The sequence below is a fragment of the Benincasa hispida genome, chromosome 12 (genome assembly GCF_009727055.1).
Source record: "Benincasa hispida cultivar B227 chromosome 12, ASM972705v1, whole genome shotgun sequence".
In the NCBI taxonomy this organism is placed as follows: Eukaryota; Viridiplantae; Streptophyta; class Magnoliopsida; order Cucurbitales; family Cucurbitaceae; genus Benincasa; species Benincasa hispida.
In genome coordinates this window covers 32,363,782-32,435,870 of record NC_052360.1, presented here as the reverse complement: position 1 = coordinate 32,435,870, position 72,089 = coordinate 32,363,782, and the positions used below count along the sequence as shown (strand labels likewise).

Genomic DNA, 72,089 nt, shown 5'->3' with positions numbered 1-72,089 from the left:
AACTGTATTCAATTTTATTCATGAGTGTATTCGTGCAAAACTGTAGAAAACTCTTCGGAAGAGATTCTAGAATAAAATCGACTTAACTTCTTTCATCAACAACAGCGCCGTAAAGTGGACCATCATGTCTAGGACATGTTCACAAACAGAGGCCCCCTCTTTCATGCGATAGTTGTAAACGTACTTCATAGCATCATGCCTTAGGGAGAAGGATGGTTGCCCGAATATCCCTCGTAGAGATTCCATAATCTCTTTGGTAGTACATATATCCTCATATTTCTTCGCCAAAACATCATAAATGATTAGTCTCTCTTTATAACACCGTTACTTGAAGAGATTTACATTTCACTAGGATGACCATAGGTGACTTGACCTTAAACATTAGTAAGTTATGAATTCCTGGCTATGAGGGCGGTTCTTTGATTTGTATGGGTGAGAGTGACCACATTTTTCGACTCAATATGCCTACCATTTTAGAGATTGGTCCATGTGGGGAGCTAAAAACAAGAGATGTATAATTTTCCTATATAAACGGGGCCTCGGATTCCTCGATTAAGCAGGAAATGGAGGAGGGAGTAAGGGGAAAATCCACGTGAGCTAAATGGGGACGGGATTGGGGAATGCATTCCCCGTTCCACCCTCGCCCCCGGCCCCCACCCCGATTAGCTTCTACATATTTATTTAGTATAGTTATCTAATGTTATGTTATTATTATTATTATATAAATATTGCTTTAAATTCAAATTGATTATTTATAGAGAAAGATAATGATATGTTTAAATTGAATATTTAAATTTAGATTATATATGTGAATAATTTGATTTACATTTTATTTTTTCTACTAAAAAAATTAATTAGTTTTTTAGGTCAAAATTTGAGTATTTATCTTTAAATTCAATTGTTATATAAAACTAACCATAATAAACAATTTATAAATAAAAAATTTAGTGATAAAGTTAATTATTTAATTAAAATTTGTTCACATTAGTGATTTAAATTAATTGGTTTTTACAAAAAAAAAAAAAAAAAAAAAAAAAGTAACGGGGAATAGTTCCCCGGGGGAAACCTGATCCCACGAATTCCCTACGGGGAATCCCCACCCCGATCCCTGTGGAAAATTTCTACAGAGATGGAGAATGAAATAGAAAATGGGGACGAGGATGGGGAATGGCATCCTCGGCCCCGCCTCGCCTCATGTACATCTCTACTGGGAACACAGCTACACAAGATGAAATTCACTACTTCCCGTTGTTAGAAAAAATAGATAAATTGCTCTTTAAGGGCTAATTCCAGGTCTTGAACAATGAGGCGTCTCACCTTCTCACTGGCCAGAGAAAGGTCTAGTTATAGTTAGACTATGATTAATTGGTCATTAGAGGGATTAGTGGTACTTTAGGAGTTAAATGTAACTACATGGGTAAAATGGTAATTTTGACCCAACTATAGTTACGAGTAATTTGTGAAGGGTCAACTTACTGTTAATTGGGTATCAAATGGACACATAAATATATCTACAATGTGAAAAGTGCACATGTCGATATTTAATGGAGTGACCGGCAGTTAATGAATGTTGATTAATTTAATTAAAGAATTCAATTAATTAATCTCGAATCATTAGAGCTTCTAATCTATAGGTTCATAAGGGCCCCTTGCTAGTTCAATAAGGATTAAATGAGAAACAATTAATTTTAGATTAATTTGAACTGTTCAAATTAATTAAAGGGAATTAATTATATTAGATGCAATTAATATAATGTAAATGGATACAATTACAATATAAAGTTTAATGAGAGAGATAAATATTTGAATATGATTCAAATATTAATATATGAATTGTTGGGTTGTATGTCTTAAAACTCGCAGTTTGTAAAATTAAACATATTCTATTTGCAATAAAATGTTATTAAAGTTTATTGAATAAAATATGTTATTGAATATGTAAATTGCTCTTGTAAAGCCTAAACCCAATAAACTAAGATTTATGGCTATTACATGAGTACTTGGACTTTATGTGGAGACATGAAAATGGATCAAGTTTGAGTAAATAGCCAAAACGGTTTATAGTATATGAATAAGGTTGGGAACCTTATTCTAGTAACACTATTAGATGCGGCCCACTTTGTATTTAGTACAAATGAGGTGGTCTTGAATAATTCATGTAGAGACAAGTGGTGAGAGCGTCCTATGCAAAGAGTTTGTATAAAACCGGACCAACAAATGAGTCACTTTTATTTTATTAAACGTTGTTTACCGTTTAAGATTGACTATTTCAAAGCGATGACCTAGGTAACTCGACCTTCCTGAGCTAGCTATGAACTCCTGTTTATTCGGGATTATCCTTAGATTTTCATAAGTGAGGGTTGACTCAACAACGTTGGCTCAATAAACCTAGGGGTAAGACCAGGTAGATAGCTGAGGACATAGGGTGCAAGACAGAATTCACTCCTACTTGCTTTTAGGGATATTAGGTTGTTCTCTTAAGTATGGATTCCAAGTCTTGAACAAGAGGCCCCACACTCTCATTGGCCCGAGAGGGATTCGGTTTGGTGATTGGATCACAAACAAATTGTTCATTAGAAGATTAGTGGGACTTAAGGAGCAAGATGTAATCTTAGGGGTAAAACAGCTTTTGACCCAGTCGTTATTACGAACAACCTGTGAAGGGTCGAATTACTAATTATTGTTAAATCAAGTGGACATTAATCTATCTACAGTAAGGGGAGTGCAACTACTGGGGCTTTAGTGGAGTGATCTGGTAGTTAACGAATGTTGTAATTCAGTTTAAAGAGTTTAGTCAATTAATTTGGGATTGTTGGAGCCCATGATCTATAGGTCTGTTCGGTCCCCTTACTAGCTCACAAATTGATTAAACCTTAGAATAGATTGATGAGTAAATTTGAAGCGTTCAAACTGGAATTAAGGGAATCAGTAATTATATACGATATAATTACACGTTTAATTATCGAATTAAACGAAATAAGGAATTGGATAATGTTTAAATTTGTTTTAAATATTAATTATATGAACAGAGATTCATGATTGTGGAATTAGTGTTTTATTAATTTAATATTGGATATTGAATTATTTTAGATAATTAAATTGTTTAATTAAATAAATAAATTTTAATTAAAATTAATTGTTTGAATTAATTTCATTTTAAATTTTATGAAAAAACAAATAATAAAATCAATTTTTATTTAATTTAAGTTTTAGAAATTAAAATTAAAATTTGAAAATTGATTTTAAAACGAAAATTGATTTTTAAGTAGGTGCTGTAAAGAGGTTATGCAATGACATTGCATGGATAACTTGATCAAAAGCTGAGTTTTTTAGCTGAGATAGTGAGAAGAATATTGATTTTTCTGAGATTCAAGGCTGAAGAAAGGTTCTTCACTGCATGCTCTCCAAAACCATTTCTCTTCTCCAAAATCTCCTTAAATTCAACTAATTTTAGATCCCATAATCTAATCAAAGGTCCAAGAGAATAATAGGGAAGATCAAGTGGTGGTCTACAAGCATTTGGAGTGGAGATTCAAGTTGGAACTTGAAGATTTTGAAGTCTTCAAAGCTTTGTTTACTAAAACTCTATTTCAAGTTTATGAACATGCTTGTTTAAATGTTAAAATTGATGAATTAGAGTGCTTAATGAATCTGATTGCTTCCGTTGATTGCATGCTAACTCCATCTACGCTGCCCTTAGAACGTTGCAACGCTGCTCTTCAAACAACCCAGAAACGGAAGAGACAGCCCGAGGCATTGCAAGGTTGGGATGAAGCGTCACAACGCTGTTCATCNACGCTGCTCTTCAAACAACCCAGAAACGGAAGAGACAGCCCGAGGCATTGCAAGGTTGGGATGAAGCGTCACAACGCTGTTCATCTCAGCCTAGAAAGTGCGCGCGCGACTCGACCAACGGTTCGAGTGAACTAGTTCAGCCGATTCGAGTCTTGAAGGACCAGTTCAGCCCGATTTTGGTCGATTCAACCCATTTTGAAGCCTTGGAGGTCTAGGTCAAGTTGGGTAGGTTCATGAAGTCAAGAAGCTGTTTGAAGTCGATTTTGATTATTATTGTAATAATTTAGGTTGTTTGCTTGCTTAGAATGCCAAAATTGGTCCATATCAGTGTGTGTTTATTATTTATGCATTATGAATGTATTTTATAGTTAAATAAATCTTGTATGTTCATATAATATGCCATGTAGAATTAAAATCTCACTATAGAAAGCATGTAGCATGCATTGAAAGTATGTTATAAATAGTTATAATATATAGTATGGTTGCTTTAGGATTTCATGTTTAATATAAAGTGTTATATTGAATTCTGAAATGCTTGTTGTATGTTATGGATGAAAAACATGTCTATAGTTTTATAACTTGTTATAAAAATGGATTAGACATTTAAAATCCATAATAAATATAAGATACATGCTCGCCTAGGGTTAATAAATAACAACTTGTTTTAATAGTTAAAATAGATCGTTATCTTGTAAAATTCTGGTTACAAAACTCAACTGGTCTATAATCTTGTTTAAGGCTGGAGATATTTAAGTTGACGGTTTATGGAACACCTGCTACCTAGGGAATATAGCCGAATAATTGAGCGTTGTTAACTCAATTTTATGAGCATGCTTGAGCGATGTGAGATTTTAAAAACTGGTTTATCACCTAGACATTGTAGGTTAAATCCAAGTATAAGAGTTATGTTTGGAAAATCACCTAGACTTAGGTTGTCTATTAGTCAGAATATACTTGAGTAAATTTTTACCCAAAACTAAATATAACACTTCATTAGGAGATTAATAATATATACGGCATGTTGTTCTTAGCTCTCACATCCTTAAGAGTTCACACCGTGAGATTCATGCTCAGCTTCGTGTCACCTTGGGATTGACCTCCATTCAGAAAATGTTCGCATAGCAAGGTGAATAGAGGAAGTAGTTCATAGTTGGTGGGTGAAAGATATGTGTCAACATATTATGCGGTCTCTTCTATTACTTTGGACCATGAGATTCCTATCTTGCGTGTGCTTGTCGTTTTTAGGTTGATAGAGTATACTAACATGCAGGGGAAGAAATTAGAATCAATAACCACTCTAGTTACATTTAATTTTAGTTTAAAAGCATGCATAAAATAGTTTTCAAATGAGTGTTTCAAGAACATATTACCTTCGATGAGAACCTTTCAAATTCTAGCTGAATTCCACGAATTTGTCCTTCAATATTTCAGTAGAACACCAAGAGGATCTTTCCTATTATCCTCAGTCTTGAATTGTCTGGTGGAAATACTGAATTGAGGACAATTGGGTTAAGATGGAAGAGGGTTTAGGGAGGGAAAAACCAACAGAGTTTCAGCTTGAAAAACATCATGCATCTAAATCCAACTGAAGTCCTTCAATTAATAGTGTTGGACCACGTATTTCTTAATCAAATATCGATGCCACTTCAATTTCCATTGAAATTGAAGTACAATGAGGTGGATTACTGAGTGGGAAAATCCAAAATTAGATTTTCCCACTTTCTATCATTTAATCCAATTTATAATATAAAATTGATTAAATAAAACTTAATTAAAATTTGATTTTTCAAGTTTCAATTTTTAAATTAAGTTTTATAATTTTGAATTTTCAAAAAATTCAAAAATTCAATTAAATCGAATTGCCAATTTTGAACACAAATTTCAAAATTGAATTTCATTAAATTCGACAATTAATTAAAATAATTTAATTAGTTTAATTTAATATCAAATATTAAATATTATATTTTACCTCGTCAAATATCTAAATCATTATTTAAATATTTTTTAAGTCTCCAATTTCGTTTAATTTCTAATTATATCGAATAGAATTATCCAAACACTAAATTGAATTTGAACACTTCAAATTCAAAACCCTAGTTTTGAATTTGAACATTTCAAATCGGCTCAATTCATTAATCCAGTATATAATTTACGAGCTGGTAGAAGGACCTTATGGACCTACAGATCATGGCCTCCAACGATTTGAGATTAATTGGCTAAATTCTTTAGACCGATTTAATCAATATTCGTTAACTACCAAGACATACCACTATAACTCGATAGTTGCACTCTCCTCACTGTAGATATATTTCTGTCCATTTTAACCATGATTAGTAAGTCAATCCTTCATAGGTTGTTCGTATTTACAACTAGGTCAAAATTACCATTTTACCCTTTTTAAATACATCTTGCTCCTTAAGCTCCCACTGATCCTATATTGAACAATTGGTTTATAGTCCAACTAATAAACCATGACCCTCTAGATCATAAGAGGGTAGGGCCCCATTGTACAAGACCAGGAATTAGCGCTTAAGAGAACAACCTATCTACTAACCCTAAGTTGGGTAGGAGTGAATTTCATCTTGCAGAACTATGTCCCCAGCTATCTATCCGGTCTTATCCCCAAATTGGGAGGCTTATTGAGACTTGTTATTGAACTACTCTCACCTATACAGATCAAAGGACAATTCTGAATAAACAGGGGTTCATAGTTAACTCAGGATTAAGATCGAGCTGGTGGCCTTCTTCGAGACTGTTCAAGAACATAGATCTTTGGGTGGAGGTTCTTCTTTCAGACGTCAGATCACATTTTACCAGAATAGCGTGATTTGAATTGAAGGCCTATCCCCTGCCTATGTGCTTGCCTTTTACCCTAGGTCATTAAATTTGAAATAGTCAGTTTTAAAAGTAAACGGCCGTAATAAAGAAAAGTGACTATTTCAAGGTCCAGTCTTATGCAAACTCATTGCATAGGATGCCTCCACTCACATGTCTTCACATGAATGATTTTAGGATCACATCATTTGTATCAGTATATAAAATGGGCCGCATCTAATAGTGCAACCAGGATGAGGTACCCCATCTCATCTATATACTTATAGACCAGTTTGGCTATATACTAAAACTTGATCCACTTTTATGTCGCCACATAAAGTTAAAGTATCCATATTATAGTCATGGATTCGTTTATTGGATTTTTATAACAAAATACAATATCAATAACAATTTATTGAATAAAATACTCAAAAATACATTTATTGATAAATATATTATGTTGTCAATATTTTCGAACTGCGAGTTTTAGGATATTCCTAACGATCTCCCAATTGGACTAATATTCAATGAGTTACAAATATATACAAATATATAATGTTTAAAATGTTGAGAAAATATAATAAACTAGGGCATTTATATACCCTTGATATTCTCCCACTTGCTCTAGATTATGAAGCTCATAGTCCTAGTCTGGCCAGGTGGCCCTCGAACACTTTAAACGAGAGGGCCTTCGTAAATGGATTGGCAAGATTATCTTCTGAGGCTATCTTCATGACTATCACGTCTCCTCGGTGTACTATCTCCCTGATGAGATGGCACTTTCATTCGATGTGTTTTCCACATTTGTGACTTCTCGGTTCATTTGAATTGGCAATTGCTCCACTATTATCGCAATACAGAGTGATAGGCAGATGCATTTGGAAGTTACTTTCAAATCCATGAAGAACTTGTATAGCCACACTAATTTTTTAGTTGTTTCACATGCAGCTACATATTAAGCTTCTATCATAGAGTCAGCGATACAACTCTGTTTGATACTTCTTCACACTATAGCTCATTCGTTAAGAGTAAAAACTGATTCTGAAGTAGATTTCCTAGAATTTACATCAGTCTGAAAATCAGAATCAAAGTATCCCATAAGAATCAAATCCTTAGGTCCATACATGAGCATATAGTCCCTCGTTCTCCAGAGATATTTGAGGATATTCTTACAGTGGTCCAATGGTTATGTCTAGGGTTAGACTGGAACCTGTTGACAATTCCAACCGCAAAGTATATGTAAGACGTGTACACAACATAGCATACATCAAACTCTCAACTACTGATGCATATGGAATTCTTTTCATTTCCTCACCTTCTTGAGGCATCTTAGGACACTGTTCCTTTGACAAATGAATTCCATGTTTAAAAGGTAACATTCCCTTTCTGGAATTTTGCATATTATACCTTCACAACATCTTGTCAATATAAGATACTTGAGATTGCGCTAAGGTTTTTTTCTTGCAATTTCGAACAATTTGGATCCCAATAATGTATTGAGCATCTCCCAAATCTTTCATTTGGAATTGTGATGTTGGCCATCTCTTCACGTCAGAAGGAAACTTGTCTCATTCCCAATGAACAAGATATCATCAACATAAAGGACCAAGAAAGATTTGATCGCAATATCAAACATTATATTCCAAGATCTAGATGCTTGTTTTAATCCATAAATGGACCTTTTAAGCTTACAAACTTTTTGTTCTTGACCCTATTCAATGAACCCTTCTAGTTGAGACATGAAAATACTTTCATCAAGATGACCATTCAAAAATGTTGTCTTGACATCCATTTGTCATATTTCATAGTCATAATATGTGGCAATGGACAAAAGTATTCTTATAGCTTTTATCATGGCAATAGAAGAGAAGGTTTCTTCAGAGTCTAACCTCTCCCTTTGGGCAAAACCTTTTGCCACCAGTCTGGCTTTATAGGTTTGCACCTTGTCAGTTTGATCTCGTTTTCCCTTGTAGATCCATTTGCAACCAATAGGTTTAACTCCATCTGGTTGATCTACTAGCTCCCAGATAGAATTGGAGTACATTGACTCCATTTGTAGGTCCATGGCTTTTATCTATTCTTCCATATCAACATCTTCCATTGCCTACTTAAAAGTCAATGGATCCTCTAGGCTAGCATCAGGTATGATGACCTGAGTTTCTGTTAAACCCATGTAGCGATCAGGGTGATGAACAACCCTCCCACTACGACGAGGCATTCTCAACTCTTGAGAAGGATTGATGGGGCAACAATTGATGTTGATGGACCAGCTTGATCAACAACTTTTGTTGATTTATTTGTAGTGTCTCTAGCCATTTCACTCAATACTATTTTACTGTGAGGTTGATGATTCCTAATATGATCTTCTTTCAAGAATGTAGCATTTGTCGATACAAATACCTTATCTTTTTGTGGATAATAAAATAATCAACCTTTTGTTTCTTTAGTGTATACTACAAATAGGCATAATTTTGAACGTCGTTCCAACTTTTTAGGGTTATGCACTAACACATGTGTCAGGCATCCCCAGATTCTGAAGTGGCGTAAACTACCTTTACGTCATCTCCATAACTCATACAGTATTTTAGAAACACTTTTTGAGGGAACCATATTCAAAATATATACAGCAGTCTAAACTGCATACCCCCAAAAATATTGAGGTAATTGAGCATAACTCATCATCAAACAAACCATGTCCAACAAGGTTCGATTTCTCCTTTCTACAACATCATTCTAGTGTGGTGTTCCAGGTGCTGTAAGTTGAGATTGAATTCCATGGTCTACTAGATAGTTCTGGAATTGTAAATCCATATACTCACCATCTCGATCTGATCGAAGTGTTTTGATTCTTTTACCTAATAAGTTTTCAACTTCTGTCTTACATTCTTTGAACTTTTCAAGAATTTTAGACTTGTGACTCATTAAGTAAATATAGCTATATCTCAAATAACCATCAACAAAATTGACGAAATATTCATATCCTCATTGAGCTTTCATATTCATCGAACTACAAAGGTCTGAATGGATGAGTTCTAAAGGTTCTTTGGCTCTAATACCTTTTCCTATAAAAGATCTTTTGGTCATTTTACCCTTAAGACACGATTCACATGGAGGTAATGATTTGTCTTCTAACTGATTTAGATGACCGTTGTTTTACCAATCTCTCTATCTTCTTGAGATTTATGTGACCAAGTCTTAGGTGCCAAAGATAGGCATTAGGAGAAATTTTTCATTTTTTATTTTGAGTTTCTGCCGTTTTAAACATCTCTATATTTAAAATGGCTTTCACTTCATTCAGTTTTACTACCTAGGTATTTTCAAGTGAAGCAGAACAAATATGAACACCTCTTGAAGAAATGAACACTTCATTGATTTTAAAAGTTACTTTATACATATTTTCAAGTAGACAAGATATGAAGATTAAGTTTTTTTTTTTCATTTTGGGTACATAATATTCATTTTCTAGCAAATTGAAAGAATCTCTAAAATATAACTTGATGTCTCCCACTGCTTCTGCTGAAATGATTTCACCCGTTCCCACCTTGAAAGTCATTTCATTCTCTGAAAGCTGAGTCCAAGAACTAGTTTTCTGAAGAAAAGTGCAAATATAAGTAGCGGCACCTGAATCTAATATCCAGGTTAAGTGAGAACTTTCCACTAAACATGTGTCAACTACAAGTAAATCTAATTTACCTTGGTTTTCCTTTTCAACTCTCTTTCCAGCAAGATACTGTAGGCAATTTTGTTTACAATGTCTGTCTTCATTGTAGTGGAAACATTTTCCTTTTGATGCTTTATTTTTGTTGTTCTTAGCAGAGGTCTTCTTCTTCCCTTTTCGTTTCTTCTTCATCTAGATACTCTTATCCTTTGAAGAAGAAACAGATTTCTTTTTCTCTGAAGGTTTCGTTCCAGAGGAAGATCCCTTTAGAGATTTCTTTTGCGAAACAACATTTGCTTCATTTTCCTTGTTTTTCGTCAAGAATTGATAAGTTTGTAGTCCATTCAAAAGAGTTGTCAAATTGTAACCAATCTTATTCATTACAGCATTAGTACAAAATGTTAGAAAGCTCTTCGGAAGAGATTCCATTATCATGCTAACTGGACTTCTTTCATCTATGACAGCGCTATGAGCTTCTGTAATGTTGAAGTGGACCATCATGTCCTCTATGAAAACTCTCTCAAAGAATTCCTTTTTTCCTCACCAAAATTAAAAAGAAGAGCCCACAACTCCTTCTTGCTTCTCACCTTGAGAATAATGAGGAATGATTAGTGGTAGTGTCCAAGAGTTCTTGTTCATTGTTGTGTTCGTGAGAAGTAGAGGAGTTCGTGACCTTCCTAGAGAGGAAAAATGTGAAGAAAAAGTTCTTCAATGGTGTGTGTTAATCTTCCCTTTCTTCTTTGTTTAATTAGAAAACATGCTTAGGCTATATGTTAATGCTTATCCTCTATATCCTGTGCTCTCTCTTATTTAAGATATGCTCCAACAAAAAAATAAATAAATTCACTGACATAAAGGCGATCAATCACTTCCGCATCGGGAATTCAAATCTTTCAATTGGTATCAAAGCCAAATTGTGTCTTTGAATTTCTTTTTGGAAAGTAAAATCAAAGAAATGGTAGGTATTGCACTGCATTGTGTTGGAGTTAGGAACATGCAAGGGGAAGCAATCAGGATGTAGAACACTCTAATTACATCAATTTTAAGGATCAAGCATGCTTGTTCAAAACAAAAAAACAGAATTCGATGAACAAACCTTAGTGTAGCTTAAAATTGAAGTTGTTCATTGGTTTTTTTTTTTTTCTTCACGAACACCTCGTGGATCACCGTTAGAGTTTTTCCCGCTATTCTCCAGCCTTAGAACGGATTGTGGGATCCAAAATTGTGATGAATTTTTTAAACAAAAAGAGATTGAGAGAGTTTTTGGAGTTGTGTACTTGGGAGAAAATTTTAGCTTCATAAGCTAGTAAAAAAGTTCAATCTCAGCAATTCATTATTCTATTTAATGAAGAAATCATGTGAATTAAACTCATCTCCAATTGATAGCATATTCAAGCTTAAGTGTAATGGGATTTGATGAGTTAAAAGGGTAAAAGTGGGTAAAAACCCACTGACACATAAGTCATTTAAAATTGAATTTCTAAAATTCAACTTTTAAATGAATTTTCTTAATTTTCAAATAAAATTAATTTTAAATATAATANATCCCTAACCATTCACAAATATAATAATAGTTTATTTCTTTTAGTATAATATAATAGTTTATTTGATACATGAATAAGAAATTATTTATAATAATTAATTTTAAATAATTATTAAAAATTTTAATTAATAATATTAATTTGATATCAAATATTAAATTAATTAATAACATCAATCCTGGTCTTGAATTCTTATTCATGTGTAATATTTAAATCACATTTAAATATTCCCAACTCCCCATATTGTTTAATTCATAATTAAACAATAAGTCGTTAAGTATATCAAAAATAATTAACGCTTACTGCCTAAGCCGAATTTCAACAATTCAAATTTTCTCATCACATTGTTCTAAGATTTAGTCTAATATGTAGTAGGAGGACCTAATGGACCTACAAATCATGAGCTCCAACGATCCGAGATTAACAGGCTAAACTCTTTAACCTAGTTAACCAACATTAGTTAACTACCGGGACACTCCTCTATAGCCTAGTAGTTGCACTCTCCTCACCCTAGATATATTTTTGTCCACTCGATATAACCATGATTAGTAAGTCGATCCTTCACAGGTTGTTCGTAATTACGGCTGGGTCAAAATTACTGTTTTACCCCTATAACTGCATTTTGTTTCTTAAGTCCCATGATCCTCTAATGAATAATTGGTTTGTGATCCAACCACCAAATCAAGTCCCTCTTGGGCCAATGAGAGAGTGGAGCCACTTGTTCAAGACTTGGAGTCAGCACTTAAAGGGATGTCCATTTAATCTGTAGGGTTAGGGCCCCTGGGGACCTGCCCCAAATGGGGCGGGAAATCCCTGAATATATGGGGAATGGAGGAGAGAATGGAGAAATTTTTTTTCCCATTTACATTCGGGGTCTGGGATGGGGATTATATTCCCCGCTCCGCCCCAGTATATATATAAAGTAAACTTCCTCGTGTCGTCTCAGCACCATCCCACCCATGACCACACACACACCAGATTTCCTCACGTCTCAGTCCTACCCACCCACAAGACCACCTTCACCTTCCTCACTGTCTCATAAAACTCAATCAGTCTTCTTCACCACTCTCACGCGTCTTCCTCGCTATCTCACTGTCACGCGTCTATCTCTCTGTCAAATCTGTTGTCTGAAGTGTTGCCGGCGTCTTTTCATCCCAAGGTATGTCTAAAATCTGAATCTCCCCTTTTTGATCTGATTTTTGTAGAAGATAAAATGAGTTATAGTTACTCATTTGATTTTTGGTATGTCTGAATCTTTAGAAATCTGAAGGTATGTTTAATTTTTAGTATGTCTGATCTCTGATCTGATCTATTAGAAATTCAAATTTGATTTTTGGTATGTCTGAATCTGATAATTTGTAGAAATACAAGTTATTTATGCTGCCTTATTCAAATATTGCGGCCAAGAGAGAAGGAATATGCACCGATAGTATGAAAATTAGCTAAAAAATACAATAAATATAAATTATCGCAATTACACCCACTAACATCATTAAGATAGTAGAAGAGGATATTTCTACTCTGTTTTGCAGGAAACCAAGTCACCGCTTGCATCAAGGCTCAACGAGAAACTGAACAACACATCTCTGTCGCATTGCGCTCGTCAATCAACAATGAAAAGACGATTAACGAAATGACGGCGCAATGCGACAGTCGATCCCGAGCTGAATTTCAACCGCATGCGGTAATAAATACAACACCGCATGCGAGCAACCGATCGAAAGATGCAGCTGAGCAACGCAAACGCGGAGGATTATGACACGTGTACAACTAACCGTTGTACAGATTTGACGGTCTGATTGCATACCAGAAGGAATATTTATTCCTCCATCTTCGGAATTTCCATAACAAGAAGTGAGGTCCACAAGCCAAGAGTCAAAGCTTTTCACCTATAAATACCCCCATAGAATTCAGAGAAAATATACTTGATACGAGGGCTAATTGATGCTAGATTATTGAGAGAAAGGCTGAGCTGAGTACTGATCAGAAGAAATCCGGGAAGAAAAGAGACAAGGCCGAGAGGTGAGTCTCAGTGTAATTCTGCCAAATCCCCGCCATGAAGCTCTGTGCTTAGATCCCTGTTACGGTTGAGCAAGCCTGAGAGGGAAGCTCATCCTTCCGCACGATCCATCCACGCCAGCAAGCAAATCTCCATCCAAATCGGCGCTAAGACGTTAGCGCTTATTTGTATTTGTTTCTAACTTTATTTCATCAACTGTATTTCATTCTCTTAATCTCTTCATTCACAAATCATGTATCAGACGCTAAATAGTTTTATTGAATGTCTCGATCATTTCCGTTTCCACTTCTCTGTCTATTTCCTTTCCTCTATTAATCGTTTTCTCCATGAAGTTTTCATAATACCTTGGTAATTAATATGGATTAAACGAGTAACTTAATTTGTGCTAAAGAGATAAATGCGTTTAGCTAAGGCATGCTAGATGGCATCTTCACCTGTGAGAGCATAAGTGAAGATGTCATTTTGATCTATCGAGAGAAGGTTAAAAGAATGCGTTGACTAAAGTGAGTAGTACTTCCAGAGATGGAAGCAACCTTGCGTTCATTAAGTTCTTCCTTGTTTCACCACAGAGATGTGGGAACACGGCCGATCACCGAGAGGTGTACGCCAAGGGAAAAGCAAAACCGTACTTATATCTTTAACGCAATTAAGGAATTTGCGCTGTTTATATTAATTATCTTTTCTTTTTCTGCCTCACACACAAGACTTGTCACCGCATTACATGATCTTTGTATAATCTTCACAGCCAGTCTTGACCTCAGTATCTTGTATCATGAAACCTGTATCTTGTATCATCTTAGCTTAGATTTACTTTATTGTAATTTACTTTATCGTAATTTATGTTATTATCGCATTTTTACCACTTTACTTTACATTATCGCATATTTAGTTACTTGTACACAAAACTCTTTTATAAATTGAAAAACTCCTGGTCACATATATCACAAACATAATGCAATAACCTCAAACAGTCTCTGTGTTCATCCTCGGATCACACCGAGAAACTTGCGGTGAAATAATACTTGGTTTCAACGCAAGGAAACTTGTGACAACGCACAGCATACTACAAGAACATTCGTTAATAACGCATATCTAGAAGTAGTATCACATATCATCGCATAAAATCTATGTCATCAAGTTTATGGCATGGACTTGCATCATACAAAAATTCGCGTTACAGAATCGTCCTTGGCCGATCTAATTTATGTCCGAATTTGATGTGTGCAAAAGATGGAAATAAGTTATTGTTATTGTTATTGGTTCTTATTGTATTTGTTAAAATAAGTTACTGTATTTATTAAAAATTTGACCTCTAAAGGTATGTCCAAAATCTGTATCGTCCCATCAGAATTTTGTTATTCGATTTCTGGTGTGCAAATTTGATTTTTGTTATTGTGTTGTTCAATTTTTGGTGTATAAATTTGATTTAGTGTACAAATTTGATTTTTGTTGTTCGATTTTGTGATTATTTTGTTACTATTTGACTATTTATAGGTGAAATTTGAAAATGACTCTATCGAATAATAATGAGTTAGAACAAGGTGGTTCAACTCCAACATCTATGAACATGAGGGAATCAACCCCAATAAATAGTGTTTCTTGTGGTAATGATCAACCTACACCTATTACATTAGATACTGATGGTAATGAGGATGTAATAAAAAGTAATAGGTTGACATCAGTAGTATGGAATCATTATAAAAGACAAAGAAATAAATGACACCAAGAAAGCAATATGTAACTATAGTGGAAAAAAGTTAGGAGGGGAATCTAAAAATGGGATAAAGCATTTATATGACCATTTCAAAATTTGTCCCTTACGGAGATAAAGAGACATTAGGCAATCATGTTTGAGACAGTAAAACCAATGAAGGAAAAGTAATTCTAAATTCAACCCTCTTTGATCATGAAGCTTCTAGAAGAGACCTTGCTTGTGCTATAATTTACATGAATATCTAATAAACATGGTTGAACACAAAGGATTTAGAAAGTTTTTTAGTGGTGTTCAACCGTTGTTTAAGATGATTTCAAGAACCACGATGAGGAGAGATAAATAAAAATTTATGAATAAGAGATTATTAAAGCAATGAAATTTTTGGAAAATAATAGAAGTAGGGTCGCTCTTACTACGGACATGTGGACCACATCTAACAAGAAGAAGGGATACATGACAATTATTGCACATTTTATTGATGATTCTTGGGTCCTACAAAGTAGACTTTTAAGGTAATTTAAATCTTTTCTGTTGTTATGTATTTTTTGTTCATTAGGTAATTTTCATTTTAACATATTATTCCATAATACTACTATACTAGGTTTGTACACGTGTCACATCCACATACTGGACAATTACTTTCTGAAGCATTAATGGAGTGTATTTTTATTGGGACATAGATCGTAAATTATCCAATTTAACAATAGATAATTGTTCAACAAATGATGCAATGGTTGACATTTTATTAAGGAAGTTAGATTTAAAGACACTGTGGTTGCATGGAAGTTTGTTCCATATTCGTTGTTGTGGACATATTTTGAAGTTGATAGTGAAAGATGGTTTGGCTATAATTTCGGATGGTATAGAGACTGTCTCTTATACACATCTAGATGTGTATAAGAGACAGGTTATGGACTCTTTCCGCAAAAAGGAAGGAAAATTTTGAAGAAGGAGTTCGTCTATTACAAATTTCATGCACTAAAAAACTAAGTCTTGATTATGTTACAAGATGAAATTCAACATTTGTGATGCTCAAAACTGATATGGAATACAAGGATGTTTTTCCTCGTCTAAAACAATGTGAACCAGTATACACTTGTCTTCCTTCAGATATTGATTGGAATTTTGCAAAAGAAATGTGTGATAGATTAGAACCATTTTACTTGATGACTGAGTTGTTTTCTAGGTCAAGTTATCCTACACCCAACGTCTTTTTGAAGAAGTTTGTAAAATTAGGTTGGAACTTTCAAAGTAGCTTAATTTTGATGTTGAGGAGATACAAGTAATGGCATCAAGAATGATTTCTAAGTTTGAAAAATATTGGAGTGTGAACCATGGTGTATTGGCAATAGCTACAGTATTAGATCCTAGGTTTAAGATGAGATTAATCCAGTTTTATTTTCCTCAAATCTATGGATCTCATCATATTGTTGAAATTAAACGGGTTAGAGACTTGTGTTGTGATTTGATGAAGTTTTATAGTTCAAATTCAAGAAAAATAGAAGAACTTCAACGTTCTACATCTACAATTAGTACTTCTTTGACTTCAAGGCGAGATAGAAGTAGTAGTTCAACTTTTCTTATTAATAAGAAAAATCGATATTGTTAATAATGTTGACAATGTCAAATTAAAGTTGGATCATTATTTGGATGAGTCTCTTCTACCGCGGTCGGATGACTTTAATATTTTGCAATGGTGGAAGTTGAATGGAGTGAAGTATCCTATTTTGTATCAAATTGCAAAAGATGTTCTAGTCGTTCACGTCACTACAGTTGCTTCTGAATCTGCATTTAGTATTGGTCGTAGATATGTAGGTCCACATCATTATCAATTTCGTGAAAATTTATTGGAAGTTTTGATGTGTACTCAAGATGGTTATGAGCAGAAGGTATGAATTAGTATTATTGTTTAATTTATTTAATAAACTTTTATTATATACAATTTGAGATCTAATTTTCTTTTTACATGTCTTAAATAGATAAGCATACTCCTATAGATGCTAAAGTTTTGGAAAATGTTCTTGAGGATCGAGATCCAGATGATGTAAGTTATAAGTACGTGTATTATTATTATTATTTTAATATTGATTTATATTAATATGTACAATATTTGTGTTTTTTTTCAGGAATCAACCCTTACAAAGTTTGATGAAATTCGTTGATGACAACTTGGTTTGGCTATGTTATTGTCATGTTGTTGTTGTCATGTTGTGTCTTAAAAAAAATATGTTGTTGTTGTCATGTTGTAACTTTTTTTAAAATAATTATAGATGGATGTTTTTATTATTTAAGTTTAAGTTGAATTTTAATGAGAATAATTGATGAATTAAGGATGGATGCTTTTAATAGAAAAATTGATAATATTCTATTGAACTTTGCACTAAGAAATGTTTTGTTTCATTAAAATTGATTGGGAAAAGTATATATTTGATTAAAATAAAAAAAATAAAAAAATAAAAAACAAAGGCAGGGAATTTTTTCCCCGCAGGGTATCCCTGCCCCGTTTCTCACGGAGAAATTCGAAGGGACGAGGAATGGTATAGGGAGTGGGGATGGGGACGGGGATGGCTTCCCCGTCTCCGCCCTGCCCCATGGACATCTCTACTCAAGAGAACAACCTATCTACTATCCCTAAAATTGAGTAGAAGCGAATTCCATCTTGTAGGACTATGTCCCCAGCTATCTACCCGATCTTATCCTTAAAATGGGGAGCTTATTAAGTCGGCGAACTCAGGTCACTCTCACCCATGCTGATTAAAGGATAAGCCCGAATAAATAGGAGTTCATAGTTAGGTCAGGATTAACATCGAGTTACCTAGGTCATCGTATTGAAATAGTCAGTCTTAACAGTAAACGGTGTTATAAAGTAAAAGTGACTAGTTCGTGGTCCGGTCTTATGCAAACTCATTGTATAGGATGCCCCACTCGTATGTCTCCACATGAACGATTCAGGATCACATCGTATGCATCAAATATAAAGCGGGTCGCATCCATAGTGTCTGCAAGATAAGGTACCCAACCTTATCCCTATACTATAGACCATTTTGGTTATTTACTCGAACTTGATCCACTTTTATGTATCCACATAAAGTTTAAGTATTCATGCTATAGCTAGAGGTTTTTAGTTTATTGGGTTTAGGATTTTTAAGTGCTTATTAACATATTCAACAACATATTTATTGAATAAATCTCAATAACAACTTTATTGTAAAATATAATTCATTTATTATTTACAAACCACAAGTTTTAGGACATAAAACCCAACAAATTCCCACTTGGACTAAAACTCTAGTGGGGTCATTTACATGAGCGTGAGAGAAAACATAAATAAAATAAACTAGGGTATCACATACCCATGGTTTCTCCCACTTGCCCTAGATTTACATAATTCGCAGTCATAGACTCACTAGATGACCCTTAAACACTTTAGCCATGAGGACCTTTAGAAAGGGATCAAAAATGTTATGCTCTGAGCCTATCTATTTGACGATCACGTCTCCTAGTTGCACAATTCCCCTGCTGGGAGATATTTGTACTCAATGTGCTTCCCGCGCTTATGGCTTCTGGATTCTCTAGAATTTGCAACTACACCACTATTAGAGGGTGATAGGCAGATACATATTTAAGATCACTTCCAATTTTTTTAAGAACTTCTTAAGCCATACAACGTCCTTAGCCACTTCACACGCAGCTACGTACTCAGCCTCCATAGTGGAGTCAGCAATACAACCTTCTTTATACTCCTTCAAACTACTACTTCTCCCTTTAGAGTGAACACTGATCCTGATCTAAATTTCCTTAATCCTTATCGGTCTAAAAATCAGAGTCAGTGTATCCTGTAAGGATTAGATCCTTAGCACCATACACGAGCATATAGTCTCTCGTTCTCCTATGATACTTGAGGATATTTTTAACGGCAGTCCAATGATCATATCCTAGTTTGGATTGATACTTTACTAACTATTCCCACTGCATAACATATGTCAAGTCATGTACATAACATGACATATTAGACTACCAATTGTTGATGCATAAGGAATCGGTCTCATATCCTCAACTTCTTGGGTGTCTTAGTGTTGAGGTTGATGCCCTAAATCTCAGTTGGTTCTGTACTTTGTAATTGTAATGTACAAACAATTTATATATTTAATAAATTTTGAGGTATTTTATTCGACATTAACCCACAAAACTAATAAACTAAGATCCAAGGTTGTCGTCTGTAACTTGAGCATGTATGTGGAGACATACAGATGGATCATGTTTAAGCAATAATCTAAATGGTTTGTAGTAGATGGATAAGGCAAGGTACCTTATCCTGGTGACACTAATAATATGCTCGCTTTCTAGTTGTTACAATTGTTGTAAAGTGTTACAAATGATTTGATCCTGATCATTCATGTGGAGACATGTGAGTGAGGGTGTTCGATACAAAGTATTTGTATAAGATTGGACCAAGAAATGAATAGTCTTGAAGAGGCTTACATTTCACCAGGATGACCATAGGTGACTTAACCTGAATCTTGAGTGAGTTGTGAACTTCCCATGAAGGCGGTTTTTTTATTTGAATAGGTGAGAGTGGTCAATTCGCCGACTCAATGTGCCTACCATTTTGGGGTTTCGTCTGATTGGGGAGCTAGGAACGCAGTTACAGAAGAAGGAATTCACACCTTTATAGTTAATGAAAGTAAAGAAATTTCTCCTTTAAGGGCTGATTCTGAGGCTTGAACAATGTAGCACCATACCCTCTCCTGGCTTGAGAAGGGTTTGGTCATAGTTGAACTATGACTTATTGTTCATTAGAGGGATCAGAGGTAATTAAAGAGTTAGATGTAACTACAGGAGTAAAACGATAATTTTGGCCCAACTGTACTTACGAGTAATTTTTTAAGGATCCTTATACCGTTGATTGGTTATATCCAATGGACACAGAATTATATCTGTCGTGTGAAGAGTGCAACTGTCGGTCTTTAGTGGAGTGATCGACAGTTAATGGAAGTTGAGTAATTTAATTAAAGAGCTTAATTAATTAGCTAAGTACTATTGGAGCTTCAATCTATAGGTCCATAAGGTTCCCTCATTAGCTCAACTAGGATTATTGAGAATCAAAATGTTTTTGGATTAATTTGAATTTTTCAAATTAATTAAGGGAATTAATTATATATGATATAATTAATATAAAGTATTTGATACATTATAATATAAAGCTTATTTTGAGAGAAAATAAATATTTGAATATGATTCAAATATTAATTATATAAATTAGATTTATATAACTATTTAATATTAATTTGATTTATATTAAATACCATAGATTATTGAGAGAATTTCAAACTATAAGTTATATTATATTTGATATAACATAAACTATAGGTTATGTGTTATATTTGATATAACATATAATTATATGTATAATAAGTTAGTTATTGTATATATTTATTATTATTATTCTTATTTATTAAATTAAAATTTGATTTTAATTTGAATTAATGGGAGGGAATTATGAAAATAACTTCCTTCCCATAATATCTCTCAATAAAGTGGGATGTGGGGAGTTGAAGGCAAGGAGTACCATCTTCTTCCCAAAATACACAGTGTCTGTGAGTTGATTAGGGTCTCTCCAAGAAATCACTCTACAAAATAAATAAAAATATCTCATAAATACTATTGTCTTCTTCTCCTAAAAATATTTTACAAAGTTCACAAACTCATGTTGATTCCCAACCCCTCAAGAGAATACCAAGGTTTCTTTTTGGTGGTGTCCAAGTAATTGGGATACTGTTTGGCGTTTTCATGATCCTAAGAGAGACTGAAGAGTTCAATTGAGAGGATTCGTGAAGTCTTTTTTTTTTTTTTTTTTGTGGCTTCAAGGGTTAGCATTCTAAACCTTATTTTCTCTGCTTCTCTATTTTTTCGAAAGTATGTTGTACATTAATTGTTAGAATGCATATTTCATCTCTGTAATTTTAATATACTGTGAAAATCGAATTTGGGACACGATATCACTTCTGCATCAGTTTTCACAAACCTTCACTTAGGACACTGTTCCTTTGACAAATGAACTCCATGCCTGAAAGGTAACAAACCCCTCTTTGAATTCTGCATCTTATATGTAGACAAGATCCTGTTTATATACGATGCTTGAGACAAGGCTAACATTCTTTTCTTGCGATTTGGATTCCAAGAACATACTAAACCTCTCCCAAATCTTTCATTTAAAATTAGGTTGCTAGTCATTACTTAACGTCAGTCATGAATCCTATATCATTCCCAATGAGTAGAATGTCATCAACATACAACACTAGAAATGCTATAGTGGTTTTGACAATTTTCTCGTAGACACAAGGTTCATCAATATTTTGTTCAAAGCTATAAGATTTGATCGCGGTGTCAAATCTTATATTCCAACATCTAAATGCTTGTTTTAACCCATAAATGGATCGTTTAAGCATGCAAATATTTTTCTCTTGACCCTGTTCAATGAACCCTTCTGGTTGAGCCATATAGATACTCTCTTCAAGATTTTCATTCAAAAAGGTTGTCTGGACATCCATTTGCCAAATTTCATAATCATAAAATGTTGCAATGGACAAGAGTATTATTCTAATCGACTTTAGCATGGCAACTCTTTTTCACTAGTTAAGCCTTAAAGGTCTGTACATTACTGACTTCATCTTGTTTCCTTTTGTAGATCCATTTACAACCAATAGATTTTACCCTATCTATCTGATCTACAAGTTCCCAAATAGAATTAAAGTACATAAACTCCATTTCATTGTCCGTGGCTTTGATCCACTAGTCTCGGTCTACATCATTCATTGCCTGTTCATAGGCCAAAGGATCCTCTATGCCATCATCAGATATGAAGACCTGAGTTTTTGTTAAACCCATGTAATGGTCGGACTGATCTACAACCCTCCCACTACGTCGAGGCACTCTCAACTCTTGACAAGGATGTGACTGACCATATTTACCAGCTTCATCAATAATTCTTGTAGAAGGACCAAACTTATCGACAACTCCTACTGGTTTATCTGTAGCTTCTTTTGAAATTTCACTCAACACTATTTTACTGTAAGGTTGATGATCTCTCATTTGGTCTTGCTCTAAAAATGTATTGTTTATGGACACAAACACTTTTTTATCTTAAGGATCATAAAAGAGACCACTTTTCGTTTCTTTGGGGTATCTTACGAATAGACACAAATTTTGAACAATGATCCAATTTCTTTGGGTTTTGCATTAACACTTATGCAAGGCATCCCCAAATTCTAAAGTGGCGTAAACTACCATTACACCCTCTCCACAACTCATATGGTGTTTCAGAAACACTGTTGGAAGAAATCGTGTTCAAAATGTAAACAACAGTATCTACTCTATACCCCCAAAACGAATCAAGAAATTGAGCGTAACTGACATTGAACGAACCATGTCCAATAGGATTCTATTTCTCCTTTCTGATACACCATTCCGTTGAGGCATACTAGGTATTGAAAGCTAAGATTGGATTCCATTTTCTATCAACTCTTCACTTCAATTTGATCAAAGTGTTTTAATTGTTTTACCTAACAAGTTCTCAACCTCTGCCTTATACTCCTTGATTTTTTCAAGAGCTTCGGACTTATGATGCATTAGGTAAACATAACCATGCCTTGAATAATCATCAATAAAACTGATGAAATATTCATACTCACCTCATGTTTTGACATTAATCGAACCATAAAGATTTGAATGCACGAGTTCTAAAGATTTTTTGGCTCTAAGACATTTTCTTGTAAAAGATTTTTTGGTCATCTTACCCTCTAGACATGACTCACATGGAGGTAAAGAGTTGTCTCCTAACTGACTTAGGAGTCCACTTTTGGCAAATTTCCCAATCTTATTGAGATTAATATGGCCAAGTCTCAAGTGTCAAAGATAGGTACTAGGAGAAATTTTTTACCTTTTATTTTGAGTTTCAGCTATTTTAAACATCTCAGTATTTAAAATAGCTTTTGCCTCAGTTGGTCTTAATACATATAAGTTGTTTTCAAGTTTTGCATAATAAATGTGAACACCTCTGGAGCTAACAAACACTTTGTTAACTTCAAAAGATACTTTGTACATTTGTTCTAACAAACAAGAGATAGATATTAGATTCATTCTCATATTAGGAACTAAAAGTACATTTTCTAGTAAAAAAAAGATGTATCTCCAAAAAAACAACTTCAAGTCTCTCACTGCTTTAGATGAGACAACGTCTCACGTTCCAACTTTGAGAATCGTCTCGCCTTCTTCAAGCTGCCGCCAGGAGCTAGTTTCCTGAAAAGAAATATAAATATGGTTAGTGGCCCCCGAATCTAGTATCGAAGTAGAGTTATCATTCTCAACTAAACATGTTTCTTAAATATAATTTTTGTTCAAATTAAATGTGAAAGAATGTGTAAATTGTGATACATTTATGAATTTTTCAGATTTAAATTGATATATTAATGAGTAAATCATATTTACCTTGTTTTGTTTTCTCAGCTTTCTTCTCGGCAAGGTATTTTGGGCAGTTTCGTTTCCAGTGCACATCTTCATTGCAGTGGAAACACTTTCCTTTGTCTGCAACTTTTCCCTTGCTTTTGCAGGTTGAAAGAGCCTTACCTTTCCCTTTTTCCTTCTTTTTCATTTGAATACTCTTATTCTTTGAAGTGGAAGACCCAAATTTAGTTCTTGAGGATGATCCTTTTTGGAACTTCTTTGAGGTAGCAACATTTACTTCCCCTTTTTTGTCCCTTAGACTTCATAAGAGACTGTGTCTAAAGCTCGTTCAAGAGAGTAGTCAGATTGTACTCAATCTTGTTCATCATCACATTTTTGCAGAACTGTAGGAAACTCTTCGGAAGAGATTCCATAATGAAACTAACCTTACTTTTCTTATCAATGACAATATTGCTTACCTCTACTATATTGAAGTGGACCATCATATCTAGAATATTTTCTCTAATATAGATTCATTCCTTCATACGGGTGTTGTAAACATATTTGAGAGCATCATGCCTGCCAGATGAGGACAGTTGTCCATGTTGGGTTTTATGTCCTAAAACTCATGGTTTGTAAACAATAAATTCATTCTGTAAATCAATAAAGTTATTATTGAATATATGAATTGCTTATTTCGTTTTAGAAATAAATACAATAGACTAAAAGATCATGACTATTATAGGAGTACTTGAATATTATGTGGAGACATAAGAGTGGATCAGGTTCAAGTAAATAGTTAAAATGATCTATAGTATACGAATAAGGTTGGGTGTCTTATTCTGGTAACACTATCGGATGCGGCCCACTCTGTAGTTGTTATAAACAGTTGTAAAGTGCTACAAACAAAGTGATCCTGATTTATTCATGTGGTGACATGAAGAGTGGGAGCATCCTATGCAATGAGTTTGCATAAGATCGGACCAAGAAATAAGTCACTCTTACTTTATTACTTTGTTTACTATTTAAGACGGACTATTTCAAAACGATGACCTAGGTAACTTGACATTAATCCTAAGCTAACTATGAACTCCTGTTTATTCGGGATTATCCTTAGATTTGCATGAGTGAGGGTTGGCTCAACAGTGTCGGCTAATAAACCTCCCATTTCAGGGGTAAAACCAGGTAGATAGCTGGGGACATAGGGTGCAAGATGGAATTCCCTCCTACCCGTTTTTAGGGATAGTAGAGAGGTTGTTCCCTTAAGTACTGATTTTGGGTCTTGAACAAGGGGCTCCACCCTCTCATTGGCCCAAGAGGGACTCGGTTTAATGATCGTATCACAAACCAATTGTTCATTAGAGTATCAATGGGACTTAAGGAACAAGAGGTAATCTCGGGGGTAAAACAAAATTTTGAACCAGTAGTTATTACGAACAACTTATGAAAGGTTAACTTACTAATTGTGGTTATATCGAGTGAACACAATATATCTATAGTGAAGGGAGTGCAACTACTGGACTTTAGTGGAGTGACCCAGTAGTCAATGGATGGGGGTTAATTCTATGTAAAAAATTAGCCAATTAATCTCGGATCGGAGCCCATGATCTGTAGGTCCATTAGGTCCCTACTAGCTCACAAACATATTAGCCTTAGAATAGCTTGATAAGTTGATTTGAAATGTTCATATTCGAATTAAGGGAATTAGTAACTATATGTGATATATTTACACATTTAATTTTGGGATTAAACGTAATTGGAAAATTGATTATATATAAATATGATTAAAATATTAACTTCATGAATAAGGATTCATGGTAATGGAATAGGTAAAAAATTAATTTAATATTTGATATTAAATTAATAAAATTAATTAAACTATTTAATTAATTATTAATTTTATTAGAAAATTTGATTATTGAATTAACTTTTGTAAAATTAATAAAATTTCAATTTTAATTAAAGAATTAAAATTGGAAAAAAGTTTTGATATTGAAAATTTATTTTCAAAATCAAAAGGGAATTTGAAAAAAGAGAAAATTCCCAATGTGGGATTTTCCCACTTTCAAGCAAGAAGGTTAGTCACCTTCTTACACACAATTCTACTACCAAATTCAAGGAGTAGCTGGAATCACTTCAAGTGATCAGTTTGCATGAGAGTCATGTAATAAAACCACTCTTTATTGAGTGAAAAATCTGATACAATTATTGAATTGCTGAGTTTTTAAAGCTGAAGAAGCTATTCTTCAACAAGTTGAAAAACCAGAAAACCTCTCCTCCAATTTTCCTAAGTTCAAGCTTGTTTTGAGTCCCATAACCCAATCTAAGACTCCTAAAGAAGAGGAAGCTCTAGTGATGGTCCACAGTAAGAATTGGAGAAGATTGCAAGGATCTTCAAAGGTATGTAATGAAACCCTCTTGATATCTTATGTACATGCTTATTTTGATGTCAAAATTAAGGAATTATAATGCTTAATGATCTTGTTTTCTTCAGCTGCATGTTTATGCATTTCAATAATTGATATCAGAGCATCATTTAAGCATCCAATTGGAGTTAATTTTGGCTTCATGGGTGTTTTTCATAAGTTGTATGAAAATGGTGAACTTATATGGTTTTTCTAAGTGTTGGCATTGTTTTCTCTTTAATTATGTTGTAATTCTTGTAATTGACTCTTAATTGATGGGCCTTAAGGTGTGATTAAGTGTCTATGATTTGATTAAATTCATTAGAGTTACAATTAGGTTGTAATTGAAGAAATAAGTGAAGAAGGTCGAGCAGCAGAAACTGGTTTTTTCAGCCACTGCCAAATACTCGATGATACTTGATGGCATTTAATCGATGGTATTTTGGTAAATACTCGATGCACGATGTCATACTCAATGGTACTCGATAATATTTTGATAAATACTAAATGCACGATGTTATACTCGATGCATGATTCCATACTTGATGCTCATACTCGATGCTCGATGTCATACTCAATGTTCAATGGCATACTTGATGCTCATGCTCGATGGTATACTCGATGCACGATGCCATACTTGATGCTCATACTCGATGCATGATGCCATACTCGATGCTCAATGGCATATTTGATGCTCATTCTCAATGGCATACTCGATGCTCGATGGCATACTTGATGCTTGATGGCATGCTCAATGGTACTCAATGGTTTTTTGCCCGATGCATCCATTTTTTTTAGCATTGGAGGTCCAGATCAAGAGGTTCAAGACCAGTTCAAGATGGTTCGAGCGGTCCAGAAGTGTTTTGGAGCTAGTTTTTGGTTATTATTGTAATAATTAGACCTTTGTTTGCTTGAGAATGCCAAAACTAAACCATATCAGTTTGTGTTTAATTATTTATGCATGTGATGTATGTTATAATTAAATAAATCTTGTATGTGCATATAGTATGCCATGTAGATTTAAAATCCCACCATGGGAAGTATGTTACATGCATTAAAAGTATGTTATAAGATGTTTTAATATATAATATGCATGTTTAGGATTTCGAATGTTTCAATATAAGTGCTATATTAAATCATGAGATATCTAATGTATGTTATGGATGTATACCACGTGTAAAGTTTTATAAGTTGTTATAAAATTGGATTAGACATTAAAATCCGTAACAAAGATAAGTTGCATACTCACATAGGTTAACCACTTGTTTTAATAGTTAAAATAGGTCGTTATCTTATAAAACTTGGGTTACAAACTCAACCGATATATAATCCTGTCTAAGGTTGGAGGTATGTAAGTTGACGGTCTACAGAACACCTCCTACCTGGGGATTATGACTGAATAATTGAGCATTGTTAACTAGTTTTATGAGCAATATGTGAGCGGTTTGAGGTTTTAAAACCGGTTTATCACCTAGACATCATAGGTTAAATCAAAATATAAACATTATACTTGGATAAACACCTAGACTTAGATTGTTTAATTAGCCAGAACATTCCTAAGTAAAGATATACCCAAACAAATGTTAGGACACTTCAGTGGGAGTTTAATAGCATATATGATATGTTATTAGAACACTTCAATGGGAATTTAATAAGGATTCAAGAAGAGATTAATAACATATGTGATATGTTATTTTTAGCTCTCACGTCCCTAAGAGTTCATAATCAAGATTCATGTTTTGTTTCATGTCACCCTGGGAGTGACCTCCATTCGGAAAGTGTTTACATAAATCAAGATTATGGTGAATAGTGGAAGTTGTCCACAGTAAAATCAAAAGTGATGTTTTGATTTTAAATCTCACATCCTAAGATGTTCATATCGTGAGATTCGTGCAACACTTTGTGTCGATTATACCTCGACTGCTCCATTCAAAAAGTGTTTGCATGGGATCAAGATCAAGGTGAATGAAGGGAAGTTGTTCAATGTAAAATCAAATATACGATATATTGATTTCAACTCTCACATCCCTAGAAAATTCACACCGTGAGATTCATACGACGCTATGTGTCACCTTGGGAGTGACCTCCATCTGGAAAGTGTTTGTATGGGTCAAGATCAAGGTGAATGGGGAAAGTAGTTTATAGTAAGTGGGTGAAGAATATATGTCAACACATCCTGCGGTCTCTTCTATTGGTTTGGACCGTGAGATTCCTATGTTGCACCCGCTGGTTAGATTTAGGCGGCCCTTGCTAGTCGTTTAAAACGGCTATCCCCTTGGAGGGTTGTAACATAGAATTCAGAACAACTAAAACTCCAAAAAATTTTCCAACTTTGACTTTCCAATTCGATAGCATCGTTGGGGCCGACCTCTGAGGTTTAAAAATGGAAGGTTACACATACAGAATTACTAAATGTTCGTAAGTTCTTAACCGAAAACGATAGCTAAATAACTATCGGAATATGAGTTATTCTAGAGATAGTATTTAGTCAAGAATGTCTTGCTTTAATGAAGAAGTATTTGAATTCCCCTGGGTAGCACTTATTCTGACTCACTATAATATCGTTGCAAAAATAATGAAATTTGGGTACATTATTACTTTGCTAAAACATGATTGGGTTTAAAAGAAATTCACTAATAAAGAATTTGTTTATATTTTTCAGAATGACTAGTTCATTAGTACAATTGTTGGCTTCGGATAAATTAATTAGTGACAATTATGCTACATGGAAATCAAATTTGAACACAATACTGATGATAGATGATTTGAGGTTCATTTTGACAAAGGAGTGTCCTCCCATCTCAAGCTCAAATTCAAACCGAACTATTTGGGAAGCATACGACAGATGGATGAAGGTGAATGAGAAAGCCTGTGCCTACATTCTTGCCTACATTCTTGCCAACATATCTGATGTTCTAGCTTAGAAACACGAAAGCATGTATACTGTCAAAGAGATTATGGAATCTCTACGTCGATGTTTGGACAACCGTCCTTCTCCCTGAGGCATGATGCTATCAAATATGTTTACAATTGTCGAATGAAAGAAGGGACCTCTATTAGAGAACATGTCCTGGACATGATGGTCCATTTCAATGTGGTCGAGGTAAACAGAGCTATCGTAGATGAGAGAAGTCAAGTCGGTTTTATTCTAGAGTCTCTTCCGAAGAGTTCTTGCAATTTAGCACTAATGCGTTAATGAACAAGATAGAATACAACCTGACTACAATTCTCAATGAGCTGTAGGCTTTTCCGTCCATTTTGAAAACAAAAGGACAAGAAGCAGCGGTAAATGTTGTCACTGCTGAGAAAAGAGGATTAGAAAGGAGCTCAATTTACAACTTGTTTTAATAGTTAAAATAGGTCGTTATCTTATAAAATTGTGGTTACAAACTCAACTAGTCTACAATCCTACCTAAGGCTAGAGGTATTTAAGTTGACCGTTTATGGAACACCTCCTACCTGGAGATTATAGCTGAATAACTGAGTGTTTTTAACCTAATTTTATGAGCATGCACGAGCAATATGAGGTTTTAAAACTGGTTTATTACTTAGAGGAGAACCAGGTTGTATCGATAAGTGCAACATTCCTAGAGGAGAACCACATAAAAAATCATCAACCTCATAATAAGCTAGTATTAAGTGAGATGCCTAGAGAAACTACAGATAGGTCAACAAGAGTTATTGATCAAGTTGGTCTTTCAACAAGAGTTGTTAATGAAACTGATACTTCACATCCTTCTCAAGAGTTAAGAATGTCTTGACGTAGTGGGAAGATTGTTCAACAGCATGATCGTTACATGGGTTTAACGGGAACTCAAGTCGTCATACCAAATGATGGCTTAGAGGATCCATTGACTTTTAACCAGGTAATGGAAGATGTGGATAAAGACTAGTGGATAAAATTCATGGATCTCGAAAGGGAGTCAATGTACTTCAATTCAATCTGGGAACTTGTAGATCAACCAAAAGGGGTAAAAGCCTTTTGAAGTTATTGCTAATGCAGTATGATTTGTCTGAGCTACTTCATCAATATTCAGCTCAATATTCTTTTCACGAGCTAACTTTAGAATCAGATCCTTCATCATAAAGCACACTTCAATTGGGTGACTAACGACCCGATGATACTTGCAGTAATTAGGATCGTCTACTCTTCCTACTTGTTTCGGCCGTTTGCATTCCGGCAGCTTAATAACTTGCTTCTCCAGCAGTTATTCTAGCATATCTGCAATATCATAATCAGTAAATGGATAAACCTTCTCATGTCTTTCTTTAAAAGTTGGGCAACGCTTTTTTCTACCATCATGATTTCTTTCAAATTTTGTTTCTCTTCTTTTGGAGGAAAAATTTGACGTGGTCGTATTGACAACCAAAGATTTTGTTATGGCACTATTCACAATCTTTTCAGTGTCTTTTATTTCATTCTTAACTTTCCTCCCTTCAGGGATTAGGAAATCTTTTGTTCCCCTGCTGGCGATGCTCAGCTCCATGTCATGAGTGCGTGTCGCTAACTCATCATATGTACGAGGTTTTATCCCTTGCAGAATATAGAGAAGTTCTCAATGCATGCCTTGGGTGCACATTCCATTGTAAATAATTTAGTGAGTCTACCTTTACGATCCAGACTTAGAGCTTTCCATCGGTTGATGCAGTCAATGACTGGCTCTCCCTTTCATGCTTGGTGCTTGTCAGCTCCATCATGCTGACGATGCGCCTAGTGCTATAAAAGCAGTTGAGGAACTCTCTTTCCAATTGTTCCCAGCTATCAATCACTTCCAGCTCTAGATCAGTACAGCAATCGAATACATTTTCTTTCAAGGTACGAATAAACTGCTTGACTAGCAAGTCTCCTCTAGTCCTTGCATTTTCACAAGTTTCAATGAAGTGAACAACATGTTGTTTCAAATTGCCCTTTCCATCAAACTACTGGAACTTTGGAGGTTGATACCTAGCTAGCATTCTCAAGTTATCGATTTTCTTGGTGTACAGATTGGAATACATAAAAGAATATTGTAACGATCCTCCATGCTAAGCCCTTATGGAGCTTACAATCATATCCTACACCTGTTGAATCAAAAGAGAAGCGACAGAGGTGAATTGTTATGACTGATTTTCCTGTAAGACAATTTTTCCTTTTTCCTTGGCTTTGGTAACTGGAGCTTGACTTGTCTCAACAGCTTCTCGAGCCTACATTTGATCTCTTAAGGAAGCAATTTCATGATCTCGCTCCTCAATAGCTTTCATTAGGAGATTTATTTTCATCTCCATATCTACCATTACCTACTCAGTTGTTAGTCAGCCATCATGACAGACACTATAACAAAGTGTGATTCTTTCTCTGATCAATAAGAAGTAGGAGCATAGTTGTCGAACAAGGGATTTTCTTTAATGATGATCCCGCCTTTAGGAAATTCCATCAGTTGTTCCTGGATTTTCTCCGCGATGACAGAGTCTTGTTTTTGCTCATGCAGAAATCCCTTTGAGTGACTCTGGGTGAAAGTCTCGTATAGGAGCCGCTTGTAGCAGTTGCTTTTGATGCAGCTTTCTTAGTGTCATTTGTTAATTTGTTGATAGATGATAAGAGAGAGATGAGAGGTAGAGATATCCCACCGGACGTGCCAATTTTTTTGCACGAGGTTTTCAAAGAACTTGTTTCGTAGAATTGAACTTGATTTTTTGTATTAATTTCAATATAGCAAATACAATCTCTAACTTTGATGCTTTCAAAATAAATTTTAATCTTTAAGTTGGTTAATCTTCTTGAATGATTGACCTTTGGACTTGTTGATCTTTTTATATGATTGACTTTTAAGCTTGATGATCTTCTTAGATGATCGGTCTTTGGACTTGATGATCTTTTTGGATAATCGGCCTTTGGACTTGATGATCTTCTTGGAGGATTAGCTTTTAGGCTTGTTGATCTTTTTGGATAATTGATCTTTGGGTTTGATGATCTTCTTGGATGATCGGCTTTTGGGCTTATTGATCTTTTTGGATGATTGACTTTTGGTCTTGATGATCTTCTTGGTTGATCAGCCTTTGGACTTATTGTCTCTTTGAATGATTGGCTATTGAACTTGATGAACTTCTTGGATGATTGACCCTTAGACTTGATGATCTTCTTGGAGGATCAGTGTTCGCATGAGGCTTCTGGAGAAATATATTTCATGGAGTTGAGCTTGTATTGATGTAGATTTGATGCGGATGTGGTTCAATCTCTAGTACTTGATCCTCTGATTCTCTCTCGATTGAATATGTATGTTTGATGTATGGAAGCGAAACATATGGATGATCTTAAAGTTGGAGTCTTGAAAGAGTGTTTATATCTCCAAAAGACTTCAGTTTTCAAGTATGGTCAGCTTTAGGAGTCAAGGAGTCTTCTGATGGTAGAGAATTCCCTCTAGGCTATCTGGAGTGTGGACTTATTGACCGTACAAATCAGGAAAGCTTTTCTATTTATGGAATTCTCAGGTGAGCTTCGTGGGTTTGGACTTGGTTAGTTCATGGACCTGACCCTTAGGCCCAACTAACTAGATTTGTGCCTTATTTGACATTTGGGTCAAATTAAGCTTTTTTTTTTTTTTTGGCTCAGTTGGACTTTTAGCCCAAATAATATAATATCAAACTGGACCGAATTAATTTTATTCAATTCAACGACTATGAAGGAAACATGTGGCATCATCGGAATTCGCCAATTTATGTCTTCAACTTCAATTTAATATGAATTTTATTCACATTAACTTGTAACCTATAGTTTTGATATGAATCTTGAATCATATTCAAATACATCACATCTCCCACATTAGAATTACCTATATATTATAATGTATCTAAATATATTACATTGAGGGCTTCTTGCAGATTGGCAAAATAAGTTTTAAAAATTAGGCTCATAACCCAGACTTATTACTTTTGCAAAAATGAGGGGAAAAAAAAAGTCTAACCCACGAGATACACTTGATACACTTGATATCCTTAATATCTTTGATACACTGCTCATATACAATTGATATCCTTGATACCCTTAATATCCTTGATACACTTGATACACTACTAATACACACTTATACACTACTGATATTCACTATGATACACTTAATACACTAGTGATATACGCTTGATACACCTAATACCCTCCTAATAGATACTTGGTACACTTGATATACCACTGATACACACATTTTATAGTTGATACCATTGATACCATTGATGCACTACTGATGTACTGTTAAAAATGTCAAGATATTTAAGTGTTTTTAATAAGATGACAATTAAGTAAATATGTACAATGGCATTTAAGTAAATAATGAGAATGGAAATTTTGCAATTAAGTTGATCCTCTCAATTCTAGGGCTCCCATCATGAAAGACTTAAGTGTGGGAAACGGAGGGTTCTCGTATAGTGTACAAACACACACATCTAGAGAAAGAGAAAGAGAAATTTGGGTCGTGAGAGAAAGGAAATTAGAACCCATAAGAAAACACTTGCTAGAGTATTAAATGAATAGAAAGTATGAAAAAATGCGATAGGATGACTCGTCACTCAAAATATGAATGTTAAATGGAAAGCACTGATAAGCACTCTAACAAACAAAATACCAACAACAAGAAAATAAGTAAAAGCAACCAGAATTGGTAACCTAGTTCAGCAATAAACCACCTATGTCTAGGGGGCAATATGCCCAAGAAAGATAATCCACTAATATTAAAGAGCCCACCTCACAAGTCACCTAAACTCCCCCTTGATGTGAGACTCCCTCTCAAAAGAACTTAGGCTCCCCTAAGTATGATAATATTAGTGTTGAATTCGGCCTCCGACAGTGTGTGAGACCACTTTCCCCTTGATTATCTTCCTTACAACTCAGTGAACTCCTTTCACTAATGAATCTTAGGTCCTTCCTAAGATGGAGAAATCCGTCTCGAGTATGAAATCTTAGGTTCCCTCTAAAACAAAAAATATTTTCTCTTCAGTGATGCCTTCGACTCCCCCTAAGACAAGTAGTATCTTCAAGTTCTTTAAATGATTTATCCAAAGGATACACACAGCGAAATAAAATAGGCAAAGATCGATAAAACTTACGATGATAAAAACGACCGTCAAGAACAAATCAGTTGCCAAGACAAATCACATTGATGCACTGTTTGATCACAAAGAATTACAATCTTCTGATAATCAATAAATATGACAACCCTCGAAGAAGATTAGAATTTACATTAAAAAGACCGTGGCCAATTGAGGAAAGAATATCCAAAAAATATTTTTTCCCTTTTTTAAAAGATAAAATGCACCATAAAAAGGAAATTTTCGACCAATAGATTTCTACAGAGATTTCCAGAATTAGGAAAAAAAATATTCTGCCTATAAATTCCAAGTTAGGAAAATAAAAAAACTTGCAGTAATTAGACATGTCTGAGGTAAATGTTTAAGACATCATTTATAACAAGTGCAAAAACCGTCAGAAGTTGCCTTAGAAAAATATAGAGATAATCAGTATATCTCCGACAAAATAGATAAATTCGAGTTATGTAAACAAACATCCAATTTACTATTCAAGTTCTCTAGAGTTTAGAGAGACAAATTGAAGGAAGAAAACATATATCTACAGGGAAAATTCATTGATGGTTGTATCCATAGCAGAAAGAAGAAGAAGACATAGGGAAAAAATAAGGAAATTAGAGAAAAAAAATAGAATTTAGGAAAGAAACACACGATAGCTAGGAAAATATTTTTAAAAAAAGTCATATCTACAAATTGGAAAAGTGTTGACACATCTGCCATATCCTATTCTTAAATAGCCACCCATTACAATTACTCTTATATTAATTGTATCATATGCAATAAACATATATTTCTCTAAATTAATTTGAACATTTAAAATTATTCTTTCAAAACTTTTAGTCCTTGTTAATCTATTGTGAGCTCGCAAGGGGACCTAATGGACATATAAATTATAAGTTCCAATGATCCGAAATTAATTAATTAAACTCTTTAATTGAATTAATCAACATTCATTAAGGACAAACCACTATAGATCCATAGTTGCACTCCTATGCACGATAAGACATGTTGCGTCTATGGATATTATCATTACTCGTAGGTCGATTCTTCACAAGTTGTTCGTAATTACATTTAGATCAAATGTCTGTTTTACTTCTATAATTACCTCTATATCCTTGAGTTCATCCATTAATGAACAATTCTTTTATGGTCATACCATAAACCAAGTCCTTCTGAGCCAATGAGAGGGTGGGACCCTATTGTTCAAATCCCAAAGTCAGCACTTAAGGGAACTACTCATCTACTAACCTAAAACGGGAAGAAGTAAATTTCATCTTATGAAATTAGGTTCCCAGATCCCTATTCGACTAAGTTCGTCCTCAAAATGGTAGGCTTATTGAGTCAGTGACTCGGGCCACTCTCACTCATGCAAGTCAAAGGATGAGTCTTAATAGGCAGGAGTTCATAACTCACTCAAGATTCAAATCGAGCTACATATGATCATCCAATAAAATATTAATTTATTCAATTAACGAAGTTACAAAGATTGATTAATTATTTTGCAGTCCAGTCTTATACACACTCTTTATATAGGATACCTCACATACATGTCTCCACATTCCACATGAATGATTTGGATCAAATCGTTTGTAACACTTATAAGGTGAGTTGTGTCCATAGTGTCACCAAGATAAGCCACCCAACCTTATCCATATACGATACACCATTTAGGTTATTACTTGAACATGATGGATAATTCAAGCTTCTTATAAATATCTATATGGATAATTCGGTTAAATATCTATATGTCAACTACGTACTATTCAAGTTTCTTATAAATAATGTTGGATTTTTGCTGTAATAGATAATTCATTATTGTATATTTAATAAATAAATTAAATACTATATTAAATAACTAATTAACTACAAAGTTTTATGACATAAATCCCAACAACTAGGTATACAATTGACAGTGTTAGGAAGAAATTATCGGTATACAATGTATAATAATGCAACTATGTGTACAATTGATTGAAAGAATAATTTTGAACTATTTCATGAATTCAAAATGGGAAGATGAAGAGAAGAAAAATTTTATGCGAACTAAGGGAAAATGAAAGGTATAAATTTAAAAATCAAAAAACAAAAAAACAAAAAAAAGGGGAAATCAAAACCTTGAAACGTGGGGGAAACGTTGAAAAGTGAAAAAATCCAAAAACTAAGGAAAAAAAAGTATAAACGTTTTTTTAAAAAAAAAAAAAAGAAAAGAAAAAAGAAAAGAAAAGAAAGAGAAAGAGAATGCAAAACCTTGAAAAGTGGGTGGCGATTGTTAATTATTTTTTTAACTCGTAAGAGACGTCAACTCTAACAAAAAGTATGTTATTAAAAAAATAATAATACATAGACCAATAAATGTGTGACACGTGGTTAGACTGCAAAAATAGCATAGGTGATATTATTAAACAAGGGGATCCACAGCCCGGGATCAAGGCATCAAAGCAACAAGCACAAGCAAAGACAATGCAACAAAACCAAAACAAAACCAACAAGATAAGATCAGAACAAAACCAACATAAAAATGCAAACTCGCAAACCACCATGGAGAAAGCTAGAGAAAAGAACCTAAAACCCCACAAACAAAGGACAATAGCAAAACAAAGAACCACGAAAAGTTTAAAAAGAAAAAACATCCGTAAACACACTAGATAAGAAGATCAACCCGCCAGGAAGCAGCACGAGCACGAACCATAGACACCATAAGGTGAACCGAGCAGACACCGACCTCGGTTGACCTCCATGTAGCCGCCGATTACGCTCCTGCTAGATGTAGTATATGGAAGCACACCAAAACACAAAACAACTTAACTGCACACCCTTTTACCCAGCCCACTCAGCACAACCAAACTCAACTCTACATCCCAACCCGCCACCCGATGCGAAGAACCCAACTAACGCAACACACCAACCACACCTCTCTCCCAAACCCATACTTAAAAAATAAATGATCCCGTGACTCCATACTCCCCACATAGAAGACAACACACCACCCAACTCCTCAACCAATCCTGCCACCCGCGCCCACAAAATACCAGCCTAAGATACCTACGGACGACGATGACGCAAACTCTCCTACGCACTAGCGATAGAAAACCGACCACTAGCATCTGGTACCCAAACCCAATAATCCTCCCCCCTCACCCTAGGCCCCATCGCCTAATAAGGCCCAGATCTCAAACAGCTCCCAAGATACTATAAGCCACCTCCAACCTCCCTCACCATCCATGAACTCCGACAACCGCGCCTCCAAACTACTCCCTGCATTAGCATCCACCATAGACCCGTATGAATCCAGAATCACGCCCCCCGGCAACCAAGGATCACACCAGACAAAACGAGACCATCTATCACCGATCATCAAACAAACTAGATGCTTGAATCTATATCTATTTCGCAAGATAGCGTTCAAGCACCAAGACCTCCCAACCTCACTCGAAAAAGCCAACAAAGACCGCCCACGCAAAATATACGCCTCCACCCACGCCACTTATAATGATCCTGATTTAATTAAGAGAAGCCAGAACAGCTTCATAATAGCAGCCTGATTCCAAGAGGCCACATATATACTACGTTATATATATTAATTACATGTGGGATTTGATAAAAATATCCTAAATATAAATAATATATTAATATAATTCAATCACATGTATGTCTTGGATCTAAAGTAAAAATGATTGAATGCAAAAGAGAAAAGCTTTCTTTGGGTGCAAAGCCTTTAGTTAATAAACTAGAGTACTAAGCACTCACCTAAAAAAATCAATATCAAAATTACAGACACTTCATTTTTATTATTATAATTTTATACCAGGATTCTTAATATAGAAAGCAAAAAGTATTGACCAAAATATAAAAATCAAAGTTAGTAAAGAAGTTAGTCAATCAATAATGCAAAATAAATAAATAAAATGAAGACTATCTATAATGAAGAGAGAAAATGTCATTATGGAAAAATACCTTTGCTTTGTTTCTCTTGAATTGAGCTCTGTCTATCATATTATTTGGAATAGTTTTCTTTTTCTTTTTCTCTTTTCAGAAGGATCTCCCAAATCTTCATGTTCTTTAGTTTTCTCAGGCCATATATGAGTGGGTCCCCAGGTATCTGCTAACATATAAACATATGGATGAAAGAATTACAGGTAGACATGGCAGCAAGTTGAAGATTTCAACACTTCACAAATCCATACATACAAGCACAAGCAAGGCAAGGGAGAATTTAATCCAAAAATAACAAAAATTTGATGGCCAACAGTAACACAAAATACCATTTTGGATTTACATAATTGAACTTCGAGAACTTCAAATTCACTGCATATTTTAGAAAAGCAAAATGAACCAAGCATATGATAAGGAAACATAACTTTTTAAGGTAAGAAACCGAGCTTTCATTGAATAAAAAGGTCCCAAAACAGAAACTACAAGAAGGAACTCCAAACCAACAAAATCAAACCAATATCACAATTGCAAAAAGGCATAGTGACCGATGCCCACAAGGAGACATTTAACTTCACCACTTCCCAAACCTCATCACACGGCATCTCCGCCCCACTAAAGATTCTATTGTACCCCTCGAGCCAAACAGCCCACAAAATAGCCAAAAAAGAAAAGACATGAAAGAAAAGAAAAGAAAAAAAATGGCATGCCACAAAACTCTTCTCCATTTTATTTTATGAACTATTTATAAACAGTAGGGTTACATATAATAAGAAAGCAGAAATTAGAAACATTGTGTGTATAAGTTGCAACTGTGAAATAATCATAAGTTGCAATTATGAAATAATTATAAGAAAGCAGAAATTATAAACTAGGCCAGAAATGATCATAAGTTGCAATTGTGAAATAATCAAAGTTGAAGCAAACGAAAAGAGTATAAGTGTAATGGAAAACTAACATTTGTGTGTATAAGTTCATGAAATACACTAACCTGTAGAAGCTGCTTCCTAAAATTAGCATCTTGAGTGGCAACAAAGAAATGCCACTTTTTCTTTGCACATGGTTGCATCTAAAACCACAAACCACAGTGTAATTTCAATTTTCAACTCAGAAAAGATTAAAGACAGAATTGAGAAACTATTCAAGTTCAAGGATGGCAAAAAGACATATGTGGCTGACCTCGCAGTGAACAACTAATGAGCTGCTTCAAACGATCGAGAGTATGATTGGCCAAGGACCCTCAATTCTAAGCGTATACACCTGCAAACCAAAACCAAAACCACGAGATAATGACACTAACGAACAAATCAATAAAAGAACAAACCTAGTGGCTAAAAGCGTAACTCTATCTCCAACAATTTCAGCAAAGGCATCATCAGCGGGCATCATCCGATTGGAGATGAGGTAGTGGATAAAATTACCATCACATAATATCTTGAATGGAGGCTGGAATCCACATCAAGTGGTGTAGAAAGTCACAGCTCTCCGTTCACGCTTTTGTTTTTCGATTCCTTTCTACAAGAATCAACAAATAAAACAAAGAACAAAGAAACTTTGAAATTTGAATAAATTTGATTTTAAATCGTGTTTCATTAGAACTTTTTTCCAAATCTTCTTGTTTCATTAAATCTTGCATTTGATTCCTTACTTACTTGCACTGGTATTGGTTCCACAGACTCGATTTGCATTCCCAAATTATCCAACATCGCATGGATATCGGCGATGCTTTTCTTCACTTCTCCCATGGAACCTTCCAGTGCAAGCAACCGACCAGCCAGAGAAAATACTTCAGCCGCGAGATTCTCAGCCATCGAAGATCTTGCTCGATTAGGAAAGAAGTTCTAATATTAACAGAGATAGGTAACTTCGATTGCTCGGAGAGGCGAGAGAGAGTGTGAAAGGGAGGGCGCGATTTGCAATTACCCCGTCGGCGGTAGTCGTCACGATTTCCTTTTCCAAGCTGCGACCCCTAACTGATACTTGACTTGCACATCTCGTAGCCACCTTGGCGCTTACTCATATCCACACAACAGCCCTGTCATTACGGGCTGTTTGGGGGTCTAATAATCTCAATATTTGGAAGTTCATTATCCTATCTCACCAATTTTAATTATTTATGGGCCCATTTTCGAAATATATTTCGTATCTCATCGTCATTTTTCCGTATATCATATGTCACCGTTTCTCTCAATTACACTCGATCATACTCAATTATGCTTGAACATTCTCGATCATACTCGATTATGGTTGATCATACTCGATCGTTCATACTTGATTATGTTTGAATATACTCGATCATACGCGATCATACTCGCGTATTTTGCACGTTTTCAATATTATGCATTATTAGTTACCTCATTTATTAAACTATCCACCAACTTTAGTAATGATTGTTCTGATTGTTTGCTGATTTTATTCCACTTGTGTATTTCCACTATCCATTCAACCACTTTATTAATGACTCAACCAATTTATTAATTGGATTTGAGTTCATTCATGATGTAAACCTGGTCACACTTTATTTTTTAATATATGTTGGGTTGTTATTAATGTTCAACAATCACCCTTGTCCCTTCACTTTTCCTATATAAGTCCTTCTCTATTTGCTGAGAGCCTCACTATCTAAGATTTATTTTGTCAATCCAGTGAGTTGTTTAACTTCGGTTTCTCCTTTTCTACTTTCAAATGTTTAGTTCTGTTATTTTCATATTATTAAGTTTCGAACTTTTGGTTGTTTGGTGGGTAGTAGGATGTCTCCTTGTGCTTTGATCCGGCAACCCGTGGACTCAATCCATATAGTACTTCATAGAAGTAACATAGGTACTTCTCTATTCAAACTAGTTCTCTTCCTACCTTATAAGTATTTCTAGATTTGTTATAACTTCTTTTTATTGTTTTGTTATGCAGCCCAAACTAATACGGACTATTCAATTAGTTTGAGGTTGGTGTATTACTTTTTTTTTTTTGTATTCCCATATATTCCATTTCAGTTGCATTTTTTTTTTATTAATTTTGGTGTGCTACTTATACAATTGATATATTACACAGATTGTTTGACACTTTTTGGTGTTATTAATTTTTAAAAATTTTTTTATGAGTATTTGCATTGTCTTTATTTATTTTTAATGTTTACATGCTTCTTAATATTGAAGTTACCTAAGTTACCTTGCAAAAGTGTGAGTTTTTTATTTTTGGAAGATTGAACAATAAAAATATAACTTAATAATTAATAAATATAAATATATTACTTAGACTTAATAAATTTCAATATTTAATATAATCATTTTTAATTATTTTAATATAAATTATCAATGTAACTATTTTTAATTATTTTAATATAAAATTGAACTGTATACCATATATTGAGATTGGAAAGAATTAAAAAAAATGTAATCAATGTCTTATTCCAAATAGGATGAATACAATAATTTGATTATAAGATTTTTTAAAAAAATAGTGTTCATACAGGCAAATTATTATAGAGTACAAAAACTGAACCAGATAATACTCACATAACAACTCTGCACAGACATATGAACTCAGACATAACAACTCTGCACATCTAAATACAGACATTAGAACTTTCCACATCCTATATCATCTTAGTGTCCCAAACAGTCTCTACATGTCATGAAAATGAAATTGAATCAATATATTAAAAGGAAAAAGAAACATGTCAAATCTATTTGATATATAAGAAACTATCTATCTTGGGAGACTTCTGCATATGAACAGGTAAAGTGAGACTAGTCGTTTGCATATGAATTGTCTCCTGATCTTTTTAAACTTAAAACTTTTGCATGTGTGCAGAACTTTCTTCTTTCTTTACTTCATCTGCATTTGACTTTTGAAGGAGGCAGTGGCGACAAAGAGCCCCCAACAAACCCATCTCGACCTTTAGGTTTTGTTGATGCTCTGCTCCAATTCATTTATGCAGTTCCCCATCTCATCGAGTATATTCAAGTTAAAGAAAGCTTATTTATTATAAGTTATTACAGTAAAGCTATCCTACAAACTACTTATTTTCCAATGAATCTGAAGCCCAAAGTTGTATTAAAAATGGTCTGTAACCTATCTTGTTGCATAAAGAAGATTTTGTTAGACATAAATTTTTCTGTCAGAAACTTGCACTAATTGAAATTATTTTACACTTGGAAAAAAAAGTTAATACCAATTTAAGGATAAACAGTTGTGAAACAATTAAGAAGGTCTTACGAGTCAAATTTTAGACAGAATGAAGTATTCATCAAAACGAAAATGATAGACTTCATTGAATCAACCTTTCAATAAATTAGAGCTGACTATCAAATAGGGAAAAACAAAGAGAATAAACTAAAGAAAATGAACTCGCAAAAATGGTCAGATAAACCTTTCACTTCTCTAATATCACATCATACATAAATCTAAGGATTGTGTAGAAGATGAGGAATGAAAATGAGTTCTATAAAATCTAAAGAACCATTTTAAAATATAGAGTAATTACATACAATTACAAGATAAAAACAACCAAACATATAGTTAAACCCATATTTTTAATAGAATCATATCAATGAAATGAAGCAAAAACAAGACAAAAGAAAATGGCATACCATTAGCAAGAGATCCAACAAAAAAATCTAAAGGGTTCATAAGCATTGGATAATGTAATATAAATTTTTTGTGAGAAAAATTTGGAGCAAGCATTAATACACTAGTATTATGAAAAAAGCAATACAAAACTGCATATGTTTCCAAAAGATTCTAGTAAATGTTTAAATATGTCTAACCAAAGAAGCCTAATCCACGTTCAAATTAGTAATCACGTCAGGCCTAAAAATCATTATGATGCATTTTTACAAATAAGGACTTCTAATTAAAACCTATTTAGCTAGGATAAGATGGTTAATTTTACAAATTAGCCTCACAAATCAATTATAAACCTACATAAACTCCTATCTCTTAATCAAAATTCAAACACAACATATACAAGTCCACGGCTTCCTATTGCATAGACTTCACTAAAATAAAGTGAATTTAAAATTTGTGTTTAGTATGTTTATATCGTAGAAATTTGTTGTGTTTTAAGATTAGGAAAAAAAAATAAAGCATTTTTTAGTGTTAAAAACTTTAGGAAAATATGTGTATAAACTCAAGACAAAATCAATTTCGTTTAGAAAAACTGCACTAGATATCTCAACTCAACTTAATTCATGTATCCCAAATATAGATTTTCTGACTCAACTCAATTCAACTTAGCACCCAAAAACGAACATTTCAACTCTTTCAACTCAACTTTGCACCTCATACACAAACAATCTAACTCTATAGATAATCTAACTTCCACTATATTAATCACCAACTCAACACTGTGTGCAAACATCCCCTAAATGTTGTTACAATCTGTTGATACCAACTCCTCTAATGGATATTATTGATGCAATTACAAAGAAATATTTATCTGATGGACTCCCTCTTCAGTGACTTACAAACAACTTAATTACTCTTCAATTTCAACTTAGACTCCTACTAAAATTGAGCTCACATCACTTCTACAATAAATCTTATCCAAGCTTTGTATGAGATCCTTTTAATACAACATACTTAGACTCTCCCTAAGTCTGATATCCCCTCACCTTCATAAGCAAGACGAGGATGCTGCTACAAAGTTGTCGGGGGGTGCGAACGTCGTGGGTGTTGGTCAGAGCTCGTGGTCACAACATCTGATTCGCATTCAAGGTGGTCGTCTTTGTTATGGTCGTAGTTGTCGAAGGAGGGAAGCGTCATTGTCGCTAGAACTTCAAGTTCGCATGGTAGATGAAGAAGCACGTAGATGAAGACAAGAATGGTATGCCGAAGGGACTAACTGCTTGTTCATGAGTAGCTACTGTCGTCACCAGAAGAGGATGATTTGGCTAAGTTAAGATGCTAAACATAAAATTCTAATTTTTTGAATTAGAAATAGTACCTGAGAAGTCCCAAAAAATTTAAAATTTATAGATTGAAAGAAATTTAACGGCATAATTTATACCAAAATTAGGCTAATTTTATTACGCAAAGTGTTACATTCTATATAGGGCACTCCACTTAAAATATGAAAAAAAGTAGGAAAGATATTAAAAAAAAGGAAAATTACCATAAATAACATATGGAAGTTTTTATCTTACAAAACTAGCACCACTTTTTAAAACTCATTTAAATAATTTTTCAGTCTATCTTGGGCGACCACATACATTTAGATAAAAAATAAAAATAAAATAAAATAAATCTAACTTATTAATTGTTTTGGGTCATCTCGACTAGATTACACCGAGATTCTACTAATTTTTTCAAATATCTCTAATCTTCCCAAATCTTATATATTTTCAAATTTTCTCCAGATTCGTAAATGTTCGCACAGAATATTATTTCGTGGACTTAAACTTTTATTTGTATTAATTTTGTGGAAAGTGAGTTCAATCTCTAATATATAATATTTTGACGCTTTCAAAATAAATTATAATCTTTAAGTTGATATCAATCTTTGGGCTTGTTGATCTTTTTGAACGATCGGTCTTTGGGCTTGTTGATCTTCTTAAACGATCGGTCTTTGGGCTTGTTGATCTTCTTAAACGATCGGCCTCTGAGCTTGTTGATCTTCTTGAATGATCGGCCTTTGGGCTTGTTGATCTTCTTGAACAATCGGCATTTGGGCTTGTTGATCTTGGATACCGGCCTTGATCTTCTTAGATATCGGCCTTTGGGCTTGATGATCTTCTTAGATATCAGCCTTTGAGCTTGTTGATCTTCTTGGACGATCGTTCTTTGGGCTTGATGATCTTCTTGGAGGATTAGTGTTCGCGAGGCTTCCGAAGAAACTTGTTTCGTGAAGTTGAACTTGAGTTGATGTTGATGTTGATTTAACGTGATGTGGTTCGATCTCTAGTACTTGATCCTCTGATTCTCTTTCAGTTGAATGCGTACACTTGATTTGAAGAAGCGAAACGCGTGATGATCTTGGAGTTGAAGTCTTTGAAGAATGCCTAAATCTCCGAAGGACTTCAGTCTTCAGGTGTGGTAAGCTTTAGGAGTCCTCCGAGTTGTTGGGAGAATTCTCTCTATGCTCTCTAGAATGTAGAATTCCTAACCTCTCCAGATGGGGAGAGCTTCTCTATTTATAGAGTTCACAAGTGGACTTAGGCTTGGCCCTGAAGATATAGTCAGTTTGTTGAGCTTCAAATAGTTGTTCTTCTGAATTTGAGAACTTCAATCTTCAAAGCTTAAGAAGCTTCGGTCTTCAGCATTTGAGAGCTCGAGTCTTTGATCTTGGGAGCTTAAATCTTCAAAGCTTTAATATATATTATGATCTTCAGAGCTTTGATATCATCTGATGTCTTCTGATCTTTAGAGCTTTAGTGACTTCTGATCTTCAAATCTTTGGAGGAGTTATGTTCTTCAGATCCTTGCTTCAGAGAGCTTTTGCCTTCAATTCTTCCAACCTCTTCCCAAATAGAGAGATAATGCCTCTATTTATAGAGATTTCTCATGGCCCTTACATGGGCTTGAGCCTAATTACTTTACTGGTCCAAAATTGGGTTTGGGCTAAAGTTGAGTGTGGGCCCATTTGTTGTTGGGCCGAAATACTGGACTTGAACTTAATCTTTAGTTTAGCCCAAAATTTCACAATGGTTTGAATTGGTTTGGGCCCGAGCGACTTTAATTACTCGGCCCAATCCAACTTATAACTTTTTCAATAGGCTCGGGTTTTCATTGATGATGTGGCAACTTGTGATTCGCCGAAATTTCCCATTCAACAATAAGTATTATATCAAAATATTACGTAATTTTTCAAATCTTTAGCCCAATTTCTAACTTCTAAATCAATTTTCCCATTATCCAAATCTTTAGCCAAATTTCTAATTTTCAAATCAATTTACCAATTATCCAAATTATTCTTTTAAGTGATTGCATTTTATTTGTTCAATTTTTTAGAAATATTAAATTTCCCAATATATATATATATATATATTAATCTCGAATAGATTAACACCGAGATTGGTGAATTCTCTAGCAGATTAATATAGAGATTTTATATATTTTCTACATCTTACTTCTTTTGACAAAATTTAATATTTTCCAAAATTTAAAAACCAAAATGCAATCATCATCGGAAGGAATCTATTTGGTGAATTCATTTGGAATTTTACCAATTAGTCAAAAAAGACGTCCTTCTAACTTGATAGCCATAAAGGATATCATTGATAGCTAATATCTTTCTGTTGCTATTAATGTCTTATGTAATGTAGTATTTGAGATGAAATGACTCCTCGAGATTGTTTGATTGTGCATAAAAGTTTTAATTGATAGCATAATATCACAGTGTATAAAAATTTTGATACAATAATCAAATTTGATGATTAGCTTGTTGGTGTTAAGTCACATGAGTTAGGCAATCCCATACTTGTAAATATTTTAAAAAGGTACTATACTTTTTTTTTTTTTTTCTTTATTGTTCTATCTATTACAAATATCTGAAGACAAAAATGTTGCGTCAACCCATTTCTATATTTTCTATAATGTTCGAAAAAATTGTATCTCGACTTCAAATGACTCAAGTAAATATTCTGCCAAATTCAACCCTACAACATTTATCGATTTGGCAATAAGCATTAGAATCTTTATTCTTTACCAATTTCTCCCATTTTTATAATTTATTTCATAAAAGATATTTTAAAAATCTCTCTAAATTTAGTAAATGATCAGTTATCCAAAAATAACAAATAAAAAAAATCATTTGGCCAAAATTGGTCAATTTATGATCCCTTTCAAAGTTTGATCTCCCAACCTAAGGGCCTATTTTGTTGGTGTCTGGTTTTTTTCTATAAATTTCATTGTTTTATTATTTCAAAATTCTTGATGATTTTGAAAAATAAATAAAATAATTTTAAAAATTTTATTCTTATTTTTAGAATTTGATTAAGAATTCTAGTGTTTCTTCAAAAAAAAATGTCAAAACCATATTATGAAATTTAGGAAAAAATAAGCAAATAAATCTAAGTTATTCTTTAGACCTAGATGATTTTGATCATCATTCTATACTTTCGTTTATTTAAATCGATACATTTGCAAGTTATTACTCTTTCACGGTAGTCCTAAGACTTGGAAATTATGTTGATTTGTTTTGAATAACTATTATTTTATAATTATATGATATTGACATTGTTACTTGGTATTAAAATGTATCTTTTGGGTCGAAAAACTTCATGTCTAACCTAATCCTCAAAAGTTTAAACCGAATCAAATTCGTTAGAATATGGATATAATTTGACATCAAAGCATTCTTTTGGTACCGTATTAAATATTTTTTACATATAACCCAACAAATTAATTGTAGAATATTCAAAAGTTCTCACTAAACTTGAAAAGGAATGTCAACATCGCTCTTTTTCTGATTGGTTTTGTAATAAAAGTTTCAATTTAGATCGGGATTGGTTTCCTAAACTTTTAATGAAATATTAATTTAATAAATTATTATAATTAATAATGAAGAAAAATAGTTGGAATCTGAACCATCAGAAGCCAAACAGTCAAACTATGTAACGTTGTAACGTTGTTCGCAACGTCGCGAGGCTCCGCGCAGCTCATTTACCCGTTCATCCGTAATACTCCATTCTTGCTCCATTTTCCACCAAATCGAAGCCATAACTTGATCACGATCGACATGGACATCAAATACAGACTCGATAGCTTATAAAAAATTGCTCAAAACAACGGGCCCTTTACATATTGAATCTTTAACGAATAGTAAAAAGCTAAAACCAATCTCGAAAACATCTAAATGAGCATAACTCATTCAACATAAAATTATGCAGAATTAATAATTCCACCATTATTCTGTATACATTTGAAAATAAAAACTAGGACAAAAACGCACGATCTGATACCAACTGAAAGGATACACGAGTATCCATTGCGAAAAAAGATTGCGTCCTAATTTTAATTTTGTTGGGGTCGATGCCCTAAATCTCGTAGGGTCTTGTAGTTTGTAAATATTTGTATGAACAAATGTATTGTGATTTATAATATGAGATATTTTATTCACTTCAGTCTATGAAATATGAGATATTTTAGTTGCATTAACCACAAACCAATAAACTAAGATCCCTGATTATCGTTGTAACTTAAGCACGTATGTGGAGACATACAAGTGGATCGTGCTTTAAGTGATAATCTAAATGGTTTGTAGTATATGGATAAATGAGGGAAACCTTACCCTGGTGACACTACAGATACGGCCAGCTTTGTAGATGTTACAAGTGTTGTAAAGTGCTACAAATGATCTGATCCTGATCATTCATGTGGAGACATGTGAGCGGGAGTATCCTATACAAAGGAGTTTGTATAAGACCGGACCACGAAATGTTTGGTCTCATTATATAACGTCGTTCATGACAGAGACTTTCATTTCACTAGGATAACCATAGGTAACATGACCTTAATCCTGAGTGAGTTAGGAACTCCTGCCTATGAGGGCAGTCCTTTGATTTGCATAGGTGCGAGTGGCCAGATCGCCGACTCAAACCTACTACTTTGGGGATTCGTCTGATTGGGGAGCTGGGAACTCAGCTACACAAGACGGAATTCACTCTTTCCCCGAAGTAGGGGTAAGTAGATAAATTGCTCCCTTAAGGACTGATTCTAGGGCTTGAACAATATAGCGTCACACCTTCTCTTAGCCCGAGAAGAGTTCACTCATAATAGGATTATGATGTATTATTCATTAGAGGAATCAGTGGTACTTAAGGAGTTAAATATAACAACAGGGGCAAAATGGTAAATTGGCCCAACTGTACTTACGAACGATTTGTGAAAGACCATCGTACTGTTGATTGGTTATATCCAATAGACATAAAAATATATTTATAGTGCGAAGAGTGCAGCTATCGGTCTTTAGTGGAGTGCCCGACAGTTAACGGATGGTGGATATCGTGATTAAAGAGTTTAGTCAGTTATTCACGTACCATTGGAGCTTCAAGCTATAGGTTCATAAGGTCTCTTTGGTAGCTCAATGGATTCATGTTGAGAATCAATTTTTGGGTTAATTTGAGGTATTCAAATTAACAAGAGAGAATTTGATTATATATGATATAATTAAATTGATTCAATTACATATGATATAATTGATTTGATGTATTAGATACATTAATTGGAGGAATTAATATAAATATGATTTATATTAAATGCAATAAAGGAGAACTATAGTTTATATGTTGCATATGATATGATATTAAAACTATAGGTTATAATATAATATGATAAATTAGTTATCATATTTATTTATAATTAAATCAATTATAAGATAATTGATTTTTGGTTTTATCTCCTAATAACTGAATAAGTGGAAAGTTATAATCAGTTTTAATAACTTATGGATAAAATGAAAATCGTTTTCATTTTTTCAGAAGACAACGCATTCGTATCGGGTAAAGAGAAAAAGCTATGCAATAGCTTTAAGAGAGAAAATGATCAAGGAACAAGTAACCTATACTCGCTACTAAACGATTGAGTACCCAGTCTAAACGATAGACTTCTCCCTTCTCCTACTTACTCAATCATCCAGTTCCTTCTTCCCTCTACCAAACCCATACAGAGCCCACACCTCCTGGATTCTCACACTGAGAATACCAAGGTAACCGAGTGGTGGTGTCGAGTTTCTTGTTCGAGGGTTGAGGATCGAGTTTTACTCGATTATGTTCGAGGATCTACCGGTTCGAGTTGGCTAGGTTTGTTCGTTGGGTTCGTGCTTGATCGAGTTTGCTTAGACACTAGGCTGATTGATCGATGGTATACTAGAAGAAAAGTTCTTCAAAGGTTTGTCTTACTCGATCCTTTTGTATTTAACTTAAAAGCATGTTGTAATTTACTCGATGATGCATAACTGTTGTTATCTGATTGTAAATATTCTTGTTCTTTCATAATGGGATTTGGAACGATCTGCTTCCGCTTAATGGTTCTTTTGTTTAAGAGTTCCTTCAAGTTTTGCATAATGCGCAAAGAATATATGTGATGAAAGCAAAATAGACATGATCAATTAAGAATATATATATATACATACATATAAAAAAAGAAGAAGAAAAGATTCGAAAAACATACCCTTAAAAACTAGTCTCTTCACGATTCCCTCTCCAAAAACTTCGAACATGAACAATAAAAAAAAACACAGCAACAAGTGTTCAAAACCAACAGACGCCACCACGTAGAGACCTCGATATTCTTGGGGTAGAGAACCATAGAGAATTTGCGAGCTTCTTTGAATAATTTAGAGAGGGAATAATTTTGTTTGGAGAGAAAAACACTTTTCCAAAACTTCAACAACTTCAATATTTTCAACCCCTTACAACTCCAACACATTTTGGAGTATTTATAATAGTAAAAGTGGAAGATGAAAGAACCTTTCTTTTCATCTTCCACATAATAATGAGAGAATTTATTGAATAAAATGAAAGGTTTATAAATTATTTGAAGAAAATGAAAGGTTTATGTAATTAAAAATACATATAATTAAATAAAACTTATTTTCATTTAATTAATATATACTTTAATTAACAACCTATTTTATGTAATTAAAAAACATACATGTAATTAAATAAAAACTAATTTTTATTTAATGATATATATATAATATATATATATATTAATTTAATATTATATATGTGTGTGTATAACAAATTCTTTCAAATATTTAATATGTATCAAATTCATATTAAGGTCGCTTTTTTTTCTCTTTCAAATTATATCTCATACAATTTTATTTAAATAATTCCTTTTATTAATTTGAACAATTCAGGTTAATCTGAATTAATCTGATTCTCATGTTATCCCAATTGAGCTAACGAGAGGACCTTATAAACCTATAGTTTGAAGCTCCAATGGTACTCGATTAATTAATCAAACTCTTTGATTAAATTTATCAACTTCTATTAATTGTCGATCACTCCACTAAAGACTGACAGCTACACTTTTCGCACTACAAATATATTTCTATGTCAATTGGATATAACCAATCAACGATGTACTGACCCTTCATAAATTGCTCGTAACTCAGTTGGGCTAAAATTACTGTTTTGCCCATCTAGTTACATCTAATTCCTTAAGTACCAATGATCCCTCTAGTGAACAATAAGTCATAGTCTAACTATGACCAAACCCCTCTCGGGCCAGGAGAGGGTGTGATGTCACATTGTTCAAGCCCCGGAATTAGCTCTTAAGAGAGCAATTTATCTAAAGTCTCTAATTATAGAGAATGAGTGAACTTCTTCTTGTGTAATTGTGTTCCCAACTCCCTAATCAAACTAATCCCCAAAATGGTAGGCATATTGAGTCGGCAAAACCGACCACTCTCACCCATACAAATCAAAGGATCGCTTTCATAGGCAAGAGTTCACAACTTACTCAAGATTCAGATCAAGTCACCTATGGTCATCCTGATGAAATGTAAGTCTCATCTATCAACGGTGTTATATAGAGAGACTATACATTTCGTGGTCAGGTCATACAAACTTTTTGCATAGAACACCCCTACTCACATAGACACACATGAATGATTAAGATCACATCATTTGTAGCACTTTACAACAACTGTAACAACTACAAAGCAAGTCGTATTTGTAGTATCACCAGGATAAGGTACCCAGCTTTATCTATCTACTACAGACTGTTTAGGTTATCACTTAATCATGATTCGCATATATGTCTCTACAAACATGTTTAAGTTTTAGAAAATAACTCTAGACCTTAGTTTATTGGTTTTTATGGATAAATATAACTAAATGATAAATAAGATACCTCTTTATTTTTATTAGATAAATAAATTGTTTGTACAATACAATTACAACTACAAGACCCACGAGATTTAAGGTATCAACCCCAACATTATCTACATCCTTCTTTTAACACTGAGATTGTTTAACATTAGACCCAGAATTACCACCTGTTTTACAATTCCTCAAAGAAAAGATACTTGGTCTCTTTTCAAATCGCTTCAACACATGAGTGAACTGCTTGGACAGCAAGGAGATCGCTTCAACAAGATTATCTTTGGAATCTTTCACATGTTCAGACAATTGATCTTCAATTGAGGATTGCAGTGCAATTCCTTTGTTCTTCTTTTTAGACTTGTAATTCAAATACATTTCAAATGTAAGTAGCAATTTAAAGAGATCATCTACTTTCATGGACGAGATATCTTAAGCTTCTTTGAAAGTAGTGACTTTCATATGAAATTTCTTGAGCAGAGATATGAGGATTTTTCTCACTAGCTTTTCTTCAAAGATCTTCTCTCCAAGAGAAAAATATTCATTTATTATGTCAAGTAATCTCGCATTGAGCTCAACAATAGTTTCATCTTTATTCGCTTTAAGGTCTTCGAATTTATGGCTAATAGTTGAAGTCTTGGCATCTTAACATTCGAGGTTCTTCGTGTGCGACAACAAGAATATTCCAAGTTTCTTTGGTAGACACACACATATTGATCAGGCGAAGGATATTTTTATCAACACCATTTAACATGGCATTAAAAGCTCGAGAGTTTCCAAGAGAGGCTTCATCCTCAACTTCAGTCCATTCAACTTTCGGTTTAAGCACTTTCTCACCCTTTGCATTTGTGACTTGAGGGTGAGACCAACCAACAATATAGATTTTTAGGATTCATTGTCAATAGACTTCAAAAAGGTTGTCATTCTTGCCTTTCGATAGGAGTAATTAGTTGCATCCAACATAGGTGGGCACGTGGTAGATCCTCCTTCTTTTATTCCTTCCATAGGAAACCAACAGGATTGCAACACTAGAGATAATGATGACCCGCTCTGATATCAATTAAAATTAAGATAGGGATACCTATTGCACGTTAAATCTTGTTACAAATAATGTTATAACATTCCACAAAATATTTAAGCAATGATAAACAACTAGTAAAAAGAACACCAGAGGTTGGTAATCCTGTTCGTGAACACCGCCTATATATGGGGGCAGTATGCCCAAGAAAGAGAACTTCACTAATATAAATGACAAGCAATTACAATGTAGTACTATCTATAACTACAACATAATTACAATGACCCCGTAGAGCTTAAACACTCAACCGTCCACCTAGACTCTCCCTAGATGTGAGACTCACTCTCTTGGTGACTTAAGCTCCCACTAAGTATTAATATAAGTATAGAATTACTTAGGTTCCCCTTAAGTTTGAGACTCTCTATCAAAGACTTAAGTTCTCCTTAAGCCGTGAGATTCCCTCTCACTTGAATTTTATCTTTCCCTTTCAAATGAGACCAGTTCATTTGAATAGCTTAGGCTCCCCCTAAGCTTGAGAATCCCTTCTAAAATAGACTACTGATGAAAAGTAATATAACTTGAAGTAAGTCTCCAAACTTGCAACAATACAACCTTCGACCTCTTCAAAGATCAACACAACACTTGTGACAAAATACTTCACAAGACAATGGCACTCAATATTCTTCGTAAAAATGACCAACCCAAAATAACAGACAAAGATCCTTTTAATATGCACATTGGACACACAGAAGAGTAATCTTAGATCCAAAAATAGTCGCACATATGGAAGGCAAGAGATCCATAAAAATATTACAGACAGATTTTTCCACACGAGAAATTTTACAGGATTAGCATTTCCAGAAACAAACATTTATCAAATATAAAGAATGCAGTAACAATCTAAGTGATAGCAACCAAACTTAAACAAATATTGCCAACACACATTTTCTAACCACAAGTTTTTTACTTTAAGTATTTTTTTATATTATTCCTAAGATTTGCAAATTATGTTGATTTGGTCTATTTATATAATATTATTTTATAATTATATGTTATTGACATTGTTATTTGATATTAAAATATTTCGTTTTTGTCAAAAAAAACTTGTTATCTATCTTAAAGTTTCGATTTTCATGTCTAGCTTAATCCTCAAAGTTGAAATAGCAATCTATATAAGTTTTAGTGATGATGAATTAGGAGTTTACATCCCAAAAGTCTCTTTTTTTCCTTCCAAATTGTATGCATATAATTTATTATATTTATAAATAAGTTGATCATTTTACCATTTAAACGAATTTCTCTAATACTTTTTGGTACAATATTAAATATTATTGACATTAACCCACCATATTAATTGTAAAAGGTTTGAAAAGCTCTCACTAAACTCGAAAGGAAGAGCTCAAAACTAAAATTCAATACCAAAAACAATCTATAAAATAGTATACTTCTCAAAAAAAATAAAATATTAAAATATTAAATAAAAGGACTAAGAAACCCGTGTTTAGTAAGTTATATGATGAAATTGAAGAACACTAAAATTACACTTTGTTTAAAGAATGTCAATGATAATTTGAAGCCATTGACTATCTAACATGCTAGACTGGGGGGAGTTCTTAAGATATGCTTTATTTTCAAGAAAATATATTATGCCAGCAACTAATTAATTATTTTTGGTTTACTAGACTAAAAAAAAAAAAGAAAGAAAGAAAGAAGAAGAAGAAAGAAAAAGAAAAAATGCCACACCAATCTCACCACTTAACTTTCATATGAACAATCAAACAATCATTCATAACATTTACTTTTCATACACATAAAAGAAAAAAATATTGATAAAAAGAATGATTCAGCTGTTTCTTTTTTTTTTTTTATACACTTACAACAAGCTGATGTGGAGGGGGGGGGGGGGGGGGAGGGGGGGGGGGGGGGGGGGGGGGGGGGGGGGGGGGGGGGGGGGGGGGGGGAAGTGAATTGAATATTTTAAAAATTAAAAATAAAAAAATAAAAAACCAAAAAGAATCTTATTACACATATACCACACCTTTGGCTAACAACCAAGCCTTTGCTTTCTTTTTTACTTTGTGGTTTTGAACAACTGACTCCCAAGAGTAACCGTTGGGCTTCCTTCTCCCATGACTGTTGTCAAGTTCATCTCTTTCTCCAGTATCCTTTCAAGCTCTGTCACCACATAGCTCATCACCGGGCGCCTCTCGCTCGAATATCCGACACATTGAAGAATCAAATGCATCAGTTCAGCCACACCTTCCTCGGTGAAACTCTTCCCCATTCTCGGATCCGTAATGCTAGCAATATCGCTCTTTTTCTGATTGTTTTGTATCTTTCAAATAGGTAAAGAATGGAACAAGGTTTCAGAATCCGATAAATGAACATTCAGAAAAATGGTAAGCTAGAACAAGAATGTCCCATGTGCATCTCAAATGCCAGATACTAGCCCTATGTGAAGTAATATTGCTTTTCCGAGATGGGAGTCGTATCAAGAAAAGTAAACCATGTCCTAAAACAATACCAATAATGAGGTATGACGATATTGAGATAATGTAGAGCAAGACAAGATCAGCTAGTTGCAAATATAGTTTCAATTCTGAAACGTTAGGACTTCGGAGTATAAACAAACTAGACTCAAGAAATTACATTATACATACGAACATATCTATCCCAATTTGTTCCAGGAGATTTCTCAATATGATTGACTATGAGCATTTGGGTAGGAAAAACTACTTACCCAGTCAACCAGACTATAATTTGGATCGGAAACAGGTGCATCGGTGGCTTTTTGACCGCTTACCAACTCCAAAAGGAATACGCCGAAACTATATACGTCACTTTTCTCAGAAAATTGTCGAAACTCTTTTACCCTACAAAAGGAGATGGAAGATGATGAATACCAATAGCATGCAGTGTTGATGGCAATTGTAGAAAGTTTTAGAATCAGTACTCAGGTGCAAGGAATATCTCATCTGCCATTGCTCGAGACGATGATTCTGAAATGTCAAATCTTCGCATGACATTATGAAGTCCAGCATCTGCCACTTTAGCTATAAAATTCTCGTCAACAAGAACATTGGATGTCTTGAAGTTTCTGTGTATCAAACGAGGGCTCATGGAGTGAAGATGTGAAAGACCTACATATGATAATTGGGTCACTTAACCGAGGGACGAGTTTCTTGAAAGCATTCATGGGTAAGAACTTGGTTTCACCATTGATATATTTGATGGTTAGTCAATCTACAAGAGATGCAAATAAATGCTCACTGTTGGCAGAGGTTCACCTTTAGCTGCCCCCAGAGCTATTGAGAGTCTGATCTTGAACTCTAGCCTCTCAGCCGATCGCTGCTCGGTGCCTGCAAATACCCATGCTCTTTAGAGTAAGTTTGGAGTGACTTTTGAGAAATAGTGCTTGTACATATAAGGAAACCGTAATCTCGCAAGCCAGAAGGACGGACCATTACCATATATGTGGCGAGAAACACTTCCGTTGGGTATATAATCGAAGATGAGAAACTGGAGATTGTTTTCCTGGCAGTAGCCCAAAAGAGTTACGAGATTTCGATGCTGAATAGACGAGAGGTAGTGCACCTGATAGTAAATGAAGTAAATTAGATTAAAACATGAATTGAACATAGATGCAGGTAGTTTTCCTTTCCAACAACCCGAAACAAAGTTGATTATTGACTTGTAAGGCAGAATGAGCAACTGAAGAGGATATGTGGTGATATCAAGTAAAACTCATGGTTTAGCATCAATCAATACATGAAAATTTCAAAAGAAAATACAGGTGAAGTGGTATGCAATCCATATGTCAAGTTAAGCTGAGACTTTAACGACCTCATTTGAAATAACGGATCTGCTCAGCTTAATAGATTGTACCTACTTACTCGAAAATTCTAACAGGTGATGGTCCAAAATAATGGCATAACACACAGTAGACTTTCAGTGAGAAACTAGCATACATTATACAATCATTACATTGTTAGCTATACAAATGCAAGTAGAGTTTGAATTTGTTGACTCGAGAACTTCAACAATTGTTTGAAAGCACGCTGAATGGTTAAGGTATTTGTGAGGATTCATGTAATCATCTAACGCTCCCATTTATGCTCAATTATGCGTGTTCATATAGAATATATATCAATTTTGTAGACTTGCTACAGAACCAATTTCATCAAGACAATATATGAATATTACCTCATCTACAAAATCCTGACTAGGTGCTCCATGCCGCTTTTTGATAGCGACAAACATTCCATCATGAAGCATACCCTTATAGACCTCCCCAAATTTCCCTTCTCCAATCAAGTTCTTGTCGCTGAAATCATTGGTGGCTAATGCCAACTCCGCCATCTCAAAACGCCTAGCATCTCGTAGAGTCAATTCAATCCCAACATGCCTTCCCACTACAAGTAATTGAAACCACAACCAGTTGATGATCATCCTTCTGAAAAACAAAATACGCAAGCTAATCTATAACTCTGGCAACGATGATGAAAACAATACCTTGAACAGAAGGATCAGAAGAGCCAGTCTCGGAAGTTCTTGCAGCGTTTCTCGAGCGTGCTAAGAATCTTAAAAGTATGATAATCAATCCCACCAATGCCACGGCTCCTGCAGAACCTCCTAATATTGCTGCAAGGACCTTTGACATCTCATGTGGGTTCTTCCCTTCACCGTTGATGCTTTTTTACAGTATAACAACTACTATACACACTATTATACATTGAATCTGAAAACAAAATTACAACACTCATATTAGGTACAATCATGGGACCAATATTGAACAATCAGCCACGAGTTAAAAGGCCCAAATTGGTTCGTGATTCGTTTTCATTTCCATGTTACTCAAAAACAATGTGTTTGGTATTACTTCTTCTCCAAAACAATTTATAAAACAAGTTAAACAATTGAGAATTCCATCCCTTCATACACAAATTTTCATATCACAAACCAACTCTCAGTGCGTGGCACCTACCCTAAAGTGTTTGATATGATATCAATTCTTACAGTCAACTACAATAATGAAGTTCAATCTATAGATCTTCATCTTTTTCTTTCTAAATTTCTATCTAATGATCATCTAAATTCAGTAAGAAGAGGAAGAACAAATTGAAGACAAATACACATCATCATGAACTTCAAACCTGAAATCGTGAAGAAAGTATGGAGGATGATGCAGATCTTTTGAAGGCGTGGAGTCATTTGACAATCAACAATTGCAGAACTCTTCTCCTTCCAGTAGATGAGTAAAGCAGATGAAACTCAATCCACATTCCAAAAACAAATGAAGAATCTTCTTAACAAAAATGGGGTGTATTATTATTATAATCAAAGAACTCAAAAATCACAAAAATGGAATCCGATCATCACTTCCTGCAAATGCTGAAGCTGAAACCGTATAAAGAAGAAGAAGAAGACGAAATCGGCTAAACAGCAGCAGAAAGAAACAGTGGGAGAGTACTTTTTGGTTAAATTAATACGAAATGCATCATTGGATACAGACAATGCCGACAGAAAGTGACCTCGCGCCGACAACAACTTCTCAGAGTTTTATTGCTTCGTATTCCCCTCCACCAAACCAACCCAATTTCAAAACCATCTGAACCCTCAAAAGAAAAATCAATATAAAACCCACAAAGAAACTCGATTCAAAATGATTCAACACCACCAAAAAACAAAATCAGATTAAAAACCCGCTTACCCTTTTAACAAAACAATCAGATTAACAAAACCCATGTGGAGAAAACTCGAATTGAAGTAAGAAAGGGGTTTAATATCAATAACAACAAAAGAGTAATAATGTAGCTAGACAGAGAGAGAGAGAGAGAGAGAGAGAGACGGAATTGAATTTACTCAACTAGACTCAAACTCAAAACCCCAAAACCCCAATTCAAAAAATTCAACACCAATGAAAAAAGAAGATCGAAAACCCTCCTACCCTTTTCACGAAACAATAAAAGGAACAAAACCCATGTGGCCAAAACTCAAATTGAAGGAAGAAAAACCATCAATGATCAATAACAACCAAAAAAGAAAAAGTGTTAACGTATAGAGAGAGAGAGAGAGAGAGAGAGAGAGAGAGAGAAACAAAAAGGGGAAATGAAATTAAACTCAAGGAATTAAAATTTGATATATATATGTGTGTAAATGTGTGGGCTGTAAAGCAGCAAAATATTGTTGTCTGGTACTGCAAGTTGAAAGGAATAGGTGGGTTCATTTTGCTGTGTCCTGTACAGAGCATCTTGGCTGTGTTCAAATTACAGAGCTTCAAAAACAGCAAACAAATTCAACCCCAGAAACCCCAAGAAAGAACCATAAAATTAAAAAGCAAAAGAGAAGAATAATCAAATCACTCAAATCATTACCCATTTTCCAGCTTGCCCTCTTTCATAAGAATTTTTATAATTAAACAAGAACATAAAAAAAAAAAAAAAACAGAGGAGAGAGAAGAAGAAAAAAAAAATAAAAAAGGAGATTCGAAGCAGTGGCATTGTGGGGTTTGCGATCCCCACCAGCCAGCTATGTTGACATTGCTTCTTCCAACTGACGTTTTTTTATTAAAAAAAAAAAAATGGAAACAAAGAAAAAGAAAAAATTAGGGTTCAGAGAAAAAAAACAGGGGAAATTTATATGGGAATAAACAAAAGAGAGAGAAACAATGAAGAGAATATGCAGCACATTAAAACATCCAAATGCTTGGTTTTATTATTATTATTTTATTTTTATTTTGTGGAAATTAAAGAAATTTGTGAATATCAGACTGTTGTTCTTTGGATTCTTGTATTTAACTCTTCAGAAAAGGCGATTTATATTACGAGGATGAGTGGATAATGACACCACAACTGTCCAAATTTTGTTGCAGAGTGAGAGATGAAAACAGAAAGAGAAAGGTATGTGAACACAAAACAAGTTTTCTTTTTTAACATTTTTTTAGTACGCCCATTTTCGGATAGAAATTCATCCTCTGATTTCGAGCAAATGGTGGTTGAATTATGTTTACTTTGACATTCGTTTAAAATTATTCGAAATGTTTTTGAAAGTTTTGTATAAATTTCAATTATGTTGGTATACGTCAATTAATAGTGTTACCAACTTTAAGATCTGAAGTTCGATTGCTCGCCTCATAAAAGTTTAATATTTCTAAACATCAAAAAGTATTATTTTTCCTCTCAAGAATTTTTATTGAAATAATATTATTGAATGTTAATGTTCCAAAAGTTTTTTTTTCTTTTTTATATTAAAATAAAGGATAGAAATGGAAGTGGATGTATAAAACTTTGAAGAGATATATGATATTACTTACAATTACATAGAAGATTAATTATAGTTGTTTTACTTTTATTTTATCTCGAAATATTTAGTTAAAATTATTTGTGTAGTTAATTTTAACTCATCAATTATATTGTTTACGTGATTGATGTTGTAAATGATTATATTGTAGGCTCTTCCAATTTTTATATAATAATTATTTTATAATTTCCATCTTATTTATTAAAAAGAAAAAAAGAAAAAAAAAACTTTTGAAAACTAAGGGCATAACTTAAACTTAACCTAAAGTTTAAGATTATTTTGTACTAAATCCAAAACTCTAGACTTTTTGAGTTCTTGAACTTTAGAAAGTGTCTAAAAGATCTCTCAATTTTCAATCTGTATCTTATAAGTTCTTTTAACTCTAATATGTGTGACAAGTTTCAAAGTTTTCATTTATTTATATGATAAACCTCTAAACTTTCAATTTTATATATATTAAGTAATGATTTATTCAACATCTCTTAAATTTATATCCTATAAATTGAAAATTTAATGTTCCATTCAGACATAGAAAATGAAGTTTGTATCTAATGAATTTATTATTTTTATGTTATGCTTATTGTATAAGGATCTATCACATACACAAAATTAAAAGTTTTAGGATTATTAAATTTTATTTGAAGTATAGGGACATATATCGCATACGAAGATAAAAGTTCAAAGACGTCTCATTTGGTAATCATTTAGTTTTCTTATTCTTCTTCTTATTATTATTATTTTAAATTAAATCTCCTCTCATCTCTAAATTTTTTGATTTGTTGTCTACTTTTTATCAATATTTTAAAAAATAAAGCAGAATTTTGAAAATTAAAACAAATTAGTTTCTAAAAGGTTATTTTTATTTTTAGAATTTGACTAAGAATTCAATTATATTATCTAAGAAAGATGTAAACCATAAAGAGAAAATTGGCATGATTTTTAGAAACTAAAAATTACCAAAAACAAAATGGTTTTTCAACTAGTCCTTAATTGATTTTAAAATGCCTACTTTTCGACGTTCACTTTAACATTTATTTTGAAAATGATGATCAATTTAATCTTATTGTTTTGTTTTCTTTTTTCTTTTATTGGAAAGGAATTTAATTACTCATATTTTCATCAAATCTTTTAACTTTCCTTTATTCATCTTCTTTTAATCATATTGTTTTGATTTTTTGTTTTGAAGTTTTGCAATTTTCTTGCATAAGTAATTTGGAATTTATTCTTAATTTTAAATTTGAAAGAGATTTTTGGTTTAATTGAATCTAACTTTTCTTCTTACATCAATCTCATTTCTTTCCATATGTGCTTGACCATTAATTGTAAAGAGAGATTGTTTTAGAGCCAAAAATCTCATTTATTATCAATTGATCTATCAATGTTCTTGGTGTAATTTTTTTAGACATAATTTTTTGTGTAATTAACAAAAATACGTAATTCTAGTGCTATTTCTTCTATTTATAATAATTTTTCGAGATTTGAGAAAAAAACATATAGTCACCGTTCAAACGAGTACAAGAGACAGTGAAACAAAGAACACAAAGGAAACTTACTTGTGTTTGAAAGGTTCAACAACCGAATGAAAATTTAATCAACTAATGTGGCATTATTTAAGACAATGGTGTTCTTTTATGCACAACTCGCTTTAATTATAACTTATACTCACCTTTGATTGATCAATCTTATTTTATAGATGTAGCATTGTGGAATAGGTTTGAAAACTTGAGCACGTTTAAAACTTTTTTTTTGTCATATTATTGTTATAGTTGCACTCTCGTAATTGAATTTTTAATTCACCATTACAATTAATAATGAGCAAATCAAACATTTATTGTCGAGTTTATCTAACACATTTAGAGGGTTTGGAATACATTTTCAAGTGTTTAGTTTAGAAAATAAGTCATTTTGGAAAAAAACAATGAAGTGTTGAATAACCATTCAAAATAGTTTTTGAAATGTATCTTAAATAGTTCTTTTTTAAAAAAAAAAAAAATGTGTTTTTTGGAAAAATAATTTTTTTCTCAAGTCAATCCAAACGGTCCTTAATATTTTAGTTCATAGTTAGATATTTTCAATACCATTTCTTTTATCAACTCGAGCATGACTCAACTGAATTTTAGATACATCTTTTTTTATCAAAAGGTTAGAGATTATAGTCCCAACGTCACATGTTGTTCACATATATATATATATATATATATAAAATCATATGATGGGTTTGTATGAAAGGGATTTTGTTGCGTATAAAATTTGTATTGGAGTTTTTCAAACAAGAACAAAAATGGTCCATTCTTAAATGAAATTTTTAAAAGTATAGGAAATAATAAAAAAATGAAAGTATAAAGAACATGGAACAATATAGAACCAACATATATAATATTTAAAAAATAATAATAATAAAACCTTTGTGAGCTTTGGGACATTTGACATTGTAGCTAATAATAATTATTTAGAGAGAGAAATTTTTTGTAGTTTTAATTTATTAAAATTTGAAAATTTGGGTTGAAATATAAGTATAATCATGTGCAATCAAAATCTTTTCAAGATTGAGACACATGAACAAAAGAAACTCCATATTAGAAACATGAGAAAGACATTTCATGAACTTACATTCTTTTCTTTCAGAAAAACAAATGAAATCAACCCCTTTACTATTGTCACCTAATGATTTCAAAACTAATAACTTCTTTTATAATTATTATTATTTGGTCAAAATACCACTTATGGTTAATATACTTCTTTTTTTTTAATTTTAATTCATCTACTTATAAATTTCTAATTTTAGTTTCCGTATTTTCTAAAAATCTTAAATTTTATTTTGTTTATGGTTGATATTTGAAAAAAAAAAACTTTTGTTATTTATTACTACTCTCACTATAATTCTAAAAATATATTCATATACTATATTTTATAGTATGAAAATTATTGTTATTATTTAGTCAATTTCGATAAAATTATTTTTGAGAGTCTATATTTAAGATTAGACATTTTAAATTAAAATTAAATAAACTCGATCAAATGATATTTTAATCTCCTTCTTTCTATTATTATTATTATTATATAAAATAAAATTATATGTTACTAAAATTGAGATTAATTCCTAAACAAGGAAGCAAAATCAAGGTTAGGTAGGAATTTCAAAAGTAAGAACTTTTGAAGATGATGTCCCTTTTTGGACAAGTTACTTGTATTTTAACAGCATTTGGGATTTTATTTTATTCAAATTAAAATTATAACTTATTTTTAGTGTTTTGTGAAACTTATTATAAATTAATTTAAAAAAAGAAAATTATTTTGAATGATAAAATTGTTGAAAATATTTACAAATAATAGCAAAATATCACTGTTTATTTATGATAGATTACTATCTGTGTCTATCGTGTCATGATGACACATTTATTGCGATTGTGAAATTTTGTTATATTTATAAATATTTTAGTTTATTTTCCTATATTTGGAAACAACCCTTGAAAATATATATTTTTTAGAATCTATTAAACATAGTTGTTGAGATTTTTTTTTCCACACAATAACTTGTGATTAGACAGTTAAGTACAACAGTAAAAACATAGATAAAATTTTAAAAATATCCAAATATTTTATTTTTATTACTATTATTATTATTATTATTATTATTATAGTATCTAATTTTAAAAGTACTTTTACTATAAATTATTTTAAGAACTATATCAATCTCAAATTAAGTCGGAATTATGTTAAATAAATTTTAAAAACATAGAAAGAGGGAATTTTTTGAAGGGTAAATTATCTAATATTCTAAGAATTAGAAGATCCCATTAATGATGAACAAATAAAATGTTGTTGAAGCTACCCAAGAAATTGATTGAGACTCAAACTCTTAAATCAAAAGACACTAAGCTTTCAAATCAAATTTTATAATTAAGACAAAAGTCACATCATTATTTTTCAGAGATTATAATTATTATAACCCTTCAGATATAATTAATTTTTAAAAGAAAAAATTGTCTGAGTTTTAAACTTTAGAACAAATTTTAATTTATATTCTTGAATTTTGGAGGTTGTATCAATTTAAAATTTAAACTAATAGTTGTATTAATTTAAATTCTGAACTTTAGGTAGTACAATTTAGATCCCAAACTAATAATTGTATCAATTTAAAACATGAACTTTTATAAGTATATCAATTTAAACCTTAAACTTTCTTTAGTACATCTAAATAAAACATAATGGAAGGTTTAATTGATACACTTGTGAAACTTTAAGGTTTAAATTGATAAACTCATGAAAGTTTAGAGTTAAAATTAATACAATTATTAGTTTGGGATTTAAATCGATACATTTATGAAAGTTTGAGATTTAAATTGATATAATTATTAGTTTAGGGTTTAAATTGATACAACCCCAAAAGTTCAGGGATATAAATTGATATTTTCCCTAAACTTTATCTATCAATTTTAACTTTAAACTATTTTATCAAATTGCATCCCAATTTACATTAATATGATAAAAGATCAAATTTTTTCTTTAAAAAAATAAATAAATAAACTTTAACTCTCTAGTAGATTGTTTAGAAAAATATTATATATATATATATATTCAACATATGTGCAATATGTCTCCAAAAAAACATATGTACAGTATAAAATTGATAAAACTGGAGAGAAAATAGGTATTAGAATTTTTTTTTTTTTTTAATGTATGAATTTGGCAAAGTTATTCAATAGTTAATATATGTATTGGTAAAACTAATTTGTTTTTTGTGCAAATTTTGTTTTATTGAAATGGATGTATTTGTGAAGATTTTCCATGTTTTCGATTAAAATTAGTGGCAAATTAATGAAAACTTCGTCGAAAGTAAAAGTTATGATGCTTATTTAAGTTTATGATCTAATTTAAATTAAAAATATAGAGTCGAAATTGGCACAATCAAAAGGTTTAAGTTGAAAATAAAATTTTTTTTCTTTTATAATTTATGTTTTTATTGTACAAATTAATTTCATTTTCCATTTTTCATTTTTTAAATTTTTTTAGAAGTGTAGAAGTTAATTTTATCTGTTTGAAAAACCAAAATTTGTATGAACAATGATTACAATGAGAATAATGCAAAGCTAAGGACCCCAATAGGCAGTGGTTATTGCTGGCACACTCCAATAAATGAAATGGATGGAGAGAGACCACCTTCACCTTCTTCATTTTTAACCATCTTTCTTGAATTTCATTCATTTCTATTTAAAACAAAATTAAACATAAGTTTGGTCCTTATATCTTTAAAATAATTTAAATGTTGTCTTTATGATATAGGAATAGTTTTAATTTGTTCCTTAATTTTAAATTTTAGATATTTTTATTGAAGATACCGTGTCTTTAATTGAACTATGTTCAGATTGTTTAAAAAGTTTAGCAACTTAAACCCGATTTAACCTTCTTTATTTACTGCGTCCTTATCCTAATATTGTCAAGTAACACAATTAGCTTAATAGAAAATATCAATGAGAAATTTCACTCCATAGTTTAGATTTATTACGTATATCCGACATTTTCTTTTTAAATTATATCATAAGTTTTGACTTTTTTAGTGGGTGTTACCTTGCATATGAGATTGACTTTGATTTAAAGTATGACATTTTTGCGAACTTTATGTTATATTTGAAAATATATTGGTATCGGATAAGGATGATTTGTGAGATTTGACAAAAATATGAAAACTAAGTTGAAACTCCAATCTAAATTTTATGAATTAAATTTATAATTTAACTAAATAAATATTGCATGACAAAGAATGATGAATTTCTCTTTTCTTTTTCTTTTTTCTTTTAATAATGTAATGATGCCAGGGTAGAGATTGAAACATCTAACCTTTTGATTAATAATGTTTTGATTATTGTATTTATTTTACAATACGGAGTGTGGGAGAATTGAGCTTCTGATCTTGATGTCGAAGTCAATAGTACAAATTTTATGTCCATTGAACTATATCTATATCGTCATGTCTTAATTAATTGAACTATATTTATGATGATTATAAATGAGTTGGAAACACTCAAATTTAACCCTAATGATATAATAATTTTGGAAGATTTGAGAAGGAAGTAAAGAAATATATTTGAAATGATTCCATTAAAATTTCTTATATAATTTAGGGTGAAAAGATATATAAAATGTAACAGTCATAACTCTTATTTTGCTAATTGTATTGATTGGAATCTATTCACATAAATATTAACAGAATTATGTCTTTTTTTGTTCGGAGTTCAATTATGCCTTCAATAATGTCCCAATGGCTAATTTTAAAGTAATTAATTCTACACATTCCTGTAATTTATATTAATGTGATGCTATATCTGCAAGTCAACTTATTATAAATAATATTTCATTTTATTAATTAACTTAAATGTATTTCTTTTACTTTTATTTTTTCAATACAACAATTGCGGTGATAGGAGTTCGAGAATATATTTTAAAATTTTTTTACCATACATTCTCTCCCTTGATTAATTTAGGATTGATTTCTTCTAAAAAAAAAAAAATTATGTGCATAGCATCTTCTCTTCTATAAAAATTCTTAATATCATTTAATCAATTTCAATAAAAATTAATTATAAATTATTAATTATAAAATCTATTAAAAATACAGGGACTAAATTAACGATTTACTGTTTAGTTCTGGAGTCCACAATGTAAGACGTTGACAAATTATGGAATTAAATGTGTTGATAGTCGTGGACTTACAATGAATATAAGAATTTTTTGAGCCAAACATGTTCTAAAATAGAATTATATCATCAATTACATGATCAAAAGTTCGGATTCACACTTTTACACGATTGTTGAAGTCGACATTATGCATATTTGCAGCCAAATATGTCCCAAAATAACACTTTTTGGATTAATTGTATATGTTAAATTAAGTTTCATTAGGTATATAAATATATAGTTATTTTTTTATTTTTTATTTCTTTGACCATATGTGAGATGAAAAATTGATCATCTAATTTTGAAATTGATAGCATATACTTTATGCTAATCGATCTATACTCACTTTTACAAGTATTCGATATTTGATATATAGATATCAAATGAATATTAATACAATTGATATATAAAATATAAACAAACCAATAGATGTATATATTTTAGTAAAGATGTATAAATCAAAGAAAGATGAAACTACCACCATGAGTTTTATTTATTTATTTATTTATTATTATTATTATTGAGAAGACACCAAGATAGGCATGTGACATAAGGGATTTTGCATTAGAAGGAGACATAGAAATGGTCAATTCTATCTTGATTTTCAAATAAGTAATAGTCTACACCTATTTGATCTATGCACTTCTCTTAATGACAAGGTTAAAAACATTTTAAAAAATATTTTTTTAAAAGAAAAAACTCTACAAATAATTTATGATTGAACGCTTGAGTGGACTGTACAAAGATAGGTGTAGTTCGGGATGCACCCAAATATTTTCCTTTTCAAATTAAGACAAATGAAAGATGAGAGTATTTGGTTGTCTTTTTCTTATATAATTTTTTAAATAAAGACAACAAGATTTAAAAAAAATATATGTAAATATGCGAATTCAAGATGATTTTTCTAAACCAATCAATGATCATTATCGATCTAACTATCTTCACATAACATAACTACTTTGCTATTTGCAAGAAAGAAACTCCAATCAAATAATTAAAATAATTTAGGTTATCTAATAAATGCTAAAACTTTCTACAACACAACAAACAAAATTGTGTAGCAACAAAAAACCTAAAAACACATAGATTAGAATAGGGGTGGGGAAGCCATGAGAATGTGTGGTCCTATCTTTCTTTATTTATCATAGGAAAGAAGGCTTAAGGAGTTGATGTAAAGGATGAAAAGGGTAAAGCCATGGTCCATTGGTCCATTATTCAATGGGGATCAAATTAATTTTTTTTAAAACTTGTTGACCTTTTTCTTTCATTTCTTTACTCTTTTTTTAAGTTGAATTTCTTGTTCCCATATGTTATTGACTATCTTGTGCTTAGTTTTGGCATTAATTTTACATGGTTCAAACCCAAATAGCCTTTTGAATCTTCTTTTCATCAAGAAAAATATTCAACAAACACAAAACAAAGCTGCCAATAGCATTTTATCGTAATCAAGATGGTGAAAACTTTTTTTGTCTTTTTTTTTTTAAAAAAAAAATGATTTATGGATAAAGATGTTGGTTTCATTGTCTATCAAAATCTTGAAATTTCGATTAAAATTTCGAGATTTTGATATACTTGAAATTTCGGTAGGGGATTTTTATTTGTCCCCAATTTCTCGAAATTTTCATCGACATTTTGAGTTTTTTTTTAGCAATTAGATATGGTAACCCAATTGAATTTTTTCTCTTTTACCATAAAAATTTTTATTTTTAAGAAACCACAAATTTATTTTTAACTTTATTCATTTTTTTTCATTGAATTTTTATATCACTTCACCTCAAAATTGAATTGATGTGAGTTTTGTTTCTTTTACCATCAAAATTTTTCATTTTCAAGAAATAAAAATTGAGAAAAATAGTATATATTTATTTTTTTAACTTCATTCAAACCTTTTCGATTGAATTTTCATATCATTTCCCCTCAAAATTGAATTCATATAAGTTTTTGTTTCTTTTACCATCTAAGGCTTTCATTTCCAAGAAATGAAAATAAAGAAAAATAACATATATTTATTTTTAACTTTATTTATTTTTTTCACTTATTTTTCACATCATTTCATTTCAAACTTGAATGAATGTGCTTTCCTTACTTTCGAAAGTTTTCGTGTCCAAGAAAAAACTTTGAAAAATAAAATAAAACCCCACAATTTATCATATAAATACCTCTACCAAATCACTCTTTCTACACCACTCTCGAAGCTCAAGTTCTCTGGTATTCCTCTCATTTTCTCCTAAGCTCTATCTACTTTTGGAGTTTCCTTTTTCTACTTTCTTTTCTATTATGTTGTGCTGTGTTTAATAATGTGCTCGTTGTATCTCTTTTTATGTTTAATGCTATGACTTTTATATCCTTATTATGTTATGTAATTTCAATGTTATGATTTTTTTTATCCACTTCGTTTTATAAGAAACAATTTACAATTATTTTGTATGCAAATATTTTATGTCCTTTAATTTTGTAATTAATCACCAATATTTTATATTATTTTGTAATTGTTCTTTTACTTCTTTTTTAAATTTTCCCTCGCATCAATATATATACACATCTAAATGTTGTCTTACTTTTTTGAAATGATAGTTAAAATTGGTCAATTATATTCTAATTTAACCACAATCAAAGTCTATTAATCAATTATAATAATTTATATCAATTTCTATAAAGTTTCCCGAAATTTTGTCGATATTTCTATAAAATCGGGAACTCATATCTCCATCGACATCAATCTTTCAAATCTTGGTGGGGCTTTGTTGACCAGCAAAATTATACAATCCATTTGAAACAGATACAAACTCAAAGATGAATCTTCAAAAATAATTAAGGGTAGTTGCAAATATAGAAATTAGGCCTAAAATATTTGCAGATATAGTACAATGCAAAAGAATTTGTAGATGTAACAAAATTTAGATTTTGCTTTCAAAATATATTAGTGATAGTACCATATCACTAATAAGAGTCTATCAGTGATATAGTCTACCACTAATAGATTTGACTATATTTACAATTTTTTTTAAAATTGTTATACATTCAATTATTGTCTCTAAAATTCTACCCAATATAATTACCCTCAAGTATAACAATTTAATTTTTACCATGAAAATTTGATTACGATGTAACATGCATTAGATAGGATAGTTACATGGCTCTCACACATACAAACTAACAAAAAATGGAAACTATATGTATATATAATAAAACAAAAAATAAAAACTATATAACATGTGAATGTTTGACTGAATCATTAATTCAATGAAAGTACGAAGAATCAAATGTAGATATAAACTATATGTACATATTTAATCCAAAATATGTGCTACAAACTGCGGTTAGAGAGAATCAAAATGAGTATAAGACATAAAATTTCTACCGTCGAAGTCAAATGTCGGAGATTTAATTCTTTCATTTTACATATGGTAAAAAATACCACTTCAAAAAGAAAGAAATAGATATTTAAACTTTTTATGAATAAGATATAATTTAATGTTAAGTTAGATTAGTTATTTCATCTTACCTCTGGACATTTTTAACATCTAGAACTTTATTTGATATCCATATATGTTTTTTAATATTAAATTTTTAAATATTATTTACACTTATAAATCTTTATTTAGTTATTTATTATTTAAACATTTTCAAAATTCATACTGAATTATGACAAATGAAGTGTGTTTGATTTTGGTTTAGAATCAGTTATGAAAAAAAAATTGAGAAAATTATTAAAATAAATAAATTATAAGGAAACAAGGATAATTTTCGAAAACAAAATTATAAATAGAGGTACAAAAGCCAACTCTGAATTCAAATTATAAATAAATAATTTTTTAAAAAAATAAAAAACAAATAATGAAATGATTACCAAATTGAAGCTTAGTTTATTATTTTAACCTGAATTCAAATGATATTCTTTAAAATTATTTTCAGATTTTTCGATTCAAATTATACAGCTTTTTGGAGAGAAAACAACATTTCCAGTTGTGCATATATCCAAATTTACATTCTGAAAAACATAAAATCAAGTTCATCCCTTAACTCTCAAATACTTTATTTCAACCCTTTTACCTTTCGTATATTTACTCCTAAAAATTCACATAAATAAATAAATAAAATATATATATATAATATATATATATATATATATATATATATATATATATAATATAATATTTGTCGCAGATACTTATTCTTTATAAATAAATGGTAACTCAAATTCATTTCATATCCTCAGCATCTAACCTATTAGGTGCGACTTTAAATTTGTCTTCTACCGAAAATGTGAAAAATAGATCTGAGTTGGTCCAAAAGCTCAATTAGCAAAATATAAATTAAGATTTATTTGTTGAATAATAAGCATAGTAAATTCTCGATTGCCAACATAAACATATCACAAATTGTACCCAAAAAAATCAGATTCAAATCTCCATCCTAAAATTTTATACATGGAAAAACAAAAGTTCGATGGATAGAAATAATATCAAACTATTTATAGAAATAACAAAAAAGAAAAATACTAATAAACACTAAAAATAGAGTATTTTGTGTAAACAATATTTCTTATTTTTTTATTTTTGAAAATCAAATTAAAAAAACTTGAAAAAAGAACAGAGCAGATTCTCTTATAAGAGAATTTCCAAATAAACATTGGGGATATAAAACTCACACTCCATCTACCAAACTCTTATAAGAGCTTTCCCAACAACTCGAAACCAATGAGGAGAAAACCACAATAAATGACTTGTGATTCTATTCAGTGTTCACCATATTACATTACCATGACGGTAAACATCCAAGGGAGTGTTTGGAGCGCAGAGTTGAAATATGATGTCTGAAATTTATATGTCTATATTTGAGGTGTAATGTAATTTTTTAAAACTTTTTTATTTAATAATATGCTTTTGTGATTACTATTTTTATTTTGAAACTTTTTTATTCAATAATTTTATCCATCTTTGTTTGAATAAAA

The 72,089-nt window shown here is 32.4% G+C and overlaps 1 protein-coding gene and 1 pseudogene across 1 annotated transcript; both read right to left on the bottom strand.

The window, feature by feature from the left end:
• Positions 1–36,666: 36,666 nt before the first annotated feature.
• On the bottom strand, positions 36,667–40,185 carry LOC120067486 (annotated as a pseudogene).
• A 14,909-nt stretch (positions 40,186–55,094) lies between these two features.
• LOC120068418 (proline-rich receptor-like protein kinase PERK3) lies at positions 55,095–59,591 on the bottom strand. The gene is made up of 8 exons (XM_039020178.1): positions 58,315–59,591; positions 57,674–57,899; positions 57,365–57,573; positions 56,629–56,755; positions 56,449–56,520; positions 56,115–56,301; positions 55,902–56,034; positions 55,095–55,496 (listed from the first exon to the last, which is right to left on the bottom strand). Exons 2-8 carry the CDS (start codon positions 57,819–57,821, stop codon positions 55,233–55,235), a joined length of 1,140 nt encoding a protein of 379 aa, XP_038876106.1. The 5' UTR covers positions 57,822–57,899; positions 58,315–59,591; the 3' UTR covers positions 55,095–55,232.
• Positions 59,592–72,089: the final 12,498 nt, after the last annotated feature.

What these genes read in the sequence shown, in the direction of transcription:
- LOC120068418 (XM_039020178.1), bottom strand. Translation starts at nt 57,821, where the DNA reads ATGTCAAAGGTCCTTGCAGCAATATTAGGAGGTTCTGCAGGAGCCGTG. An exon ending in GTCAGGATTTTGTAGATGAG is followed by an intron (nt 56,756 to 57,364) that starts GTAATATTCATA and finishes ATTTACTATCAG; the next exon opens with GTGCACTACCTCTCGTCTAT. An exon ending in ATTATAGTCTGGTTGACTGG is followed by an intron (nt 55,497 to 55,901) that starts GTAAGTAGTTTT and finishes CCTATTTGAAAG; the next exon opens with ATACAAAACAATCAGAAAAA.